At 37.0% G+C, this 72,089-nt stretch overlaps 2 protein-coding genes, 4 long non-coding RNA genes and 2 pseudogenes across 7 annotated transcripts; 5 read left to right on the top strand and 3 right to left on the bottom strand.

The window, feature by feature from the left end:
• The first annotated feature begins 4,012 nt into the window (after nucleotides 1-4,012).
• On the top strand, nucleotides 4,013-5,266 carry LOC147525250 (protein DETOXIFICATION 41-like). Its single transcript, XM_086578810.1, has 6 exons — nucleotides 4,013-4,084; nucleotides 4,168-4,237; nucleotides 4,313-4,712; nucleotides 4,831-4,885; nucleotides 5,021-5,077; nucleotides 5,138-5,266. Exons 1-6 carry the CDS (start codon nucleotides 4,013-4,015, stop codon nucleotides 5,264-5,266), a joined length of 783 nt encoding a protein of 260 aa, XP_086434936.1.
• Nucleotides 5,267-10,590: 5,324 nt separating this feature from the next.
• On the bottom strand, nucleotides 10,591-14,631 carry LOC147525251 (uncharacterized). Of its 2 annotated transcripts, XR_015221160.1 has the most exons (5): nucleotides 14,282-14,631; nucleotides 12,746-12,808; nucleotides 11,977-12,091; nucleotides 11,017-11,569; nucleotides 10,591-10,801 (listed from the first exon to the last, which is right to left on the bottom strand). It is a non-coding gene; the product is annotated as an uncharacterized LOC147525251 (long non-coding RNA). The 2 variants fall into 2 exon arrangements; XR_015221158.1 differs by having other exon boundaries at nucleotides 10,591-11,569; nucleotides 14,282-14,629.
• A 3,805-nt stretch (nucleotides 14,632-18,436) lies between these two features.
• On the bottom strand, nucleotides 18,437-19,831 carry LOC147525252 (uncharacterized). The gene is made up of 3 exons (XR_015197904.1): nucleotides 19,487-19,831; nucleotides 19,270-19,341; nucleotides 18,437-18,788 (listed from the first exon to the last, which is right to left on the bottom strand). It is a non-coding gene; the product is annotated as an uncharacterized LOC147525252 (long non-coding RNA).
• Nucleotides 19,832-26,801: 6,970 nt separating this feature from the next.
• LOC147525253 (uncharacterized) lies at nucleotides 26,802-28,826 on the top strand. The gene is made up of 3 exons (XR_015197905.1): nucleotides 26,802-27,064; nucleotides 27,170-27,294; nucleotides 28,803-28,826. It is a non-coding gene; the product is annotated as an uncharacterized LOC147525253 (long non-coding RNA).
• A 1,721-nt stretch (nucleotides 28,827-30,547) lies between these two features.
• Nucleotides 30,548-30,987, top strand: LOC147525254 (uncharacterized). The gene is made up of 2 exons (XR_015197907.1): nucleotides 30,548-30,692; nucleotides 30,774-30,987. It is a non-coding gene; the product is annotated as an uncharacterized LOC147525254 (long non-coding RNA).
• A 12,892-nt stretch (nucleotides 30,988-43,879) lies between these two features.
• On the bottom strand, nucleotides 43,880-46,862 carry LOC147525255 (small ribosomal subunit protein eS19 pseudogene; annotated as a pseudogene).
• On the top strand, nucleotides 45,350-46,219 carry LOC147525256 (anamorsin homolog pseudogene; annotated as a pseudogene).
• Nucleotides 46,863-68,644: 21,782 nt separating the features above from the next.
• On the top strand, nucleotides 68,645-69,280 carry LOC147525257 (uncharacterized). Its single transcript, XM_086578833.1, has one exon. It carries the CDS (start codon nucleotides 68,645-68,647, stop codon nucleotides 69,278-69,280), a length of 636 nt encoding a protein of 211 aa, XP_086434959.1.
• Nucleotides 69,281-72,089: the final 2,809 nt, after the last annotated feature.

Genomic DNA, 72,089 nt, shown 5'->3' on the forward strand with positions numbered 1-72,089 from the left:
TTACTCCTTAGTTCCCTTAATTGTAACATCCAATTTGTAGTTGTTCTAAACTTTAGGTTAGTTCGAATCCTTATTCAAACTCTCTAAAACGAAGATCGTGAGTAAGGAACCTTGAGTGCTTTTGCATCAATTTAGAGAGTTCAAAACTCTAAGTAGTAGTAACAAGCATATATCAATTACAACGACCACTTCTTACCATGAGAACGTAAGAATTGGATTACAACCATCTATGCTAGTCTCTTAAGTTGGATTCAAGGTGGATTCAATTCCCCCCTAATTCTTATTCTAGATTCAAACCTTAGTATTCTGTAACATTTCGTAGTCGAGTTATTCATATCTTGTTAGTTAAATTTGCATCGTAGTATAATTCGTAATTCTCTCATTAACTTTGGTAGGATTGATAGTCGTAGGAAACTTGAATGCTAAAGAACTAGGAGTGGAACGAATCTTTTATTCCATCTCTACTTCAATAGATTCGAGAGTAGAAAACAAATATCTTTGATAAGTCTAGTATAAATTAAGTTTGTAGTTTTACTATCGTTTAGAGTTTCAACGCTTTATTCATTAGTAAAACTATCATTTTTTACGATTATCACAACCTCTTATAGATTACATCCAGCTCGAAAAATCACCAGAAGATCGCACAAAAGCCAGACAGGTTCAATATCAGTCAAGTTGCTACTGCCTCATCAACGGCAAACTTTTCAGAAAATCCGCTGGAGGACCCCATCTGAGGTGCATAAGCCCAGAACAGGGTTAGGCGATTTTTGCAAAAATCCACGAGGGAGAATGTGGAAACCACGCAGGAGGTCGCTCTCTAGCCCACAAAGCAAGCTCATAAGGATACTTTTGGCCACAAATGCAGATTGATGCCAAGAAATATGTACTCAAATACATTAAGTGCCAAACATTTGGCCACAACATCATTCACTCAACACGTAAACTTATCAACATTGCCAGCCCTTGGCCATTTCACATGTGGGGCTTGGACATCATGGGTCCGTTCATTCCACATAAAAGCATATGCTTTTAGTTCGTCCTAGCTGTAACAGACTACATCACCAAATGGGTGGAAGCGGTTCTCTTGGCTAATGTCAAAGAGTCTAATGTTAGAAACTTTATTTGGACCAACATCATTACTAGATTTGGCCTCCCCCACAGATTGGTAATGGACAATGGCTCCCAGTTCAAAGGAAAAATAGTCAAAGAATTTTTGGCCAAATGGAAGATCGTTCACGCATTCTCCACTCCCAAGTATGCTCAGAGCAATGGTCAAGAGGAAGCTAGTAACAAAGCAATTCTGGAAAACTTGAAAATGAAGATTGAAAAGAACAAAAGTCAGTGGCCAATGCAGCTAGAAAACATCCTATGGGTTCATAGAACGACAACTCGTTCTAGTATAAGCGAGTCACCATTCTCACTTTGCTACGGTACTGAGGCCGTCATCCCTACCGAGCTGACAATTACAACGACTTGATTGGAGATCGTCGAATCTGGACAGAACGACTCCATTCTTGCTTGAAGAACGACGCGGCCTAGCAGGCATTCGAGTGGTATCCTACCAACCACTACTACAAAAATGGCCATAGATAGCTTTTATTTAATTGCATTTGTAAAAAAATGCTATGCTAAAATAGGCATTGCACTTGGTAAACCTAGCGCTATCCTAACTAGGTACGTTTTCCATGTTTGGTGTCCCAAAATTCTTCTAAACGCTATCTCAGCTTAACACGTGGGTAAACCGGGCACTTAAACTTCACACATGTGACAGATTCAGCGAAGGATATAACCCATTAACCTGGTGAAAAAAGAAATTGAAATCCCTAGAAACAAAATCAGAGAAAGGAACTCCGATTGTTCAAGAGATTTGAAGTTTAAACACCACCGAATCGAGTTTGATGCTACAAGATTGACAATGCTAAGCTTGCAAAAGATTTCCAGGTAGTTTTAAAAGAGTTTTAGAAGGCTCAACATCTTGCAGCTGAGCGGGAAACATCATATTTTGTGTCCCATATACTTCCCTCTTCCAGGTATTCCACCAAGTTTGTGTATGTTCTCATCAATCTTGATTATAGAGACTGTGTCACTCAATAAGTTTGTCTAGTTCTAGCATTTTATTTCTTTGAGTGGTCACTCTCTGTTGCATCTTTATACATTTTACCTCATTATATTCCACTCTTCCAATCTGATTTTAGTTTTAAATTTACAATTGCTATTTTGACACTCTCCATCTGTATATTGCTGAAATTCATAATATATGTTATTTGGTCTGACAAGGGCTTTAACCCATCACGTTTCAAATAAATATGATACCATAATAAAGAACTGGTACAACCTGATGATATTGTGGAGGGAAATTTCGAAGTGTCAACTGAATTTCTTGAGTTTGAAACAACACGAGCATAGCCTGTCCGATTAATTAGAAAGTTTTTCTTGCAGATGCATCAATTTGATTGCATCACCTAAATTGTATATTAACATCTTGGTGTTCTTTTGGAGTTCAAATAGGAATAATCACTCCATTGAAGAGGTTAAATTTTTATCATGTATTGTAACATGTTAAGCATTGTAAAAACGAACACCTTATTATTATAGTTTCAAACAGATTGTAATAATGACATTCTCCTTTCTCTGCTTTCCACCTAATCAATATTTTATTAACTGCAATTGTTCACTGTGGTGTAGGTTTAGTTGCTTCTATATGGATGTCATCACGGATCTTTGTTCAGTGAAACAGGAGTCCCCTGAAGAGCTCCCTTCCCTCTTCAAGCATGTATCATCCAAAGCTATTGATGGATTTGATACGGTGAATCTGTGTCCTATAGATTTTGATCCCTCACCTGGTCTGGCAGGCAGCAAAGTAAGCATTGGTTTTAAGTTTTACCAAAGTATCTTGAAACAATTTTTTTGTTTTTTATCTGCTTGAGCACATCCTTATTATTTAGCTTTTCTATGTGTCACTCTGACCATGTTGAGCTGTTTCTAGAACTCTATCCCAACTCTTCACGTGTGACATTAGATTCAGATTGATATACATATTGCTGGAGATAAGAATTATAAAACATTTTACTTTTTAGAATCCAGGAAATGCATGAAAATATCAAAAATATGATAAATGCTATAGTATTTCTTACTAAGCAACAAAAAAGTACTCTGCCTCCCACAAGTAAGCACTATAAACTTTCAACTCTAAATATACAAAATGGAGAACATAAATTTTAAAAATAATGGTTTATCTTATTATAAGTGCTGGAGTGAGTAGAACAGAGTATTTACTTCTTCGTGGCCAAACTTTATTATAATAGGCTTAGATAAGGCAATTATGAAGTAAAGTTAATTTATAACCTTTAAAAGGGCACCATCTAAATATGGTTGCGATATTTTTTTACTTGTAGTGAGTTAACCTCTAGATACATATTGTAACCTTTGTGATATGACTTTTGAGGTCAATAATCGATAGATACAAAGCGATCTAACTTTAAGATCAATTAAAGATACGAAGTGTTCTGACCCTGCTATTGTGGAGTTTGCTGGACTCCTGTATTTCCTTCCTTATATTTTGTCTTTTGCTTTTCTTTGTTTCTAAATCTTTGTTATATAAATTTTAACTATTTGCCTATTTTTTTTTGGAATATTGTGGAGTTTGTAATGGTTTAGAATCTTCGTGACCTAGTTAGCTAGATACTTGAGTAGCTGCTTCAAAGTACTAGTACCTCAATATTATATTCCATGGTAATGGGGGAAACTATCATAAAAGTAACAGAGCCATTGTTGAAGACTCGCCCCAGTTGCGATGATGATCATGGAAGTAAAAATAATAAGGCCGTAAGTACAGATCTGTCCTCCAATAGAATTGAGGGGTATCTTGGTCAGGAGAACTTACCTTCGGAATGGTGGGCTTTGCTTATTGGTTGGGAGTTGAGACAACTATGGAGCCTCTATGGATTGTGCGTAATTATATTTCTTTTCAATTTTATGTTGAGTTTAGTTACTCAGATGTTTATTAGACTATATGGGTAGCCTGAAGCTTGCTGGTGCATCCATGGCTATTCTTGAAATTCAAGGACTTGCTTTCATCATCATGGTAAGTACTTTTGTTCTCATTGATCCCTGTCTCTCTTTACTTTTTGCTGATCCTGCTAACTAGCTTATTGATTCTTCATCTAGATGGGAATGGCAATAGCGGTGCAAAGTCTCTGTGGTGAAGCATTTGAAGCTAAGAAGTATGACTCCCTGGGTACTATATGCTAACAAGCCATTATATTGCACTTGGGAACAGCAGTGGTTCTTTCTTCTCTTTATTGGTACTCAGACACAATCTTGCAAACGTTTGGCCTATGGGCAGCTATAGCCGACCAAAGCCAGATAGTCGCACGAAGATTACTCCTTCAACTCTTTGCATATGCTCTCAACTTCCCACTACAAAGATTTCTTCAAGCGCAAAACATCGTCAACCCGTTGGTTTTCACAACTGTAGGGTTCTTTTTCTTACATCTGCTTCTCAACCGGGTGGTGGTTGATGTGCTCAACTACGAGCTCATGGGAGCAGCTCTAACATTGAGTTTCTCTTGGTGGCTTCAAGTCATTGTAATTGGGATTTATATAATTTTTAGCCCCTCTTGTGAGAAAACATGGACATGCTTTTCCACCAAGGCTTTCAGAGGGCTTTGGTGCTACTCAAAGATAGCATTTTCATCTCTTTTTGTGCTGAGGTATATAACTTCATTCAATCTTTAATATATAAAGAACACTGAACACGTACTAAAGTATACATTTTTAACTGAACTGATTGCCGTCAACTTAACTTGATTGTGTATATGCGGTTCGAAGTCATGGTTCAAGATTGGACTTGTGCTTTCAATTTGGTTTCTTTGCCAGTCCAACGGTCTCAATCGCCTCGTTTGCTATATGGTAAACTATTGATCCTTATTTGAACATTCCTTCGCACCAAAAATGCACAACATGCATAAAGTAAGATTTGTTATTTGTGCACTTATTTTCATTTCTTTTTCTGTATCAGCCTAAATTACTTACATTTGGATCTCGTGTTTATGTTGGGAGTATGTACAGCAGCCAGGTTTGTTTGGAACTACTAATTATGTACCTTATGACCTATTTATGTTGTGTCCAATTCTAGCTAGTTGTTTCGGCATTGTTCAATATGGAAGATGGGGCAGTACGTGTGGATGGTATCAACTATGCATTCTCTTATTCCATTGTCTCGTCCAAAAATTTATCAAGCCATGACAAAGCTCACAAGTTTTAAGGTATGGAATCTTTTTATGCAAATTGTTTTAATACTTTGCTTTTTGCCGCTTCTTCATAGATCCTGACAAAGAAGGTGCTATATGCGAACATGTGCTGCCTACTTGACCTTACAAAAGTACTGAACTTCCTCTGTCTTTGTGTGGAAGTTGTGAAAGGGTTCATACTAACAAAGGATAAGCTGAAGTGGTTGGTCGCTCAACTGAATTTTGTTTTGATGTATTTAACAATGACTCAGGTATACATTCTTTTGGTATATTTCGTACTTAGTCAACCGCAATTGGGTCAAGTTTGTTAGATATTTCACTAGTTCATATGGTGGAATTATCGACGTCTTCTAGCGTGGAATTCGACCAAAATAACCAGCAGGAAGGCTGAATGTATGATTTGTAATTAAGTATTTTCCTATCATTATAGGTGAACTATGTAAAATGGCAAATTAGGGGGCTGAAATACAATGGATCCATAAGCTCGAAATGGAAGAGCGCTCAAATAATTGAGAGGTTGATGGTTCAAATCCATCTGGATCCAATTCATTTTTCATTCACTAATTTAATAATTTTAATATGTATTTGAATTTTTTTATTTTATATTAACAAAAACAATAGCATTTTCTTAACGCTATAGAAGTTTAATAGCATGAAAGAAATGCTATCGTTTTGAGGCAAAAACGCTATGGAATTTATAGCATTTTTAACAAACACTATAAAATACGCTATCATTTTGATACAATTTGTATCCAAAACGCTATCAAATTAATAGTGTTTTGTCTGAAAATGCTATCTTAAAAAGCATAGCATGGCCATAGATAGCGTTTTGTAAATGCTATAAAATCAAATTCATAGCGTTTTTCCTATGCTATCTATGCACTTTTCTGCAGTAGTGAACAAACTCTGAGGAAGACATACAACAAGCGAGTAAATCCTCGCAGTTTCCAACCAGGCGACCTAGCCTTGAAAAGGACTAAGGATGACTCGAAATTGGCACTGACTTGGGAAGGTCCTTATATAGTGGAACGAGTCGTTGGCAATAGAGCATATTGGATCAAAACCCAAGATGGACAGGCACTTCCACATCCTTGGAATACTTTCTTGTTAAAGAAATTTTATCAATAAAAATTCCATTTCCATGAATTCCTTCTCTTAGCATTATCCATATAATTTTATTCAGCATTAATGAACTGCATTATCCCAATGCTGTCAAATCTAAGAACTAAAATGTTCTCCTCAACAAAACGCTCACTCGAGTTCAGGGCTACATAGCCCACAGTCCACATAGCCTTAACACTTCTCGCTGGTTGGAGACCTATATTTCTAGGGTCAACTAAGTGCAGAACGCTCTCTAAGAGCAAAACATTCAAATGAACTCAAACGTTGTCCAACGCTCAAACGTTCTGAATGACAAAAAATGCTCACTCAAGCTCAGGGCTACATAGCCCACAGGCTATACAGCCTTAACACTTCTCGCTAGTTGATGACCTATATTTCTAGGGACAACTAAGTGTAGAACGCCCTAATAGCAACACGCTTACTTAAGCTACAACTCTCACTCAAGCCCAAAACGCTTTGTAGTATCCTATGTCTTCCTAAGACAACGGGATATATAGTTCTAGGTCAAATTCCTACGAAATTATATGCAACAAGCATTCCAGACAAAAGTAAGATCATACTTCAAAGTACACATGTATTTCATAAGTGCAAATACAAATTGCCTGAACACACTCAAGAAACCAGTTCTTTAAAGCTATCAAACTGCCACTTATGTGGAAACCAGTTCATCCCAATCTCAAAACTAAAGCAATAGATAAAGCGAACTGCCCAAGTTTCCCCAGGTTATCAGCTCTTAATGTATCTGGGCCGAGCCCCAACCATTTCAAAAAGCAAACAACCCAGGCAAGCCCAGGAAACCAGTTCTATTGTTTTACAACCACTCACAAATTAGAAAAACATTTAAAGAAACCTCACCAAGGAAGAAGAAGTGCAGAAGCAATAATCAATCATCAGGAGTAACATACATACTTATCTTCAACAGGCGCGGTAGCTCAGTCAGCAGGAGCAGTACCTGTAGACGGAGCATTACTAGCATCTCCAGGTACGACAAACACACTCGTACCTAGAGCCTCACATTCATGCTCTCTTTTCAATTCAAAGTACGTTTCCTCCAACAAGGCGTAATCTTGGCACACTCTGTCATATGCCTGCTGAGCATGACGAGCAACCGACTTGCATTGCTTGGCGTACTCAGTTACTACTCCCAGTCTTTCTCCCAAGTCAACCATCGAACTGACCAGCGACGACTTCTCAGACACAGCGTCCTGATGCAACTTCCTCAATTCAACCAGTTCATTCCTCTCAATCTCTTCGAGCGAGCTGCAAGCTCAACAGGTCCTGCTTCATCTTTCCCACATCATTTTCCACAGTTTCCATAACTCAGGCCGTATACTTCAACTTATGATACCCATTAAGAAACTATAAGAAAAACATACATGTTACTCCCGCCAATAAAAGAAAAAAGGAACCAGAGAATAGTAAAAGCTTACCAAACAGCAAGCCATATCCATGGTCTCCGTAGTCTTATCCAAATCTTGGTCTTCCAGCATCTCCTTGTCACCATCCAAGACAATACCTTCTAGAAGACAATTCGCTATGGGTGCCGACCCAAGGCTACAATCAGATCATTTTATTGTACGCCTCCTCCTCGTCTTCCCAGCGTAGACGAACTGTCTCCCCAGATCGCCATCCCCCCCTCAATGCACCATCCCCAGAGCTCTCCCCAGCAACAGCTTTTCCCTTCCCCACCACAGCACGATTACGAGCGCCCAGGTTAGCTACACCCACCCCTTAAACGTGGGTTCCTGAACACCACACCTCCAGTTCACTGGCACAAACCAGAAGCAGAGCGACCGTTTTAGATTGTTTTGTGACCCTCATTTCAGAAGAGACCGCCTTCCGCTTACCCAGATCGCGTGAACGACATGGCACGAATTCAATCTCATCCATGACAAGCGGAGATGTCTTCCTCACCCCTCCCATTGGAGGAACCAAAGAGTCAAAATCATCACCATCTGCCCTAGACATTCTACACTCCATTGAACAACATAACTTTCAGCAAAAGGCTAACGCAACGCTTACATATCACAAAAGAAGAGCAATAAGAAGAGGTCGAAAAGTAACCTGAAGCATGCAATAGCTTTGGCAAAAACTTGGACAAGAGCTTTGGCAAATGGCTTGAGGAAAGTGACGAACCAGTACCCCTAAAACTCTCACAAAAGTCTTTTAGGTTGAGTTGTTTCACTTCCCAAGACTTACCATAAATACACCGAAACCCTAACCAACGTACCACACGACCCACCATCTTTTCAAATTCCACTACACTATATGGTTATTATTCTTGGTTACAAAGTTTCCCCTCCTCACACGTGCAAAAATCCTCTCTCAGTAGAAAGCAACAACATGCAAGATGCTCCCTACGAGCAGGACGTTCTCTCGAGCTCACCGGCTACATAGCCTCACAACATTAAGACACGACCTACAGAAGAACACTCTACAAAGAATAGCATCACCACTCGAACTCAAAGACTACATAACCTGGACACTACTTACCAGTTGGAACACACAATGCTATACAAGTGCAACAACATCAGTCAAATGCATTCAAGGCAGCAAAATGACCAAGGAAAATAAACATGCGTTGCATAAATATAAAAGAACGAGCTGCACTACACCATAACAGCAATTTTGTGATGCCTATTTGGCGTCACAAATAATTTTAGTGACAGTTTTCTAGCTTTACCCCCCAGAACTTAGGCCAATTAGTTTCCACCTAGTTCTTTCATCTAGAGGTTTACCCCCCCCCCCAAGATTACACCACATCCAAGTCAACTGTTATCTTTTTGGTCAATACATGTAAAAAAACTTCATTGCCCTTTGCCCTTTTAATAGTTTTCTAGCTTTTAACCCCCCCGAACTTAGGCCAATTAGCTTTATCCCTCCAGTTCTTTCTAGAGGTTTACCCCGGAGAACTTAGCCCAATTATTTTTCGCCGCCCGGGTTCTTTCATCCCCCCAGGCCCAACACATCCAAGTCAACTGAGTTTGACCGTAATGTTTTTGGTCAAGGCAAATGAAAAGACTCTAATGCCTTTTTCTAGGGATAATTACATAAATATCCTATGACTTTGGCGAATACAAAATTGGAATTCAAATCATCTATGACACATGTCATGATCTTGTGAACTCTATCCGACGGTCATACAACATCACTACCATCACTGTAGCATTATATTCTCCAAGCCATACACCACTACCACATAAAAAGACTGCATTGCCCTTTCATGGTTGGTTTTCTCCTAGCATACATGTAGCTTTTAACAACCGTGAGGTTAATTATGTAATTTCATAATGTTAAGGATGTGGATGTCATTTGATAAGGATTGGTGGTAGCCGTCGGATAGAGTTCACAAGATCATGACATGTGTCCTAGATGATTTGAATTCCAATTTTGTATTTGTCAAAGTCACAGGGTATTTATGTAATTATACCTAGAAAAGGGCATTAGAGTCTTTTCATTTGTCTTGACCAAAAATATCACGATCAAACTCAGCTGATTTGGATGTGTTGTGGTATTGGGGAGGATAAACCTCTAGATGAAAGAACTAGGGGGGTAAAGCTAATTGGCCTAAGTTCTGGGGAGGATAAACCTCTAGATGAAAGGTAAAGCTAGAAAACTATTAAAAGAGCAAAAGGCAATGAAGTCTTTTTACATGCATTGGCCAAAAAGATAACAGTTTGACTGGATCCGTGTGATCTTTGGGGATAAACCTCTAGATGAAAAGAACTAGGGGGTAAAGCTAATTGGAAAAGTTGGGTTTTCTAGATGAAATTTTAAAAAGCTAGAAAAAACTGTTTTAGTGATGTCATTTTGGCACAATTTAACAATTTAATGTCATAATAATTTTTTGTGAATGCATTTTGGCGTCACAAATATTTGTGACAACATTTTGGCATCACTAATCATATTTAATTTTTAAAAGGGGGGGGGTAAAGCTAATTGGCCTAAGTTTTAGGGGGGTAAAGCTAGAAAACTGTTTTAGTGATGTCATTTTGGCATCAGAAATTTGGCGTCACAATTTAGCGTCGTAATAATTTTTTGTGACGGCATTTTGGCGTCACTTTTTTTGTGACGACATTTTGGCATCACTAATCATATTTAATTTTTTTTAAAAAATAATTATTATTATATACCATATGAACAGTCAGTCCTACACTATATAACTAAAAGATAACTCATTTAAAAAACAATCCGCTTCAAATAATACACATATAACTTCAACAATTTAATTTTCAATATAGCTAAAAATTATCAAATAGTAACACTCAAATTTATAAGCATTTACACTTGTACAAATTATTTAATACATATGCTTGTACCTATATACAAAAGTATCCGAAACAGTTTCCAAGTTGTTGCACAAAGAAAGCTCCTTCCACCAACTTATAATCCAACAAAGTAAAAAAGAATTCATCCACTTCAAGGCCCTACCCAATAAAGAAAATTAAAATGGGTCAATAAATTAAAATAGGAACCGTAACCATAAAAAAAAATTGAGCATATAGATATGGTGTGCAAACGAAGAATTAATAAACGTACTAACGTGTCCTAAGAGAAACAAATCCAACAATAAATTCACTCAAACGTGACAGCACCCAAACCTAGCTCAGTCGTAAGAACATAAATCTAGCTCTAAGCATACCTGATCAGATGTAGAGTTTGTAGACATTCACATTTGTTACCCCTGACTAATTCCTTGAATAGTGAGCAATGCATTTATTTGTCTGCATCTCATTACATGCCTTCTTCTCTTCAATCATCTCAACAATAAATTAGCCATTTGTCTTTGAAGTACCACTTTTGACCTACATACTTTTGCAACTACCAAAACGGACGAGGACCAACAACAACATATATGCGAAACCAATGCACCTCTGAAAAATAAGATGAGAGCCACATACATAGAATTTCTTGTATTCTGCTACTCTGATAAATTAAGACCAATATTACACTATTAAACAAGGGAGAAAAAGTGTGGACATACATCATCTACTGCTCCATATGCAACAAAGTGACAACCAGATTAATTTTATATGTTTAGATCTCTGTATCATATTAATTTTCCTAATAGGAATGCTTAAACCCAAATTTGTAATTTACCAAGAGTACTTGCCTTGGCCTTGGGTACCAGGCCATATATGAGCATTTGCAAGTAGTATGATTAAGTGTGCCCTTTGATTCCTGACATTGCCTCTCTGTTCACATTTCATTAATTTGGTTAGAACATATACAAAACAAATGTTCACATGGTTAATAACCAAACTGCCAAGCGGTACCCAAACTAAAACAATGGATTAAATAGTTGGATTTGACAAAGGGAATGTCTATTACACAATACCTCCTCAAGCTGCATAATGGACTAGTCACAGTAGAACACTCATAAACTTCTACTACTAGAAATAACTATAGAAAATACTCTATGACAGAACACTTGTCGATATGTTAATCATATTAATAATATCTATCTATTATACAAAATCCAATATAGCGGGGAAAATTAAGTGTCCTGAATAAGCAATAGAACTTTCCCAAAAATGATTCCCAAAATTATAAAAAAAAACACAATAGTTAATCAATCAATCCACTAATGTTACATGCACACCTGTTATTCAGCATGTATTGAATTTTCCGAGCTATTTAAGTTATCCCAAACCTTCATGCTCTTCATTAGCGAAACATTCCATCTTCGAAAACGTGCACTTGATCGTTAGAAGAAACTAAAACAAAAGAAACACATGAACAAATTATAATTTACTATATGGAGCACTTAAAACATTTGTATAGGTGGGAGAACACGCTAAAGGAAAGAGGCATAAATAAATTTGTTAGCAACAAATGAAATATATGGTGTGTGATAGGCACAAAAAGTACCACCGAACATAAAGAAAATGTCGATGTGGGCAAGTTGATAAACAAAACAGATGTAATAAACAAGTGAAATAAGTAGCTTATAAGTAACATATCACCATAATAGAACTGTCAAAGGGTTGGTTGCATAAGGCTTCCTTACCGCATGCACCATTGATTCTAAATGTCAAGGGAAAAATGTACTAGCCTCTTTAGCAAGTATTGTCATGTAAAATTGGATAAAGACACAAGACTACCAAAAGCACTACAAACATGAACAAATTCAAGGGACCCAAAGTACTACATCAGAGAAAGATACATTGAAGAGCAGTTCCAATAAACCACACTCCAAGCAAAGAAAGATACACTCAACAACTTGAAAGCTAAAACAGCTCAACTATGCTGGAAAGCAAAAGAATTGACAATTGACAAGTATATGGTATACATATAGAAGGTCCTACTTGGAGGCTTAGGAAAGAAAGAAGGGATACAAAGAAAGCATGACATATAAATATAAATAGTACCTTTGGCTTCAAATAATAATTCAGCATCTCCATCACTTCAATCAAGTGGGCAAGCCTATTTCTCTGACAATAAGACAAGAGGTTCAACTTTTAGAAAATCAACATACTACTCTTATCATGTAATAAAATCCACCAAGTGAAAAGAACTTGTCTACTCTAAACTTGCCCTTCAATTAGAAAGAAGAAAACTTTATTAATCAACAGATAAAATAAGAGAAAGCATAAACCCCACCTGATTATATTGAATATGACAATTGCTAACCAAGAACATGACATTAAGACATGCTAGAAATGTAATAGACTTTTTCTTTAGGCTGGTAAAATGGTGTTCAGAGAAGCAAATGCACCCTTACATTTAGTGTTACCAGTATATGAAACTTTATTTATCACCCAAAAGAAAATAGAAGTGCAGTTTGATTGGGGAGTTACAACATCTAGCAGCAATAGGTATTCATTGGCCAATAAAATAGCCAAAAAAAGAGAGGAAAAAAAATGCTACTCACTACAACAAAATTGTCAATAAATGACATTTCTAGGAATGTGAAAGGTAAAGGTTTTCTAAGTTTTTCCTGTGATATTCAATCTTTTTTATGGTCTGAAAGCATGAAAATCATTGAGTCGCGTTATTTAATAACTTAGCTTTATGATATTCAAGAACCCAACAAAGAAAATGATGGAAATTGGGGATGTTCTTGTGACCAGCCACCCGATCTTAAAATCATAACTAAAATAGAAATCAAGGGTACTTGAAAAATAGTACAAGTAGTCAAGTAGCCAAAAATTCACATGATTTCATGCAATCTAGTCCAGTTACTAGCTAATTACAGTGGGATCAGCTTAATGATATATACATTATAATAAATGGATACCAAAAAGAACACTACATAATAAAGGATTAGCAAGTACTCAAGTTGCAAATCAGGCCAAACAACTATCGAATATTGAGAATTGGACTCTACGAGACTACAAATCTAGAGTCGTAGTTCAGCTATGCAAACAAAGGAACCATAATTACCTGCCATAGTCTTGAATCCGTACAAATGCACATGAATTGAAAATAAAGGCAAGCAAAGGATAACTCAAACACTGGAAATAAATAAAACTAGATACAATTCTCAGCCTACTATTGGTGAAATAGTGCTCCAGTGTAAAGTGCAGTACCAACACCTTGGTACTTAACAAAATGAAGAAATGCTTGACACCATTCCTTCCAAAAAAGAGGGTTTTGATGCTTTTAAATGAGTTTTAATGGTCATTGAAGAAGCCACAATGGGTTTTCAAAGAAAAACACTAAATTGTGACGCATTTTGATCCTACAAATTAGAGTCAAACACTAAAAAATCATATACCCGAGCAGCCTTCTAAACATGCATACCATCATCTTTGCGTTCAACGAGGAATCAATCGTAACCACTTTCAACATCAACATCAACAACAGCAAAAAAATTCGGAGAAATTGAGAAAGTAAACCCTATAAATTTTTGTTGATTAAACAATCAACGATTGAAAAAGTAAACCCTATAAATTTTAACTTACCTTTCAATTTTAATTGGAATACAGGAACTTCTGAACCAATTTTCAGCTTGATTACTGATTTGAGAAGATATATTGGTGGTTTCACCATTGAAGCTGCAGAGACTTGAAAGAGAATAGTGAAAACACGAAAATCAGGCATGGGTACCTAGTTACCCATTCTTGCTAGTTCGATAAGATTAAGGTGATGAGGGAGTTATGGTTTCGGTGATAGAGAACTAAATTCAAAAGGGGGAGCTCGAGAGTCGAGACTGAATGAGAGATGAGATCGTGGGAATTGATTTTCAGTGATGGCTTTCTTTTTTCTTCATAAGTTTATTCGCATGTTTCTGACGAGGTCTTGCCGTCACTTTAATTTGATTAAATTCAGCCATTTATTTCGAGTAATTGTATGAGTTTCAGTCACGGCTTTTAGCTAAATAGTGACGCTACCTTGCCGTCACAAACTTACTGACGCCAAATGGAAAAAACCAGGGATCACAAAATTGTTGTTTTGGTGTAGTGTGCCTGACAAGCTCAGGAAACCAATTCTCTATAGTTACCGAAATGCCACTTAGGTGGAAGCCAGTTCGGTCCAAACTAAAGTAGATAATAAAGGCGAACAACCTAGGTAAGTCCAGGTTATCAGTTCTTAATGTATTGGGGCATAGGCCATGCAGAAATAAATAAAGGCAAACTATAAGATATGATATAATAGTCCAAATATACCACTATATCATATCCTCCATAAAGTGGTCAATAAGTCAAAACTTTATAGACTTTTGGTTTCTAAATTGATGTGTGGGTTACTTCTAAGTAAATATCTTATTTACTCATGCCTTAATTACATTGGCTAATTAAGAGAAAAAGGTTACATTTTCTATTTCACCTTTTATGGGAAAAGGAGATAAAAAGACTTGGAAGATTAAGAGTGTAACCACCGTCCTCTCTCCATCCTTTAAGCAATAGTGTAGAAACCCCATTTTTCACACTAACAACAATTAACACAATAAATAATATAAAGGTTTGGAAGAGAAACGGTGTTTGGCTATCGGATTAAACGCATCACTCTTACAATAGATCAAGGTACAATTTTATTGTTTTATTATTTACATTCTTTATACATTGTGAAATAATCTATAATTCATGATCCTCTAAATACTATTAAATTAGTATTACATATGGTATCAGAGCGAAGGATTGAATCATGTTTATTTCCTATAAAATTGTGATTTCAATAATATTGAAAGTGTTGTTTTTGTCGATATTTATTTAATGTGATTTCTGAATTTTTTGGGATATAATATAAACTATGTTACGTTGAATACTCTTATTGTCTTGCTTAACTGATTGTGAGCACATGACTATGTAGCCTTTTATATTTTATAATATTTTTTTTTTTGGCTATTTTATGGATTTTATTGGTTCAAACTAGATCCTGTTATTTGTTAATTTGAGAATGAAGTTTGAGGATTAAAACAAACATGATGATGTCAGGATATATATAAACTTAGTATGTTATGTTATAAGGTAAATACGTGCCTCGTGCCTTTGCATATATATATACTAGGGTATGCCCGGCCAACGGCCCACGAGACCTCGACGCGCCTGCGGCACTACCCCGAAAAATGAACAATCATGTTCATATATGTTTTGGGTATGAACATTTATTGTTCATATATGTTTTGGGTACGAACAATCAATGTTCATGTCTGTTTTGGGTATGAACATTTATTGTTAATATAGATGTTTTGGGTATAAACAATCAATGTTCATATTTGTTTTGGGTTCATGTTTTTTTTGGGTATGAACACGGATTGTTCATACCTAAAGAAGGTATGAACAATCAATGTTCATATCTATTTTGGGTGTGAACATTTATTGTTCATATATGTTTTGGGTATGAACTATGAACAATCATTGCGCGGACCGACACGGATGGATGCAAAGCATGGATCAACATCCGACGCGGGTCAACATGGTTAGGACGCGGTCAACATGGTTAGGACGTGGACACGGATGCAGCATGGATGCCCGTCGGACGTGGTCAGGACGTGGTCAACATGGTCAGGACGTGGTCAACATGGTCATGACGCGGTCAACATGGTCAGGACGTGGTCAACATGGTCAGGATGCGGGTCAAGACACAGTCAGGACGCGATCAACATGGTCAGGACGCGGATTTTGACCTAAAAAAATAAAAAATAAATCAAAATAATATTAAAAAACTCAATTTTTTCATTTTTTTGTTTTGTTAAGACTTATAACATGTTTTTAAAGTTTGATTAGGAAATATTAAACTTAATTTTGTGGCTATTTATCTTTAATAGTTTTGAATTTATGAATGTTGATACATTTAATTAAGTTTTTAATGTTTAATTTATATAAAATAAAATTATAAATATTAATTAATTTCCACGTCCTTTGCCGCGTCCACGTCCTACTTTTTTGAGATATAACCGAGTCACCGCGTCAGTGTTTGCGTCCGCGTCCGTGCAACATAGTTCATAGCTAATGTTCATAATTTGGAGTATGAACAGTTACTGTTCATATCTGTTTTAATAAGCAGTTGATGAAGAACAACTATATAGTTGATTGAGAAGCTATGTGTGGGCAATGTGGACATAACCTACTCCAACTTAGGCAATAATGGTACATGATTGTTATAGTGTTTAATTTGTAACGGGGAAAAATAAAATGACAATGTTTTGTTTTCTTCCTTTTTCAGCTTTTTAGTGGAGGGTACTTATATAGGATACCCAACCATGTCTAGCAAGCCGGGATGTGTCGCTGATGCATCTTCTCCTAGTTTATCAACCAAGTATGTGCATTTTTTATAAGCTGACCGAGCACACCAATGATAAACGAAGTTTTCTTGCATTGGTTTTTCTTCTTAAAGTTATTGCTACATATATTCATAATTCATATTAGACATAAATGAAATACAGAACGGGAGTACATGGGTACATGGCAAATTGAGCCCACTTGGAGTTCTATGATTTTACCAAAGATTTTTAGGGCACACACGTACAGATGAACACACACCTTTGTGGTGGAGGAAACATATACGGTCAAAAATCATTTCTTTGTTAGTTTAAACTCAGAAAAAATAGAAATTAGGAAGAACGTGATGCATTTGCTTCAAGTGTCTTACAGAAGTAGCCGCAGGCAATATGTACAGTCAAAAAGTAATTCTTCTTAACAGTTTTACTTTGGTTGTGAGCTTCAGAACCTGTACATTCAGGCTTCAGATACCTCAACAAATTATTTTTGCTTAGAAACAAATCCAGATTTCAGCCAAACTTGCATATGATAATAGAACCTGTCAAGTCTCCCAGTTCAAACCAAAAACCAACTTCATTCTAGTGTCTCTTTCACCATTTTAAAAAAAAAAAAATTCTAGTGCCTCTTCAAAGGAAACTAAGACGTGTGAATATGAAATACTAAGGAAGCCTTTCATCATGACAGCAGCAATCCGCTGAAAATTTCCCAGACAAGGTAAATTGCACCATACAAAGTGACTTCTAATATCCATCAACCAAAACCAGGCAAGACATCGAGATCATCATCAGCACCATCACACGGTGGCTCACTTTTCACAAAGGCAGCAAAACCAGGTGGAACACTTAGATCATCGTCACAAGGAGACAGTATAATCAGATTCTGATGCTCCTTTTCTTTAATACCCGGTTGATCATGTGGAATAACTGGCTATGCATCCTCCTTTTGTTCTTCATTGCCATTGACTTGCTGATTATTCCATGCAGAGACGATCGGTGCTTCATTTACGTCACTGGAAGGCAAAGTAATCGCTCCTTCGAGGGGACGTATAGCAATGTAACGCTTATTTAAAGCTTCCCTCACACCGAGTAGGGTCTCTTGGGGGAAGATTCCGCACCTTTGGATTCAATAACCTATTATATACAGATTCTACCGTGTGGTTGATTTCACTTTTCATCCCATCGGTTGATTTAATCACTCTCCACAACGCATCGATATCCGGCTCACACCGTGTTTCGTAGAATAACATCACAGAATGGTTAAATCCTAAACATCATTCTGTCCAATCATTTAAGAGAAACATGAAGTCCTACAACAAACACCAACAACTTATTAAGTACTTCCGGATGAAGCAAAAGGCTATATGCATATATATTCCCATTGTGAACCTACCCAATCTCTTCGTGAATGGCATCAGAAAGTTGTCTAGGTTTCAAATTCTCAGCTCCTTCACGATTAAGTGTTGCCGATTGCCTCACTGTCAAGACAATATTATTCCGCAGTTGTTCCTGGCACAATGTAACGAAATTCCAACACATCATAAAATTAATAATAATTGAATTAAACCCTAAGAAAGAGGTGGGGTAAAGAAGTTATGTTTTCTTTGAGCTTTTGAATGTTTTGGGTTCTTTTGTAGCATGCTCTTGATCATACATTGCTTCATAGGCTTGCCCTGCAGTCATGGCACCATCACCTATAATAACAACAACATGGTTGTCTCCGCCTTTCAGATCTCTTCCAACAGCCATTCCTGACCAGATAAGATGCAAGAGATTGAAAAAGATTCGTAAGATTTAATCTTATAACCGTAATTGTCGAATTCAGGTAGAAAGATTAATTTCCTTGAGGTAGATGTAGGATAAAAGGTACCAAGTCTTTGCAGAGAGATCTTTGGTAGAACTATGACCAGCACCAAAGCAATCATATTCACTCTCCGAGCATTTCGTAAATCCTGCTAGTCCATTAGTTTGTCTCAATGTTTGCATTTTATCTAGGTTACATTGACACGCCGTATCGGACACAGATACGAATTGTCGGACACGACAAAATATCAAAATTCGAGGTAAATTACATGCAATATGTGTTTGACACGGACACGTGGATACGTATCCGACACAGATTTTTTTCAAAATATGGCGTGTCCATGTAACCTAGCATTTTATCTCTTCTCCCAAATAACATGGTAGATAATTTATAAATAAAGAAAAGATCAAAAAGAAGAAAAAAAATACCTGAACTAATATAATATTCAGTTTGTTGACATAAAGCCTTTCCCGGCGAAAAGAAGCTTCGTTTCTTGAAAGCTACATGAAATAAAAACATAAGACGTGGGAAGAGAAAACATAACAATTTGGAGATTTTATATATGCTGTTTTTCAAACGAAAAGGATTCCTGTACAATGACATCTGATATGTAATTTTTTGTTGGAGTCCCACTGTCCCAAATACTTGTACATTAGATAGTTTAGCCATTGAAAGTAGATTTTGCAGTGCTATCCACTCTGCCCAGGGATTGTCGATGCGTACATCCAATACATAAATTTCTCTCCTCCTAAATAGAGTGACAATCTCAATCCTTATCCTAGAACTTTGATCCCAAATTGGTATTTTTCCTAGACAAAACATAGAAAACAGATATTTATGAATTTCCTTGGATTAAATGGCTTTTAAACTATTGACAAATAAAATAGAGCATATATAACTTACTGAATACTGATGCATTCTCACTCCTCTTCTAGTACTTTGAGCCAAACTTGATACTTTTCTAAAAAAATACATTATTGACACATATTTTACTTTCCTTCCATCAACAAGCTTGTAAAACCATTCATTAATATTTTATTTGTATCTTGTCAACATCGTATACGCACAATATGGATTGGATTGAGAAAGTGTTCAAGCATTGACTACAAAGATGTGAGACCAGCCCACTCAAGCTTTACAGTGTATAAATCCCAAGACAAAGATAGAAGTCACAAAATCAAGTAAAAACTTACAGAAATGAATTCGCATAATCTAACGAAGAAAAGTAACCTTGCTTGCATACATCACTCCTATTTCCTCTTGTCAGTCCCGAAGAAGAAAAAGAAGAAGAGAAAATTCTATCAACCCAGACTGTCTAATAAGCAAACAACAAAATAGTTGGGAGGGAATAAAGAGTGATGAAGAGTTACCAAAACCGCAGCGCAAACCCCCTTTTTTGTGCGTGTCTACTAACCTTGACAACAACAAAACATGTCTTAATTGGATCCAGATGGATTTGAACCATCAACCTCTCAATAATGAGTGCTCTAACCATTTTGAGCTTATGAATCCATTTGTGAAACGCATTGACCAATGTATTTGCACCAAATAAGTGCAAGATAGTTTTTATATAAAAAAAATATGGACTATATGTCTATATGTAACTGGAGCCTTCTGTCAAGATTGGCCTGACCTTATTTACCTCCTCCTTTGCTAACCTTTGCTCCAATCTGCAAAAATCACCAACAACATCATCACCCTAAATGTCATAACATGGTCACCCTTGAGAGAAGTAAGGTAATAACAGAATGGCAAGGACCTCACCACAGTTGAAAAGGACACAAACCATAAAGTACAGCTCAAACCCAAGCAACTCTAATATAAACTCTAAAGTATAAGAAAGCATTAGATCTATACAGTAATGGTGGATGCGGTGGATTGTTTCTTTTGTACCTCACAATCACACCCACCTTCAAATATGGACTATATGTCTATATGTAACTGGAGCCTTCTGTCAAGATTGGCCTGACCTTATTTACCTCCTCCTTTGCTAACCTTGGCTCCAATCTGCAAAAATCACCAACAACATCAGCACCCTAAATGTCATAACATGGTCACCCTTGAGAGAAGTAAGGTAATAACAGAATGGCAAGGACCTCACCACAGTTGAAAAGGACACAAACCATAAAGTATAGCTCAAACCCAAGCAACTCTAATATAAACTCTAAAGTATAAGAAAGCATTAGATCTATACAGTAATGGTGGATGCGGTGGATTGTTTCTTTTGTACCTCACAATCACACCCACCTTCAAATATGGACTATATGTCTATATGTAACTGGAGCCTTCTGTCAAGATTGGCCTGACCTTATTTACCTCCTCCTTTGCTAACCTTTGCTCCAATCTGCAAAAATCACCAAAAACATCAGCTCCCTAAATGTCATAACATGGTCACCCTTGAGAGAAGTAAGGTAATAACAGAATGGCAAGGGCCTCACCACAGTTGAAAAGGACACAAACCATAAAGTACAGCTCAAACCCAAGCAACTCTGATATAAACTCTAAAGTATAAGAAAGCATTAGATCTATACAGTAATGGTGGATGCGGTGGATTGTTTCTTTTGTACCTCACAATCACACCCACCTTCCATTTTTTCTTCTTCTGCTTTGCATGAACACCAGGTGAATCTGCTTCACATCTAAAAGAACTAAGAAAATGTGACAAAAATTAAATCAAAACCATATACCACTACTTACCTTGGTTAAGAACTATGACCTCCTTATGTGAAGTATCTGAAGGTTCTCTTTTTAATGTTCCGAACATCACCCAAACAAGAAGAGGTGCCTGAATGTTCATAATAATAACAGTATGATAAAAAACATATATAATAAAAAAAATCGAAGAAAATAAATTTAAAAAAAAACACACACATAGAAAAAAGAGAGAGAGATAGGAAGGGAACCACCATTTACAAATCAAGCACTATTGCATATCTTCGTATATCGACACGAACCATGTAAATGCAAGAATTTTTCCTGCTAATATTATTGAATTATGTCCTAAACCACCAGAACACAAACTGAATAAATTAATTGAGATTTGACCATTTCAACAGACAGCGCTAGCAAGCTCAACACATATGCTTCATTAGTGTCGACTCTAGAAACCAAAGTGTTCAATATAGTACATGAGTATTAGATATGAGTTATGTATGCAAAAAAGTACAAAGATACTCCATCTCCATGAAATAGATAATAACCTAACAAAAAAAAACACAAAGTAATTAAATAGATCTTTCAGAGAGTTTGAGTGGTTAAATAGATCAAGGGGGAAATGGAAAATCAAAGAGATTGAGTTATAAGAGAAGAGAGTGCTATAGCTTTGCAGTGGCGGGGGTGAGAAAATGGGGATAGCAAAATGATGGTTTAGGTTTGAGGAGAGAAAATTAAGATCCGACGATTTCAGAGGGAGAACAAAAAACAAGACAAACTAATGAGATTCATTAACTTTTGAGATGGGATAATGAGATCTCCAGGTTTAATGTGAAAAAAATTACTAACAAAATAAGGATCGATAGAACCTGAGAAGAGTGCCGAGAGAGGGCTCTAGCTTTTTAGTGGCGGAGGAGAGGAAAGGGGATAACAAAATGATGTTTTAGGTTTGAGGAGAGAAGATTAAGATCCGATGGACTGTCACTTGTTTTAGTAAAACTGCATACGCCCTAACAACACTACATACTGCCCCATCATAAGTCGAGAGAACAGATTTGGACCGTAGGATGGGGCCCTGCAGGCCCCATACTGCTCTCTATTGTTAATATAGATATATATTTGTATTTGATATCCTCTCTGGACTCTAGTGGGAGCTAGACCCAAATTTTAACTAAATAATATTAGTCAAATCATTTGTATGCAACAGATCCGTTTGTTTGCACTTCACATGCATGTGTACCTTTAAGGCTTACTATTTCTGTGTTACTGACAAAAGTTAAGTTTGAGGATGCCATGTTTCTAATGAATAGTACACATGCTATGCTACTATTTTTGGATTAAAGCTAAGTGTGGTCACAGGACCGTATTTTTTGTTTGTATTTTTTTGGTCACAATGTTACACATTATGTGCCGGACATGTTAACAACTATATTTTACTATGTGGTGTATAGTGTATTGTACCATACCTTTTCGGACATGTTTATGTGTATAACGATACTGACCAGGCCCACTCTAATGTTTTAAGACAGTTAGATTTTGTGTTGGACTATTACAGCCCCTACCATGGTATATATCACTGGATTAGCGTACCAGACTCATTAAGTATTGAGGTTTTGACGCATGAACAATTAATATATATATTTGTACAAATTTTGAATATTTTTCTGGAATAATTTTTTCGGACTAATCTCATGCTTCTTAACTGTTCGCTTTATGTTTATTTATTTATTTATGATATGATATTTATTTCCGTTGCATGATTTATGCTAAATGCCATTTACCGTTTCTTGGTATTTATAATTTTTTGAATATTGCCCGCTGCCAAAGTGGCCGAAATATTTGGAAAATTATGCATACCAACACATGAATTAAAAATGGCATTACCATTGCAATTTCTTTATCAAGTATATGATAGTTAGCCCAAAGGTTAATTATTACTAAAATTTAAGAAATTGAAATAGGATAATTAATGTGTATTATGAATTAGAATAGGAGTTGGATACCCAAAGGTTACATACCTATCTAATTTGACATACATGATTAATTAGTCCTATTACTTATGGCTTTTATAACATGAATGAATATTTTTGTGTATTGTGATATAGACCCAAAGGTCATATCATAATACTACCTTGTTCATCAGAAATTATGGATTAATTGTGTTAAATTCAAAGTGATAAGTTTAATTAATGTAGTGAGCATCTATTTTTTTGTTGCAGTACCTATTGTTCCCAATGCATTACAACCCCATGATTTGTCTGTGCCTATCCTTAACGGGTAAAACTTTTCAGACTGGTATGAACATATTCAATTCCAATTAGGTTTTATGGACATTGATTTGGCACTCCAGCATGAAGAGTCCGCTAAACCCACAAATGAAACTAATGAAGAGGATAGGGCCTTTTATGATGCTTGGAAAAGGGCAAACAGACTTAGTCTTGGATTTATGTAAACCATGATCGTTGGAAACATTAAATCTTCGCTTCCTAAGACTGAAAACGTGAAAGAATTCCTAAAATATGTGGAAGAGCGTTTCAAAACCGCTAACAAATCCCTTGCGGGGACTTTGTTGGCCCAGCTGACCACTATGAAGTATGATGGGGTTCGTGGGACACTACACCATATGAAGGAATTTCTAACAATTGCATTTTTTCATTTGTAACACTTACTCAACCGTTAGTAAATTAATGACAGTTAGTATTCCGTTACTAAGTCATGTAACCGTTAGTAAATTAGTTGAATAATTTTGTGACCTCTATCAGTTATTAACTAACGGAAACGTAAGTGTTACCACTGTTAAAAAACAAAACAAATAGCAATATCGGACTAAATAAAAAAAGGCGAAAATTTAAGCGGGATTATTTTCAGCTCGCGCTCGTTAGGTCAACTGCCCTTAAGACTTTATCTAAGAGAAAACATAAGCAAAAAGAAGGAAAGGGCTTTGGACGCCACGGTAAGTAATCATCTTCCTCTCTCGATTTCTTCCTCGTTGTCTTCTTCGATTTCTCCTTTTCAATTCGTGATTAATAAGATATATTTCTTTGAGTCATGGTTCTATACATCTCCAAATTATCCCCTCTTCACGGAGTTCTATTTACGGATTGACATTGTTTTATTGCTTGATTTTGATAAATTAGGGATTTTGGTTTTTGATAATATTGTTTGTAAAAGTTAAAATGAGGACCTTTTTAAAAAAAAAAATTTTGTTTTTGTTTTTAAGGTTTGGGTTATTTTTTTAGGTTAGTTTGATTTTACCCCTTTCATGCAAATTTCCATTTTTATGTCACTCCAAACTTTAGGATTATATAGGGCAAGGAAAATAACTTTCTTGATTTATCTTTTTTGTTTATGGAAATATGTAAAGTGTTTGAACTCTATTTTATCTCTTGTTGATTTATAGCAATTTGTTGAGGTATATTAATGTGTGGGAATTGTAGGGTTTGATTTTTCTTTTCTTGTTAATTCATGGCCTACCTTGAAGCCCCCCAATCGATAGAGGTTTCAAACCTAAAGTTTTTTTCTTGTCCCAAGTAGCCATGACTAAATGAATGCCCTTTTGTAATCGATTTCTAAATTTTGCAATGTCAAAACTGTTGGTAAAGTTAGAAGTGAAGGAGTGTGGTAGAATTGCAGTGAAAAATTTAAGACATTAGTTTATTCACTTTGATAAGTGTTTTTTTTTTGATATCTGACTTTTTGTACTAAAGTTGCATTTGGGTGGTCCGGCTTTTGTGGAAAACGTTAATATCTCTCCCAAATCGAAGTTGCATACCCATCCGATGTAAGATAGTCAAGTTGATTCCGAGATGAACTTGAATGCCTCCGAGATGGATGGAAATTGCAAAGGTACTCTTTTATATGTAAATGTTTTTATTAGAATCCTATCCTCTTTTCTCATATCTTTTCATGATGTTTTTGTATTTTTCAATTGTATTTCAGAGAGTGAAGTGTTCATTCCGTTTTGTACGAATAATAATGTTTTCGAAAAGCAACGGAAAGCATATTATAGAGGGTAGTTATAGGGGTAATGGGTAGAGTTATAAGTGTCATTGTCAAGATAGTTTATTTATTTAACTCTTGCTAAATTAAGAAGGGGAAACAAATGAGGAGGCTCTGTTAATGGTAAGTAAGCTAGGAGGTGCTCATAGTGAACCTCGGTGCATTTGTATAAAAGGTAGTTGCCTTACTTTTATTTTGGTGCTGAAAAACGTTGGTTGCTTTGATATTTCTCCCTTAGGATGGGCATTTCAGCTTATGGTTGTTTGAAGTCAGAAAATCATGATTTACTTGACGATTCTTGTCAACAAAAAATTGAGAATGCCTTTTCTTTTCAACTATGGTTTGAAGTGATCCATTAGACCATTGCAACAAGTAAAACTTGGGTGCCCGCTCACATATACAAACCGATTCAACAAAAATTGGTTTATGCTAATAGTAAAATGGTTTATGCTAACCTGGTCATTTCATATACTCAACTTTTTATATTCAACTATACAAAGGAGAATGGGCCATGTGAGGAGTGATTCACAAATTTGTTTCTTTCTATGGAGGGGCTTACTATTAGTTCCCATTTTCTCGTGGTGCAACTATGGGTTGGGAATTGGTAACTAAATAAGTTTGGAACATAGTCGGCCTTCTATAAGCAGCATTTTTATTTCTTAGTCATCATTAATAGAAGCTATGCCATTCATGGTTATATCACGATTTGTGTTAGATTAGTCTTTTATGTTAGAACTTTGTTGATTGCTTTGTTTGAAATGATTTTTGTTTGTAGTATTAGTATGCACCGTTTGGTGGGTTTATGGTCTTTACTAAATAGTTGGTCCAGATCTTGAAAGTGGATAGATAGTAGTAATATATATAGTATAGCATGATTGCAGACATATGCATCTTGTAGCTTCGATTTTAGCTTTTAGTCTCATCTTTCTTTGTTGTTTTATTTGCCTTGTTGCCTATCACTTACCAATTTGGATCGATGGTTCAAGGCTTATTGTTTCATTGGCATGTTTACCACTTAGTTACTTCAAATTGGCTTCTACATGTTGTTAATTTCCAATTCTATCTTGTCTTCTTTTATGATTTAAAACTTAATTTTGTTACCGCATACCTAATTTCTCATCTTGTTTATCTAGGAAATATAAAATTATTGAATGAATATCCATGTGCTTGAGAAAATGTTATTTTCATTGACAAGGGTTGTGAGTATATTTACCCCTATCTTACTCTGCCAATGCAAACGAAGAAAGTTTTGCATTGCCGGTTCCAAGCCCAAACAAAGGAGGAAGGAGGGGTCTCTTGGACGCGTCTCTTTCTAAACAAAGTATATATGTGTATACAACATGTTTGGGCGGTGGTTAATATATCAAGGTAATGGTGGTATTATGGCTGTGATGCTTGTCATTTTTTTTTTGAATGTAGAATCAATGTTATGCTAGTTTTTTTTTTTTTTTTGCTAATGTGTAGATGTGCCATATGGTAATTTAGTGTCTATATTTTGATGAATTGGTGGAGTCTATCACATGCATTGGCAATGGCAGTTCCAGGGGGGGATTGTATGTGGGGTAGTGAAAGGTGAGGTAACTATTAAACTTGTTGAAGTGAGATCTGCGAGGTTTTTATTTCTTGGTTGCCACACCTTTGTTCTTTAATTACTAGGCTTTTTAATAAACTTTGCAGGTTCCCACTCAGATTTCACTGGGCCAACTTCTAGAAGCACAACTTGTATTGCAATTGTTCCAAACAACCGTGTTGTTGTCGCAAATGCTGGTGACTATCATTGTGTGATATCAAGGAAGGGTGAGGTAACTATTAAAATTGGCACAATCTTATTAACATGTGATGCTCTTGTAAACATGTGTTAGAAGCTATTCATATTGTTACAAGTTTGGGTAGTTGATAGTGTTCAAACTTGCCTTGTCTCCTGTTGATTAGTTTTGGTAGTTGATGTTGTTGCCTTGTCACTTAGAGTTCTTTTATATTCAAATACTGTGTAAGTATCCAGTCTCATGTTTGTATTTGATGTTGCAATTTTTTTTATTTATTTATTTTTTCTGTAGCCAAATTATGTTTTCCGAGTGTGGTTAACTCATCAATTTTTATTGTGGTGAGGTCAGTGCTTTTACCCGATTCTGTTAAATTTTTTGAAGTACTATTTATGGTAATACAATTCAGTCCTCTATTTGTGTCATTTGCTTGGTTCATTTGCTTGGTATGTGGTAGCACTGGATTAACATAGAAATGGGATTGCTTATGGAAAGTATGCTCTCTAAAAGTCTTAAATTGGTGAAATAGTTTAGTCCTCCACATTAATAAGTGTCAGTCCTTGAGAATAGGCAGGTTGCTGACTCTCTATTTGGTGACTCGACATTGATGGTGGTATATGCTTGACAGTTCTTTTGGTGGGAAGTTGGAATGCAACAGATATTGCACATCCATCGGCCTGGCATTTATGTTTGTTGGGGATGCTTGGTATGGGTTGTCAACCCTCAATACACATGACTACACATGAATGTCAGTCATCTTTCAATTGAAGCGTGGTGTGGATGTTATTGTACACTTTTTGCATGCACTCTTGCAAATCACTCCTTTGTATATATTTCAAGGTCTGACTATTCAATGTGTAGGATCGTAGACAGAGTGCATACATGGAGATGGCTATCATCCGATATATATAGTATTCAATCTATACATTGTATTCTTGATGGTACTTCTAGCAATATACAAAGATTGCGGATGAATCTTGTAACTATCATGGTGACTTTGGAATATATATAAACATGTCACATAGGTATTTGTGGGTAAAACGATGTGCATGTGTCTCTTTTATGTTGGTCCGTTATTGGAGAACATGGGTTGGTGGGATTTTTATATTGTTATTAAAATCGAAAAGTTTCATAATGAAATTCCCATCTATTAAAATATAGATAACGATTGCCGGAAGACTCTTGTTACTTGTTAGTTACCCCATGATAGCATGTTGTTCAAACTGAATAAATAAATCTTTGCAAACGCTCAATATTTATGTCCAACTCTTTTTAATTTTTCCATTATCCCAAATATACCAAGTCCCGGATATAATCTTTTTCCTTGGTTTGTTAACTGCCCTAGGCTTCGGTACCAAGCAAGGGATGTACAGATGGTGGCAGCTGGGATATAACTTGTTCGGATTTCCTACTCTAATGAAACTTTATCCCGCCAGAGTAGCTTAAGGTTTTAAAATTTAAAGTTCTGGCTGTAGGTTCTTTTCATTTTTTAGTTGTTCGAAAAGGTATACTTTGATGCAGACAATTTCTTTGATGGATTCTTTTAGATCGTTGGACACTCATTAGCTAGGGCGGAGGAGGCGCAAAGACTTCTAACATATGCATTAAGGGAGCAACGGATTTCTCGGTGGCTATGTGTTGCATTTTCTCCGGTATGTGTAATGCGTTGTGCAATATATGTTTGACTTGTAATAATTGTTCCGCATAACTATTTTATTGTTTCTTTTTTTTAGCTTTTTTTTCATGTCCCGGTTGCAAAAGCTTTCAAAACAAAACAAAACCAAGAAAAAAGTTTGCTCTGTTCTAGATTTAATTTAGATCGAAGCTCACTCTCTATAAAGTTGTTTGTTGGAAACAACTTTCTAACCATCTTCATAACTGATTAGATTTTAACTTAGCAAGTTGCTTGCATTTGTATGACATGGGATCTGGCGAGTCGGGCAAACACTTTATTTACATTTGTAAATGGAGCAGATTTGGTGCCTACCATTTACCGCTTGATAGATGAAGCTTTCTATCTTTGGGACTTCCATTCTTCTAGACTTTATGTATTACTATTATTTCTTATTTCCTCATATATGACCGTAAGCATTATACTTTCGAAAGTAAGCATAGAATTTGGGCCGACTATTGAATTGTCAAATCCAAGATATTACTTTCGTCATTGTCTTATGTTTGTTTCTCTTTCCTTCCGTAGGTAACAACATATGCTTGGCTAAATGATTTGCATAGCCAGATTGAGCACACAAGAATCCTAAGCATTGTATATCGTTATGTATCAATTTTAGGTTCTCGCCTTCCCTCCATTGCTAGTGCTAGGTAAAAGTTACCGGTGTTTGAGGGATTTTCGTCCCCATTTCAAATGGTACTTTCGGGTAAGACCTAACTACTACCTTCCACAAATAAAACAAAATATTGCATGGATTTGTACTTAGCATTTTCGCCGCCTGCCTTGTGTAAGGAATTTAATTTGGTACGTATGAGCCTAGATTAAAATGTTGACAATATAAATAATTATATTCTTGACAATATAAATAATATGTTGACAAGTACTAGATTAAGATATAGCGTTTTGTTTTATGAAATGATTGAAAACTTCAGATTTTGGGATTGGATGTATGTGCTGATACCTTGGTGGAAAATGATATGTTGAGAGGTATCTCTGGTGGACAAATGAAGCGAGTCACGATAGGTAGAACATAGTCTGATGTGTAGTTAGAATTCCATTCATATGACTTCCCTTTGAACCATTTATTCTAAGCCCTATTGCCTAATGTTTTATAGGGGAAATGCTTGCTGGAGCAGCAAAGGCATTGTTCATGAGTGAAATATCTATAGGTTTGGACAGCAAAGGCATTGTTCATGGATGAAATATCTACAGGTTTGGACAGATCAACAACTTTCGGATAGTGAATGCTTTGAGGCAAACCATCCATATTCTCCAAGGATTTGCCGTCATCTCGCTCCTTCAACCAGCTCTAGAGACTTGTGACCTTTTTAATGAGATTATTCTAATCTCGGATGGTCAGATTGTGTACTAGGGTCCACGTGAGAATGTACTTGAATTCTTTGGATTGATGGGCTTCCAATGTCCCCCCGAGAAAAGGAGTTGTTGACTTTTTTGCAAAAGTAAGTTTCATTCAGAAAACTACCCTACTTTTTCTTTATTTTCCATTTGCTATTATCCCATGTGAGTCTTTTTAGAAAGACTGGGGTTGAGATTGAACTTTCGTTTGTATGATAGCTAGGTGACCTCAAAGAAAGATCGAAACAGATTAGGTGCGTAAAAGATGACAAGAGCAAGAGCCATCATGCAACTTTGACAATGAAGAAGTTTGGGGTTAACAAGAAGGAAGGAACTCTTAAAAGCTTGCATCGCAAAGAGAATATTGAGGATGAAGAGGAACAATTTTGTGTACATCTTCAAATTGACATAAGTGAGTTTCATGTTTCCGATTGAGAAAATCTTGCCCAATACCGTTGATCGCCTACTGATTTTTTTATTATTCATGTTGCAGCTTACCATAATGGCATTCAACACATCGACACTCTTACTGTGGTACGAAATGTCTTGTGATGATGTAGCAGATGGTGGTATATATATGGGAGCTCTATTTTATAGTCTTCTTTTGCATATGTTGTATTTGTGATTGGGCTATGTTAATTCGAAATCGTATATATGTATGGTAAAGATTGTTAGTTTTATGGATGAATAGAAGATTTTTTTTAATATATTGTAGAGTGAAAAGGTTGCATGTGGTGCTTGTAAAAGATTGTGTTGTAGCATTCTAGGTGGGCTGACAAAAAAAGGGCCAGGAAATTCAATTTTCTTTTTAAAAAAAAAACGAAAAAGTATTAGTAATGGATACAAAACCGTTAGAAATATTTTAACCAAACAGTTGTAGTAACGGAAAAGCAAACGTTGGAAAGGGGTAATTACCAACCCTTCTATGTGTTGGGAACAAATCCTTACCTAAATTAATAACCGTTACTAATTAATTGTAACGGTTGATATGTGTTATTGAAATTAATTTTAGTAACACTTATGAATCGTTAGTAAAATTCCTAACGGATACTATTCGTTACTAATATCCGTTACTGTTCATTTGTCACGCATTTGTGTAAACGCAAGATAACCGTTACTAATATTTTTTGTAACGGATGTGCATCCGTTACTAATGTCCTGTTATGGTGTAGTGGGATGTATAATCGCATCCTGGAAATGACGAACCTAACTGCAAAACTGAGAACCTTAGGGTTGAACGTTGAAGAGTCTTTCCTTGTTTAGTTTATTATGAATACCTTGCCTTCTCAGTATGAACCATTCCAGATCCATTATAACACCATTAAGGAGAAATGGAATGTGAATGAACTGACTAGTATGGTTATTCAAGAGGAGACAAGGCTTAAGCAACAAGGATTGCAAAGTGTTCATCTCATGACTCAAGCCTCATTATCAGGACATAAAGGAAGAGAGCCTCAATATGGCAAGAAAAAGGCACCTCACAAGGATAAACCTGCTCATGCTCCTCATGTTCAAAAGAAGGAATATGACAATAAGTGCAAATTCTGTAAGAAGGAAGGACACATTCAAAAAGATTGTCAGAAAAGAAGGGAATGGTTCGAAAAAGTAGGTATGTCTTCTTTTGTATGTTTCGAATCAAACCTTACTGAAGTTCCATCTAATACTTGGTGGGTTGACTCTAGTGCTACTGTCCATGTTTCTAATTCGATACAGGGATTCATTACGACCCAAATCACAAACCCAAATGAGCAATTCATTATGATGGGGAATCGAGTCAAAGCTCCTGTTGAAACTGTTGGGACCTTTAGACTTATCTTAGATAGTGGTTTTCATTTGGACTTATTTCATACTTTATATGTTCCATCTATTTCCAGAAACCTTATTTCATTATCTAGACTTGATGCTGATGGTTATTCTTGCTCATTTGGTAACAAATGCTGCGCTTTAGTTTATTTAAGAATTCATATCTAGTTGGTTCTGGAATATTATGTGATGGTTTATATAGGATGAAACTTAATAACCACTTTGCCGAGACCCTTATGATTCTGCATCCTAAAGTTGGAACTAAACGTAGTCGTATGACTGACATGTCCTCCTTCTTGTGGCATAAAAGATTGGGGCATATATCCAAAGAAAGAATTCAGAGATTAGTAAGAGATGGGATTCTTGAGAACCTAGATTTTACTGATCTTGGAGTGTGTGTGGATTGTATTAAGGGTCAACAAACCAAACACACTAAGAAAGGTGCCACAAGAAGCTCAAGTCTCCTTGAGATCATTCACACTGACATTTGTGGACCATTCACCACTCCATAACTTAGTGGGGAAAAGTATTTTATCACTTTTATTGACGACTTTTCATGTTATGGATATATCTATTTGTTGCATGAAAAATCTCAGTCAGTGGATGCCCTTGAGGTGTATGTTGCTGAGGTCGAAAGATAATTAGATAGAAAGGTGAAAATCATAAGGTCTGATAGAGGTGGTGAGTACTATGGTCTCTATGATGAGTCAGCATAACACCCTGGTCCATTTGCTAAATTTCTAGAAAAACGTGGCATATGTGATCAATATATAATGCCAGGAATGCCTCAGCAGAATGGTGTTGCTGAAAGGCGTAATCGTACACACATGGATATGGTTAGGAGTATGTTAAGTAACTCTAGCTTACCCGTTTCACTGTGGCTTGAAGCTCTAAAGACTGCTGTGTACATTTTAAATAGGGTTCCCAGTAAGTCAGTTCCAAAATCTCCTTTTGAGTTATGGAAAGGAAGGAAACCTAGCTTAAGTCACCTGCATGTTTGGGGATGTCCAGCGGAAGTTAGACTTTATAACCCACAAGAAAGGAAATTGGATTTCAAGACAGTAAGTAGTTACTTCATCGGTTACCCAGAGAAATCCAAAGGGTATAGATTTTACTTGCCTAACCAAAGTACGAGAATCATGGAAATTGGTAATGCCATAATCTTTAAGGATGGTAAAATTAATGGGAGTGAATTACCATGTTATGTGACTATTGAAAACAATAGGACACAATTAGGAAATGTGGTAAATGAGGAAGCTATGGTACGAGTAATTTTACCTTTAGCTTCTAGAAAAGTTGTTCCTAATGTTGTTGATCATAACAATGACAGTGAACAACAAATAAACGACCAACCACTCCATAACGAAAATGTCGCCAATGAACCTGTTATAAATGAACCACAAGTAGTTGCATTACGAATATCTCATAGAGATCGGAGATCTGCAATTTCAGATGATTACGTGGTATATTTACAAGAACATGATTATGACATTGGGACTGATAATGAACCGGTTTTGTATGAACAAGCCATTAAATGCACTGATTCTTCTAAATGGATTGACGCCATGAAGGATGAGATGAAATCAATGGAACATAATGAAGTATGGGAACTTGTTGAATTGCCTGAAGGATGCAAGAAAGTCGCGGGAAAGTGGATCTTTAAGATCAAGCATGATAGTAAAGGCAATATCGATAAGCATTAAGCCAGATATGTTGCCAAAGGTTTCACTCAGAAAGCAGGTGTTGATTACACAGAGACTTTCTCACCTATATCCAAGAAGGACTCATTTAGAATCATCATGGCATTGGTGGCCCATTTCGATTTGGAGTTACACCAAATGGATGTAAAGACCGCTTTTCTGAATGGAAATTTAGATGAAGAACTTTACATGGATCAGCCTAAAGGTTTTGCAGAAAAAGGAAAAGAACATCTGGTTTGTAAGCTTAATAAATCAATATATGGACTTAAACAAGCTTCTAGACAATGGTATATTAAATTTCATAATACCATTACCTTCTTTGGGTTTAAGGAAAACACTGTTGATAAGTGTATATACCTGAAGGTCAGTGGGAGTAAGTTTATTTTTCTGATTCTGTATGTTGATGATATCTTACTTGTCAGTAGTGATCTTGGTTTATTACATGAAACCAAGAAGTATCTCGCCAAGAACTTTGACATGAAAGATATGGGGGAGGCAACCTATGTGATTGGCATCGAAATTTTTCGAGACCGTTCACAAGGATGGTTAGGATTGTCTCAGAAAGCATATATTAACAAAGTTCTTGAGAGATTCCTCATGGAAAATTGTTTAGCTGGGGAATCTCCAATTCAAAAAGGGGATAGGTTTTGCCTTATGCAGTGTCCAAAGAATGAATTGGAATGTAAGCAAATGGAAGCAATTCCATATGCTTCAGCTGTAGGAAGCCTAATGTATGCACAGACCTGCACCAGACCAGACATTAGCTTTGTAGTTGGTGTTCTGGGCAGATACCAGAGTAATCCAGGGATGGAACACTAGAAACTCACCAAGAAAGTTCTAAGGTACTTGAAGGGAACAAAAGATCACATACTCACATTTAGGAAAACTGATCATCTTGAGGTGATTGGTTACTCAGATTCAGATTTTGCTGGTTGTCCTGATAGCCGAAAGTCCACATTTAGATATGTGTTTATGTTGGTTGGAAGGGCTATTTCATGGAAAAGTGCAAAGCAATCTATCATTACTGCATCCACCATGGAAGCTGAGTTTGTAGCTTGCTTTGAGGCCACAGTTCATGGCTTATGGCTGCGAAATTTTATCACAGGGCTTAGAGTTATCGACACTATCTCTAGGCCACTAAGACTTTACTGTGATAATGCCGCAGCAGTCTTCTTGTCCAAGAATGACAAATATTCTAAGGGTGCTAAACATATGGAGTTGAAGTTTCTTTCTGTAAAGGAAGAAGTACGGAAACAACGAGTGTCTATTGAACATATTAGTACCAAACTTATGATTGCTGATCCATTAACCAAAGGGCTCCCACCAAAGACATTTAAGGAACACGTTCTCACTATGGGTCTTGGTTGTCAAGCTTGACTATGTTTCGGTTATTTGGATTGAATGAATTAAGTTACCTCTCATTACAATAGACATTTTGAGATCTCATGTAATTTGTTTATGTTATTTCCTATTTCCATTATATGTATGTACATTTATGAATGGATTTCAGGATGGACATAATTTAGGCATTATTATTTGCCTACACTTCTCACTTATGGTTCATGTCATTCAAGTTACTCATGTTGTGGTACATGGAAGGGACTGTGCCGTTTCAATGACACACTACCGCCATGACTCACGTATGTAAGTTGTTTTGATTATGACATTATAATAACCAAATTATGTAAAGGCATGTATTGGATATATTTTCAAAAATGCGATCGCAATTATGTTGTTTTATTGCCAACCTGCACGAGTCGTTTTACAAAATGTTTTGTAAATAAAATCACTGTTTAGTTTTGTCATATAGACCAAGTGGGAGAATGCAAGATATGATATAATAGTCCAAATGCCACTATATCATATCCTCCATAAAGTGGTCAATAAGTCAAAACTTTATAGACTTTTGGTTTCTAAATTGATGTGTGGGTTACTTCTAAGTAAATATCCTATTTACTCATGCCTTAATTACATTGGCTAATTAAGAGAAGAAGGTTACATTTTCTATTTCACCTTTTATGGGAAAGGGAGATAAAAAGACTTGGAAGATTAAGAGTGTAACCACCGTCCTCTCTCCATCCTTTATATAATAGTGTAGAAACCCCATTTTTCACACTAACAACAATTAACACAATAAAGAATATAAAGGTTTGGAAGAGAAACGGTGTTTGGCTATCGGATTCAACGCATCACTCTTACAATGGATCAAGGTACAATTTTATTGTTTTATTATTTACATTATTTATACAATGTGAAATAATCTATGATTCATGATCCTCTAAATACTATTAAATTAGTATTACACAAACTGCCCAGGCAAGCCCAGGAAACCAGCTCTATTGTATCTCTACAATCAATCAGAAGACAAGCAAAAACCTCACATCTCTCAAAGCAAAAGCAATCAACTAGTAGAGGATCCATCACAAGACTCGAGTCAGGTTCCATGGTGGTCATAGAAGGAGGGATGGCAAGGTTCAGTTCCAGCTCACCAATAATAGGAAGCGAATCAACAGGGGCAGAGGCAAGGGCACTACATTAAGAGCATTACTTGCATCTTCGGGTGAGACGTTCTCTCGTTCACCTAAAGCCCCACGTTCATGCTCTTCTTTGAGCTACTCATACTTCTGCTCCAGCTCTTCTAACTTAAGGCACATATCATTATACTCCCTTTTTGCCTGCAGCGTCACCCCTTTGCGCTTCTGGGCAAAGTCGTTAGTCATGCCCAGTTTCCCCTCCAGGTTGCTCACCATATTAACAGCTACTGTTTTCTCTAGAGTCCCAGTGACAAGCTGTGCCTTCACAGCGTCCAACTCTTTCATCATAGACTCTTTGAACCTGGCGAACAGCCACTAGCTCCTCCCTCGAGCTCACCCTTCTCCATTTCAGCTATTTGAGCTGCCGTCTTTAAGTTTTGATAACCAGCTATCAGCTGCACCAAAAGAAGATCACAACATCACACAAGTGCACAATAAAACACAAATGGATGAAAAGATGACAAATAAACCCAATAGTGACAAATCCATTGCTTACCAAATAGTGCGCCAGGTCCATAGCTCTCAGGTTTTGTTCTAGAATCAAGATCCTTTCTATCTCCATCGAGAGTTATCCCTTCCAGTAAACAAGCTACTATAGGTGCAGACAGCTAGCTAATGTCTGAGCTCTTCACAAATTGTTTATGCCCCGACCTCTCATTAACATACTCCAGATTGCAATCTAGAACGTCCTTACCCTTACCAGAAGAACCCTTCCCACTATCCTTGGCAACCCCTTTCTGTCTCACCCTACCAGCAGGAGGAGTTGGAACAATTTCAGTACCACTACTACCTAGAATATTGAAATTGACCGGGGGCCTCACCCTCGAACTACAAGTGGTCTTTCCACCACTCCACTCACAGCTCGCACCACCAGAGCTGCCTCCGAGCACAATCTCAGTCGCTCTCACGACCTTAACAACCCTCAAGTCGGGAGCATCAGCCTTCCGCTTCAGCGATTTACTCCGCTCACGAGGAGTAAAAGAGATGTCTTCCACTACAACAGAAGTAGTCTCATGACTCGTCCCCTTTCCCCCTTCAGGTCGCCTATCCGACCTACCTCCTGCAGTTCGCCCTTGCCCAACATGATTTCTCTCCTCCCTAGTCATAATACCACTATTTTCCCTGTCCATTAATAGCTCAGTTGAAGGCTCTCGAGCAGCTCGTCCATGTGCCCTCTTTTTCTGGCTACGCATTTTCAACCTAACCTCACGACGTCACCTTTCTATGAAGTAGTTCGCTACCTCAGGAAGTTTCTCTTGCTTCACATCCCGGCTCAGCCTAGCAAACTTCTCAATCACACAACACAAAGTTCGCTCTCTGACAGTGACCTTTGCAAAATAATACATAAATATATCAAAATCAAAGCCACCAATCAAGACATCAATGCAACAGACAATACACTGGTACATACCAGCAAAATTGCAAATCCTAGTGTGTAAACCAAACCCACTAGCACAAAAATTTCCAAATAACAACAACGGCCTTCTCTCCCAAGGCTTGTTGCTTAAACCATCCAGAAGGCTTGACTTCCCAGTCAAAGTCTGTAAGCTAAAATTGTTAGTTCTAGATCTTTTCACCGCAAAGTGCTCAACAATATCTGCAACACCAATGTGGTACTCACCACTCTCATTCAACAAGTCAAAAACACTAAGCAAGCGCCAGGTATTACCAAAGAACTGGCAAAGCGCTTTTTCACAAAAATTCACAGGTAAGCTTTGAGAACGGTATCCTCATTCCATCTCTCAACTGCCCCTCACATACAAGGACCCCATAACCTAGCGGTGAGAACGTGTTACTAAAAACGTCCGCATCATCTCCCAGTTCGTGTATTTCCAGATTGCTAACCTTTATATTGTACGCCTCCCTTAAATCTGAAAAGGTTTCTAAAGCTCACTTATCTACTATCTTGGGTGGCAAACCACTAGAGGACAATGCAGTCCCACTATTCGAATTGCTAGCTATAGCAACAATAGAGTCAGATTTAACATCCTCCTCTACATCCTCAAACCCTATTGACTCCGCCATATCCTCCTCTACCTCGGCATAACCAAAGACACTTCTCGAATCTACTCGTTCCGAGTGTCATCCGAATCAGACATATCTTTAGAGATGTTAGAATACCAACAACAATTACAATTGAAGACGACCTTAAAACCAAACAGAGATAGCAATGACAAAGAAAAAGAAAAGCAAGCAACAATGGCAGAAGGAAGAAGACTAACCTGACCCTCTCGTTTTTAAGTTGGAAGCAAAGTGAGAAACCCTCAAACTCTCCTAACGAGTATGCAGCAAGCCACTGGTTCGTTTTTCAAAAAATAAGAGAAACAATCATTATCCCCTAAACCCCAGACGACACATCTTCTGAAACCGTCGTATTTCATAATTCCTCGAATCGAGGCGGTTATTATTCCGTACACATGCTACACATGTGTAAACGTTCTCTCTCAGCAGATCGTTAAGATGTACTAAACGACCTACTGAGATGGGGCTGTGTGAGAGAGTAATATTCACATCCAATGAATATCACACACGTATCCAGCTTATACAGAACTAACAACCAACCTCGTATCCTCGTCCTCAGAGCTCGCTTCATAGCGACTCAACTCAGACAAGCAACATATTCAGCTCGCGCCCAGAGTGATGTCACCACCAACCGATCTTTTATACTTGACCTACAAGCTCGTTTCCAAGTGACTCGAGCCGAGTAGACAATCTCACCAAGAAGCGACCTCCACAGCACCCATTCCTCTCGCTCCACAACGGCTCGTAACATAAGCATTTATTACAACCATGAAGACCGTGACTTCAAGCATGCAGATCATAGATTCTTCATAACTCGCCTTCATGGCTCATAAGTGATCTGAAGATCTGGATCTGACCTGAAAGAGAAGAGCAATGGGAATGGGCTCCTTGCCTATATAAAGAGGATGAGGAACTACGTCTGACCTGATTCAAGTCTCCCCCCAGCAGAGAGAACTTGATACGTAGGCAGTTTGTCCATACAAACTCGGTCAATCCTATCTAATCATCCCAATCTCCTCATTAAACCTGTATTTGTAAGGATTACCAAAAACATCCTTTACAGTGGCAACACGAACTCTCTGAAGTCGTGTTAGAGTTAATTGCGGTGAGTATTAATGTGTACAGAGTTTTCCAAATCATAAAAAGTTTAAGGCTCACATTTCTCTGTTCTTATTTCTATAGACAATAAAGGGTTCCTTATACTTAAGCGACCTTCAGAACACAGACTTGAGTGTGCTTAAGAGAGAAGCAGTAGCAGACTCCACCCAAATTAGTTACCAAAACAAGTAGATCTTTAACATTGCCTGACTAACTTTTATTATGGACTTTTCTCGATCTTACTCTATTTTCTTTGATTTAGGGATCTTTTTGATTATACACGAGTATCTAAGTGGGTCTGGCTTACATGATTCAGCTTCTTCGTTAGTTGATGAATCTGGCATATTTGCTGATCCTGTACAACCACCAAGTTTGCATCCTTGGCCCTCCTTGGCCCTCTGGTCGTTCGGGTTTCATGTCAGACAGATGATTGTTGATGTTGTAAATTCAAACGAAATATTTTTTAAGTAAGTCGAAATGAAAGTATGGGAAACATTGGTACTGTACTGGTTACTTTGATTTTTTTACATATTGCTGAGATATGATGTATACGGCATTTCTAAACCGAAATACCAAGCCATAGAAAGAAGAGTTTGCAGAGTGGGCAACCAACAATTCTTCATCAACCCCTTTTCTTCCATTTCTGTTTCATGTTCATGCTTTGGATATTTAATTATTTATTCACTTAGAATCCATGCCACTGAATACTAATTTCCATTCTTATACTTTTGAGGCTAATCGTTCCATTTAATAGCTTGAGCCAAACTCTTACTTTTTTTTTTCTTATTTTGAATTGAGCGTGTGGTCCTACGATGCCTATGGCCACAAAAAGGACATCAAATTAGAAATGAGGTGGAACCTTGTGAGAATGAAATTCTCGACCATATAGAAACTTAAACGCAAAGTTAGCTAGTAGCCTAAATTGATACCTCCATGTCTTTTCGATCTATGAAATACTTTGGACACTTTGGCTTAACAGTTCAAGTTATTTTATCCCACACTACTCTCTTCTTTTTTTGACAAAACATTCCTAGTCATAGTTTCTCTTCATCGAGTTGTATCTATTTGTTTACATTACGACAATACCAATGTATGCACTTAAGAGTTCAACATTCAAATCCAATAATAGCATGGCAAAATAAATAAATATACAAGCCAGTTTTTTTACATCAGGGAGTGAGTTCCTTACCACTTTCTACCTAGTTGTTGTTGTTGTTGTTGTTGTTGTTTTTTTTTTTTTTTTTTTTTTTTAAGCCTGTTTTAAATTAGATCAATAACTCTTTGATGCTGGCGGAGTTTGAGCCCCAGACCTCTGTTATCATCACCTGTTTTACCAACTTTGCTAGTCGGAAAAAAAATTCTACCTAGTTTTTGTTAGAAACTTGAATGAAATTGTGTCCCTATGGGTTTGAATTACTCATGACCTTATGTCTCTACTACTCTCAAATGTTTGATTTAGTTAGTGTGTTTTTAGTGATTTTGCAGGATCGGAGTTAACTTGATTAAAAGTGTCGAAACTGTCGAGATTCGAAGATATCAGTGTGTGTACGTTGATCTAGTTAATTGGAGAGGCAGAATATATATGTTGTTCGCATCAATAATTCTACACTAACGTAGATAATTTGACACAGTTGACCGACACAGTGACGTGGCACTACAACATCAATGTTGCATCGAGAAGTACCACTGCAACATCAATGTTGCATCGAGAAGTACCACTACAATATCAATGTTGCACCATGAAAATCACTACAACGTCAATGTTGCACCGAAAAATATCATTTCAATATCAATGTTATACCATGAAAACCACTGCAACATCAATGTTGCACTATGCAAAATAAATGAAATGGATGGTTAGCTATGAAGAAAAGATGAGAATGGCAAAATAAGAATGGAAAGATGATAATGGAAAAAGAAAAAGTGTTTTAAGTGAGAGAAAAGAGATATTTGGCTCTTATTTTCACTACTGCAACATTCATATTGCAACATGCCACGTCACTGTGTTTTGACTGTGTCAATTTTCCTGTGTCAGTGTAGTATTACTCTGTTCGCATTGGGGTATGGATATGGGTTAACCTTACTTTAAAGATTTATCATGAGCCAAGGCGTGGATTGTATTTGTTAGTTTATGGGCCAAAGTTAAGTTCAGGCCCAAGAATTACAAGCCAGACCATGTTCAAGACCAAAGCCCACATAACCAACTACACTACTAAAAAAAAAACTTGTGATGACGGCTTTTAGCCGACATGAAACAGGTTTAATGACATTTTTTTCATTTAAAAAACAACCGTCATTATAGAGCCCGTCATAAAAGTTAACCTAAAGCGTCATAAATTTGATGACAGTTTTGGAGAAGCTGACATAAAAGCTCGAACTTAATATGACAAAAATTCATTTATAAATGTCATAACAGGATCCTTTTGCATGACATGTTTTACTTAACCGTCATAGTTTAGTAGAAAAAGCATCAAGAACTAAACCATCGTTTATGACTGTTTTTATTTAAGTGTCATCCTGAGAAACAAAAGCGTCAAGAAATTAACACTAAAAATTGTCAAGAATTGTTATGTAACACGACAGTTCTTTGGAAACCGTCATAACTTCTTTTTTTTTTCCTGTAAATCTGAAAATTCCTGTAAACCAATGCATTCATGCACCATGACAACTCAAGTCCATTACGAAAAAAATCATTCCAAGAACTTGTTCATATTACATGATTTATTCACGAAGAAAAAAATTAAATAACTCAAACACTTAATTCAAAATCAAGTCTCATATATAATCCAGCAACAATACAATTTACATAACTCATCCAACAAATTGCTAATCAACCGATCCATCTCAAACAAACTTAATTGAGTTACCATGTTATCTGACTTTTAACCTAAAAAACAATATGAAGAAGAATGTGTTAGTTTGTTTAATAAGTAAACTAAAAATATAATAATATAACGACTAGCTTTTACACTACGTATTAAAAAAAATACACAAACAATGTGTTAGCATAATAAGTCAATAATTACTAAACGAAAGATATACTATCAACTATGATAGAGATTCATGTTGGTTATGCCCCAAATAACGTACACCACTATAGGATATATCTAATTCGTATATCTACCACAAGTACACAAATAAACCTTTAGCTAATAGGCAGATTTCTCAATTCATCTATGGATTAGACAGATTCAAATAGATACAAGTGTTGGTCAGAAACTTCCACAAAGTGACAACCTCAGCCAATTAGATTTCGAATTGTTTACAACAAGACAAAATGTTTAAGAATATTATTTGAGCTATGACTACAATGATCATCTCATGGAAGGCTAGTTGTTCCTGGGTTACTTAGAGTGTAAAAACTTACTGGGTAGAAGCCAAGAACCTTTATACTCAGAAAACTAACTCGTACAATTTTTTCCTTTAACTAAAGAGATGAAAATAATTTCAATAACTTTTACCTTCTGTGGTATAAGTCTTGCACTCATTCATTTAAAACCTATAAAAACCAAAGCACAAACAACACAATTTAATAATTTTTGTGAAAGAAAAATTCCATAAAGTGAAAACAATAAATTATTGAAAGGCCAACCACTAACAGCAACAAGACTAGGTGTTAAGGATTTCTAATACCTTACTATGTATGCCAAAGAAAAATTTGCTATTGTAAGCAACAACTTCCATGATCACCAGATGAAGAGAGCTAGGTTCCTTTCACATGCAAGAAGGGTGCTACTTACAATAACTCCAACTTAAGTTTGTAAATCCACATGTATGCCCTTTAAATGGAACACCTGAAGAAAAAGAACAATTTTTTTTAATTCAGAAGCTATTAGCACCATGCAAGGAAAACCAACTCCTAGTCCAGGGTAGCTAATCAAGATAAACAATAATATATATATGAATGACAATAATCGGAAACTTATTGTAATATAATTAAGACTAATATACCACCCAAACCATCTTTCCTTTTCTTGTATTTGACATCTATCTCCAATCTTTAATGAGAAAATCCACAAAGTTCTAACAACATGCAATGCAAGATAAGAAACATATACCAGCACATACTTACCATGCATGTCTTGAGCTGTTCTCAGGCTGAAACATGGCTAAGGCTAAGCTTCACACGATACACATATTTGTATATTACATTCACAACAATCAAAGTAACCAAAAGGACAAATAAAATACTACAAACACTCATTAATAGGGAACTATTTGAATAGTATACCTACCATATGCTGGGATTTAATTCTTAAACAAGAATGCAAATTTTTTTTTGAAACTACATTAATTAAGTAAAACCAAGGCCAACAAACATGCTCATTATCCAAAATACCAAATATGGAAAAGACAAGAAAGATTTTGACATTATATTGTCTTCAACTAAAATGGACCTACAAAACCTTGCACAAAGGATAAAATGTAGAAGCAAGAGAGATTCCAATCATGGAGCAGCAGCAGGAACTACTATACGTCCAACAACCTAATCAAGATCCCGCCGACCAGTAGATGTGATTACCCTTCCACTGTTGCAAAATAAGAAATTCAACATCTACAATTAGATAATGAGAACACGAAATTATTTTACTTAATGTTTTCATGTATGCTATTGAATACGTGTCAAACCCATACATGAAAAGCTTTTTCTGTCATTTGTCATCATAGATATCTCAGTCCTATAAATGGTCGAAGCTAAGCCCTGGACCGAAGCCAATTCAACATTTCATGGCCAAAGGTGGAGTTCAGGCTTAACCATCACCAAGACACAGACAACAATAAAGACTTAGCATCTAGTGTTTCAACATTCTTTCCTTTTCATAAGTCTTTTAATCTTTTCACAAGACATATCAAATAGGGGGTAATTAAGTTCTCTAAGCTAGCCTTACGTTGGCAAATCACCGAAACTTCTAGTAATCCCATTTATATACTAATCAGTACCAATCTGATTTAAACACTAATCCCTCCCCTATATATAGGGACTCTATAGGAAGGACATCTCAAGAAAAACTCCAATCAAGAAGGGAAGATAAACATGTAATGGCAATTGGAGGCAGATTTGTGAAAGATTTGATGGGCGGTGGTGGAAAGAGAGACAAGCTTCAGTAGCTGAATCTTCCTCCCTAATCATCAACCCAAAGCACAAAACCCATACTATGAAGCCAACTTTCAGAATAAATTCATGAGATTTATGTCAAGTACTGGAAAGATGGGCACCCTGGAGAGAACCTACAGGTATTTCAGAGCTACAAAGCTCTTCCCATTTTGCATCCAGACCTTTCCTTCCACGGTTCTTACCTTCTTTCCAGAAAAGCAAAACCATGCAAGAATAAAGAAGAATTCAAACTTATGAACACATTAAACCTTAGTTATATACTTGAAGACCATACATCTATGTTACCACCATTCTACTAAACAATGTAAGAAATGCAAAACTAATTTCAGCAGAGGGAGCAGTTTGTGTATTCCATAATTTGTAACAGTTAGGCATATATCATGTACAATTTGTGCAGCATATAAGCTATTTCAACAGTATTAAAATTAAAAAGGGTTATTTAGGGATAGGTCCTAAAATTATCGATTATTAGGCTTTAGTCCTACTTCTATCAATTGACCTCGAGTCATATCAGTTGACCGTGGTCAACCTATTTTATAATAATATAATTTTCATTTTTTATAAAAATGGCCAAACTACCCTTGAGTGGGCTTGACCAGACTATCTCTAAAATGGAAAGCCCATGAGTTTTATTCCAAATTTCACTTTAATCCCAACACTCAAACGCATTCATGACTCGCAAAAACTGCTTCATCAAATCCTCATTTTTGACACCAAAAAAAAAAAACCCAAAGTCAAATCTTGGAAAAATTTCGATCAAAACTAAATGGGATATATTTCTTAGGATACTGCTGAGATGAACAAAAGTGTTCTAGCACTTAAAGACAATGTGGTCATGCCTGTCAGTGCAGTTTTGAATGAAATTGAAAAGCATGGGGTTAAAGGAATTGAACAGAATGGTCCCTTAATTATCACACAAGCTTTATCTTTAAAACAGTTGCCAATTACATCTTTCTCAATGGATGTTGTTGTCTTTGTCTTGACGACACACGAGCTTCCCGGGTCATGAGTTACTCGAAGAGATGTTTAAAAGTGTTAAAGCCTAGTGGTGCAGTTACCTTTCAAAAGTCTTAGTCTGTCGCAGTGTACAAAGATGAGATAGTTTCCTCTCTTAAGCGTAGGTTATTGCTGGCGGGATTTCTAGATGCAAAAGTACCATTGGAAAATCTCAACTCCTTCACAGTTAGGGCCAATAAGCCTTCGTGGAAGATGGGTTCCTCCTTTACCATAAAAAAAGTCTACAAAGAGTCTGCCCAAAGGACAGATTGATGATGATTTGGATCTGATTGATGAAGAAAGTCTTTTAATGGAAGAAGACTTGAAGAAACCACAATTGCTACCAGTTGATGATTGTGAAGTTGGAAGCACAAGGAAAACATGCAAAAATTGTAGTTGTGGACGTGCTGAGGCAGTGGAGAAAGTGGAGAAAGTGGAGAAGTTGGGACTCACTATAGACCAGATTGAGAATCCTCGGTCCTCATGTGGTAGTTGTGGTCTAGGTGATGCATTCCATTATGGCTCGTGCCCTTACAAAGGTCTGCCTCCATTTAAATTGGGTGAGAAGGTATCACTGGATGGGAATTTTCTTACATCTGACTTCTAGTTATCACAAAAGAAATCTATAGAGAAGTTTGTTGTTGAAGAATTTATTTACGATGGAGATGTTGTAGTTTGGAATAAAACTCATGGGCTTTCCATTTTAGAGATAGTCTAGTCAAGCCCGCTCAAGGGTAGTTTGGCTATTTTTATAAAAAATGAAAATTATATTATTATAAAATGGGTTGACCACGGTCAACTGAGATGACTCAAGGTCAATCGATAGAAGTAGGACTAAAGCCTAATAATCGATAATTTTAGGACCTATCCCTAAATACCCCTAAATAAGTATGATCAATCCCTAAATAACCCAATTAAAAAATATGGGAATCACAAACTCACCCCTTAGGATCAACATCAACAATTTTCATGTCCTCTAGCTGGTGAAGAATATTACGAGCAATAGCACCATTGCTCTTGCAGAAATGTGGTGGATAACTTCCATTCCTCTTGCACTCACCATAGATCTTGCGGAATCCTCTCACTCCAATACCCTACCTCAAGTAAATCTTCCTAGCCATGGAAGCAGCTCTAAAATAGTACCAATCTGGGTCATACGGAGCAAGCTCCTTGAAAGTAGCAGTCTTCACAATATCAATTCAATGAGGAAGCTCCATCTTGCTGGAGCAATTGAGATGAGCAGAGTAAGCCTTGACAAACTCATGAGGAGATACGTCTTTCACTGTTGTCGCGGTTCTGACGACCACCATCATTTTTTTAAGGGTTTTGTTTCAAGACTGTGTCTCCTTTCTTTCTTTCTCTCTCTCTCCAAATTTTATGTCAAATACATGTTTCTAAAATGAGATAACCAAGTAAAATCGGAATCCGAAAAGAAAAGGAGGCTTTTTTTCTCCATGGCGGATGAGAGGCAAATAAAAGATTCAGATTGAGATGTCGATTTCAGAGAAGGAAATGGAGAGGTGCAAGTGCAAATGTGTGTTCTAATTAGAGAGGACGAAGAAGATGACCTGGGTTTCCAGGAAGAAAACGCACTTTTGTTTTTTTTTCTCTAATAAAAATTAAAAGACCGAAAAATTAAGAAGATGGGTGAGGAAACTCCGAAGTGTATTGACGGTTCAATTTTTATTAGTGAGTTACTTGATTTTGTTATATATTTTTTTTGTTAAGTTGTTGACGATTTAATTGAAAGCCAAAATGGTCCAACCTTGTGCCCAAAAAATTGTGAGAAGGTTGACGGTTTATTCTATTGCTAATTTCACTATTTTAGGAAACACCGTCATATTTTCTTGACGCTTGTGTCATACACGACATAATGTTACAATAGCTGTCATAAAATTATTATACTTTTTGATGCTTGTGTCATACACGACATAATGTTGCAATAACCGTCATAAAATTATTATATTTTCTTGACGCTTGTGTCATACACGACATAGTGTTGCAATAGCCGTCATAAAATTATTATATTTTCTTGACGCTTGTGTCATACACGACATAATGTTACAATAGCCGTCCTAAAATTATTATAATTTTCTTAACGCTTGTGTCATACACGATATAATATTGCAATAGCTATCATAAAAATATTACTAAAACACCTATCTTGATGGTTTTTAACAAAGCCGTCAAGATAGATAAAAAACAAATGTCATAATATGTCATTTTTTTAGTAGTGTAATGGCCATACCATTCACCGTCCATCCTAAAGCACCCGATCACCACCTTCAATTCTCGACACTCCTGGTTCCAATCAAATTGATCAAAACTGAATCTCTCATCACCGAATTAGACAATTCCAATTCTAATCAAACACTACCCCATACCCTAACCGAACCATATATATATATATACAAGGTAAAACCGAAACAGGGGGGATCGATTGGAGATGTGCGGAAGCCAAAGTGAAAAGCGAAGAAAGGAGGAGAAGACTTCACTATCGACATGAGTTCTTTTTACCCTTACATTTGTTTAAGTTCAATTGTTATGTCTAGATAAATCCTTTGCTAGGGTAGAAATGAAACTCTGTTAATAAAGTTGTTTGGTTATTTGTCTGTTGAAATTTCTTACAAATTATGAGCCGCAATGTTTAATGATTTTTTCCTTCAATCGATTGTCGAATGTTTTTTGGGCACCATTAATATCATGTATTCTTGATAGTTTAGATTATAATTCGATCAGTCAAAGCTTGGTATATTATTTCATAATTTTAAATACCTATTATCTTGTGTTTTTCATAATTTGGATACATAGGATGTTTAGGGTTTAAACTGTTCAAGCGAAGAAAAATCAATTTTTGTTCTACAATATTATCATGATCATATCCCTTGATAGCAACAATTACCCTTTCGAATTGTTACTCTAAAATATTAGGGAATGAAACAAATAAATAATTAAAGCAATGGAATTAATAGTGGTGGATTCAAATACCCTAGTATCTCTCCAATCGTATCAACCGAATTTAAATTCCTTTTAATTAGTAATAATTTAATTAGTTTAGCATTCCTAAATCACTACAATATTATTCGAATTAGTTAAGTATAATTTTAATACTCGTTTGTTCTAAGTAGCAATCCATATGGGATCGACCCGTTTGCCACAACTATTTTCAACAATAGTTGTGCACTTGCAGTTTAATTATAAGGTTTAATTAGTCTATTTATTTAGGCTGGTTAATTTCCTATCAGTTTGTCATTTGTTGGTGACTAACTCCTTAACTCTTAGTGCGCTTGAGGCTAGTAGCTATCATACCGCCAACATTTTCCATTTTAAGGAAATTGTGCCGAGCACAATCCCCAGTGATAAGTTTCTGATTAATCCTTATTTATGTTTTGCTTACTAGATTAATACAATCTTAAGATGAAAAAACCTTTTATTTATCTAGTATTGCTTTTGTGCTCTTATGTTCTTTATACTGCTGAAAATGGAAAAACCCAGTCGTAAGTTATCCGTCAAACCTGAAATTTTTTATGGCAGAAACTTCAAGCGATGGCAGATGAAAATGCGGTTTTATCTAACTACTCTGAAACTAGTTGAATGGATTTCGATTGAAAAACTTATTCCAAATGAAAATGAAGAAGAACCTGGTCGTTCTGGTGGTGTAGAAAGATGGATAAAGAAGGATTATTTATGTAGAAATTACATACTTGATTGTCTTTCTTTTTAATTATATGATGTTTATGATGTGTGTATGACTGTTATAGAATTATGGAATTTACTTGATAAAAAGTATGCTATTGAAGATGCAGGTTCGAAAAAGTTTCTTGTAGGAAAGTTTTTGGAATTCAAGATGGAAGATGGGAAATCTGTTGTTTCTCAAGTGGAGGAGATACAAATTATTATTCATAAATTCTTGCAAGAAGGTTATAAAGTTTGTAGGGGTTTCCAGGTTGCTTCCATCATTGAGAAACTCCCTTCTTCGTGGAAGGAGTACAAAAACAACCTTAAACATAAAAAGAATGAGATGGTCTTAGAAGATCTGATCGTCAACCTTTAGATCAAGGAAGATAATAGGAAGGCTGAAATCAATGTGGAGACTTCATAAATGAAGGCTAAGGCTAACCTAGTTAAAGATAACGCAGGTAGTTCTTCTAAGTCTAAATCATCTAAAACTGAGCCAAAAATAAACCATATGTGAACAAAAATAAACAGTCCCAACTTCACTTTAAAAAGAAACCTTACAATCCTGAAGTTCATTACTATGTGTGTGGATCACGAGGTCATATAGCCTCGGACTGTAAATTCAAAAAAGGCCCAAATAATGGGAAGAAAGATAAGGCACAAGCAAATGTAGTTCAGGATGGTAACTTTTCTACTATAATTATTGAGGTTAACTTGGTGAGTAACATGCCTGATTGGTATGGTGGGTAGACACTGGGGCTAACAAACACATCTGTGGCACTAAAAGTGCATTTGCGTTCTTCACTCCTCTGGGAGAAGGAAAAAGTATGTTCATGGGTAACTCATCTGCTTCTGGAGTTGAAGGTAAAGGAACTGTTAATTTGAAGTTCACTTCTGGAAATGTTCTTAATTTGAAGGATGTTCTTTATGTTCCTGATATTAGGAAACATCTGGTTAATAGTTCCGATCCCTTTTAAGTAAGAAGGGTTTCAAACTTGCCTTTGAGTCAGAAAAATTTGTTTTGACTAAAGGGGGAACCTTTGTAGGTAAAGGTTATTTAGATGAAGGCTTGTTCAAGCTCAATGAAACTAATTTTGAATTTTATAAAACATCTTCTTCTTCTTTTTATATTGTTGAGTCCTTTGATCTGTGGCATAGTAGACTTGGACATGTTAATAATGTTTCGATTAAAAAATTGATGCATCTAGCTAACATATAACTAAGACTGCTATTTCTAAAAACAAGAGATGTAAAGTATGTGTAAAATCTAAATATGCTAGGAAACCTTTCAAATAGGTAGAAAGAAACACTGATTTGTTGGCATTGATTCACACTGACTTATGTGATCTTAAAGGTTACATGACTAGAGGAGGTAATAAATATTTTGTTACATTTATTGATGAGATTTCACATTTCTACCATGTTTATCTTCTTAAGAGCAAGGATGATAGTTTAGCTAGATTTATTGCCTTTAAAACTAAAGTTGAGAACTAGTTAGATAAGAAAATAAAAATAGTTAGGTCTGATAGGGGAGGTGAATATTCTAGTCATTTTAATAAATTTTGTGAAGATAATGGTATAGTACATGAGACCACTGCCCCTTATGCTCCCCAATCTAATGTGATAGCAGAGAGAAAAAATAGGACTCTCAAAGATATGATCAATAGCATTGGGGCTCCTATGAACCTATGGTGGGAGGCTTTGCTAACATCTTGTTATATTCTGAATAAGATATACCTTTAAAAGGCATAGATAAAACTCCATATGAGATGTGGAAAAATAGGACACCGTCTTATAAATACTTTAAAGTGTGGGTGTGTTTGGCTAAGGTGTCTATACCAACACCCAAGAGGACTAAACTTGGCCCTAAAACTGTAGATTGTGTCTTTATTGGGTATGCACATAATAGCAGCGCCTACTGGTTTTTAGTTTTCAAATCTAAAAATCAATTTATTGATGATAATACCATTATTGAGTCTAGGGATGTTGTCTTTTTTTAGGATAAATTCCTATTTATTGAGAGTTCTGGAGGGACTCCAAGTTTTTCTAGACATCCTCCTAAAGTTCGAGAAGATTCTTCTGCTGAAGATAAGATTGAACTCAGAAAGAGCAAGAAACCCAAGACTAACACCTCTTTTGGACATGATTTCTTTACTTTCTTGGTAGAGGCTATGCCATTTTCTGATGCTATCTTTTGGAGGGAGGCCATTCTAGTGAATATGAGTCTATTACAATTAATACCACTTGGGAGTTGGTTGACTTGCCCCCTAGTTGTAAAACTATTAGATATAAATGGTTATTTAGAAAGAAACTTAAGGCAGATGGATCCATTGATAAATATAAAGTGAGATTAGTAGCAAAAGGTTATAAACAGAGAGAAGGGTTTGATTTCTTTGATACTTACTCTCCTGTGACAAGGATTACATCTATTAGAATGTTAATAGGCTTTGCTTCTACTCATAATCTCGTAATTCACCAAATGGCTGGATGTTAAAACAGCATTTCTAAATGGTGAATTATAAAAGTAGATATATATGGATCAGCTAGAAGGTTTTGTACTAGAAGGCCTTGAGATAAAAGTTTGCATACTAAAGAAATCTCTTTACGGTCTCAAACAAGCTCCAAAATAGTGGCATGAGAAATTTGACAGTGTGCTAATCTCTAATGGTTTTATTATTAATGAGGCAATTTATTATAAATTTGAGAAACAGTCTGGTGTATGTAATTATCTGTTTATATGTGGATGACATGTTGATTATCGGAACCAGCTTAGAGATCGTCAGTAAGACTAAATCTTTTTTGAGTAAGCATTTTGACATGAAAGATTTTGGTATTGCTAATGTCATTCTTGGCATCAAGATTGTGTATAATTTTGATAGAATTACTTTGACTCAATTTCATTATGTGGAGAAAATGCTTAAGACATTTAATCAATTTGACTGTGTACCTGCCAGAACACCATATGATCCTAGTATACATTTGACAAAAAATATTGGATCAAGTGTATCTCCTTTAGAGTTTTCTAGGGTTATAGGCAGTCTCATGTATCTTATGAACTGTACTAGACCAGACATAGCTTACACAGTAAGCAAACAAAGTAGATACACAATTAATCCCAACAATGAGCATTGGGATGCTCTTATTAGAGTATTGAGATATTTGAAATATACATCAAATTATGGTGTTCATTATGGTAGATATCCAGCTGTACTTGAGGGGTACAGTGATGCCAATTAGATTGCTAATTCTTAAGAATCTAAATCCACTAGTGGCTATGTGTTCACTATGGTAGGGGGTGCAGTGTCTTGGAAATCTTCTAAGCAAACTTGCATTGCCCGTTCCACTATGGAATCTGAGTTTATAGTTTTAGATAAAGCTGGTGAGGAAGCAGAGTGGATCGAGAATTTTTTGATGAAAATCCCGCTTCAGCCTAAACCTATTCCACCTTTCATCTATTCACTGTGATAGCCAAGCTGCTATCTTGAGGGCCAAAAATAATTCCTATAATAGGAAATCTTGACATATTCGTCGAAGACATAACACTGTGCGACAATTGTTAAGAGATGGGATCATAGCCATATATTAACTTTGTGAAGTCAAAAGATAATTTAGCTGATCCTTTAACTAAAGGCCTGGCTATAGAGCTGGTTTTTAGTACACCGAGGGGGAGAAGGCTAAAGTTTATTAAAGACTAAGCCTATTTATTTAAATCACCGATAATTGACATCCAACCTTTGTGAATGGAGATCCCAGGATCAAGGTTCAATGGGGAAACAAGTTATCTACGTGATTTGTGGGGGTACTACACCTAGAGTGAAAACTTTGTACCCATCCTTATAATGTAGTAGTACCTTCTGTATGTATCTTTTCAAGGATGAGTGAATACTCTTAATGCTTTCTATAGCTGGTTTTTCCAGTGGGGTGTAATGATACAATACACTCCTGATATAGCCACCTATATGAGTGAGGAAGTAAAGCCACTTCCTATGAGAACTTATAGGCTTGTTCTCTAGAACACTCATGAAACCTGGGAAGCTCATGGCTATACGAGCACAACTGAGGGAACTCTATGATGATCCTTGAAGTTATGTGTGTTACCTATTGACTCAACTTACATATAGGTTGAACAGTTCAAGACTAAGGTCACTGGTCAACTAGTAATCCCAATAGACAAACACCAACCGAAGGTAAAAGTTGAATGACACCTTCAGCCCATTCATAACTTTTTCATACTCCAGACATTCTTGTTTTTGTTTCTTTATAATTTCACTCATGTGGGGGATTGTTGGAAACTTGAATAAAATTGTGTCCCTATGGATTTGAACCCATGACATTATGTCTCTACTACTCTCAAATGTGGGGGGCTTTAGTCCCACATTGTTTCCTAAACTTAAGTCTCTTAAGTTTATATTACTTTGTGTCCTTATGGATCGGAGGGATCACTATACCAAAATTGGAAATTTGTAATGCACACATTTTTTAATTTGTAACAGTGTTTTACCGTTAATGCATTCTGATAAACATAAAAAGATAAAGTTTACCTACGAAATGAACGATGAAACTCAAAACGTAAGTAAACTAAAACTTAATTATGTGGCTAAGTTTATCAAAGATTGTTCTACTCTCGATCTATTGAGCAGATATAGTGGAGTAGGAAGTTCGTTCCACATGCTGTGTTTTCTAGTCTAATTACTATACTCTAAGTCTAATGAGAGATTTACGAAATGATAACTAGACTACGATGCAACTACCCATAAGATGCAACTAGTCGACTATTTAAACAACTATGGGCATACTACGTCAATTCTATGATAAGGAGCTAGAGGGGAATTGATTCCACTTTAGCTCAACTTAATCCACTAATCCATTTAATCGTCATAATCCGAATTGAATCGCTTCGAGAACAACTGGGTTATTCCTAATCCCTAATTACACATGGCATTTCTACCAATTCATAACTAGCATGTGAACGATTACACCCATTCTCATGGTGAACTAATCATTTCTAGAGTGGAAAGGAAATTATGACGACTCTATGATAATCAGAATCAAGCTTTCATCAAGGCTTCTCAACCCCCTCTAATGGAGGTTTAGCCGAGAATCATCACGCTATCATTCCTAATCAAATTCGAACAAGACATGATATAAAGATTGAAACTTTGCTTATTTAAACTCAAATGGAAACTACTCATGCAAAAATCTATTCAATCTAATAAAGACAAATAATTGAATCTAAGAATTGAACTAAATAAGTAAATGGAAAATGAAACTAGATTACCAAGAACACTATTTTATTAATCTAATAAATAATAAAACAATGATTCAAATACTAAATTAATAATCTACTTTGTTCTAAAGTAATTAATTAAACATGAAACTAGATCTAAAACAAGATATGAAAAACTAATTAATTAACTAATTGAAATTCTAAAACTAATTAATGGAGGCTAAAGATAAATTTTACCTACGAAATGAACGATGAAACTCAAAATGTAAGTAAACTAAAACTTATATTACGTGGCTAAATTTATCAAAGATTGTTCTACTCTAGATTTATTGAACAGATATACTGGAGTAGGAAGTTCGTTCCACTCCTAGTCCTTCCGCATGCTGTGTTTTCTAGTCTAATTACTCTACTCTAAGTCAAATGAGAGATTTATGAAATGATAACTAGACTACGATGCAACTACCCACAAGATGCAACTAGTCGACTATTTAAACAACTATGGGAATACTACGTCGATTCTATAATAAGGAGTTAGAGGGGGATTGATTCCACCTTAGCTCAACTTAATCCACTAATCCAATTAATTGTCGTAATCCGAATTGAATCGCTTGAGAACAATCTGGTTATTCCTAATCCCTAATTACACATGGCATTTATACCAATTCATAACTAGCATGTGAACGATTATACCCATTCTCATGGTGAACTAATCATTTCTAGAGTGGAAAGGAAATTACGACGACTCTACGATAATCGGAATCAAGCTTTCATCGAGGCTTCTCAACCCCCTCTAATGGAGGTTTAGCCGAGAATCATCACGCTATCATTCCCAATCAAATTCGAACAAGACATGATATAAATATTAAAACTTTGCTTATTTAAACTCAAATGGAAACTACTCATGCAAAAATCTATTCAATCTAATAAAGACAAATAATTGAATCTAAGAATTGAACGAAATAAGTAAATGAAAAATGAAACTAGATTACCAAGAACACTATTTTATTAATCTAATGAATAATAAAACAATGATTCAAATACTAAATTAATAATCTACTTTGTTCTAAAGTAATTAATTAAACATGAAACTAGATCTAAAACAAGATATGGAAAACTAATTAATTAACTAATTGAAATTCTAAAACTAAGTTCTAAAACTAATTAATTGAGGCTAACTAATCCAATTTTTAATCTAGGTCTAACTATCTACCTTTAACAAAGAGCTAAGCTTTTGTTTTTATATGTTTCAGATCTAAAAATCGTGCATGGGCTTGGAGCCATGTTTTAGGCCGGAAAATCGAGCCCAAAACCCAATTTCTTTAATCCAAAATGGGCTCTTCAGCTACAATTAGATTCGACAAACTTTTCATCCACTTATGCTCATCTGATTGGGTCAAGGCTTAAACCATTGGAAAGCTCTTTCCGAGCCGGTCGTTTTGACATAAGGTAGGCCTAATTCCGAGGTCTGAGTCCAAAGATACGGCCTTCGGAAGTTCTGCTGACTTTGTGTGATGTTTCTGCCCGCGTCGACTTTTCAGCTTTTGACCGGGCTTTACAAAGGCTTTGTCTTCATTGAATCTTGGCCTTTAATCACGGAACTCCTTAGCAACCGACCTTTGCTCCTTTATCTCGCTAAAGTGGCACATTTCTGCACATCATGGACTTTGAAGCCTGAAATGCATAAAAAACACATAATCAGTATTAACTCTTAATTATTACTCACATAATTGGTCTAAAAGTATGATGGTTAAGGGGTTAAAACTCAGTTTTGGGCTCTTATCACATTCCTCATGCTTTTTTACCGTTAGGAATGATGGTAAAACGTTAGTTTAATTGACAGTGAGATTTGAATTAATTTCTAATGGTTTTATGTTTTTTGGTAGTGAGATTTATCGTTAGGCAAATGTTAACAGTGTAAAAAAAAATTAAAAATAAACTGAAAATTAGAAATTTGGGAACGAGGGAAATTCTGGGAAGAAAATAATAAAAACTCTCAAACTAAAATAAAAACTCCTCTCTCTGTCTCTCTCTCAGCCCTCTCTGAAATCTCTTATAATCTATGGTTTCGCCGCTCGTGCTCTCCCACTGCGGCTGTAAGTACTCCTTTCCCCTTTGTCTTCCTTTTATCACCTACGGTTTCAACGCTTGTCCTCTCTCATTGCTGCCATTTAAAACTAATGAATTTCATTTTTTTAAGTAAACTAGCATCTTTCTTTCTTTGTTTTATTCCAATATTGTGTAGTAATCCTACGATTCACAAATTGTTTAGTAGCTTTCTGGTCTTGGTTCAGTGTTATACTATGATTTGTTGTAAAGGTATGATTTTTTTCCCTTTATCATATTTTTCAATTAAATCTAGTAAATTTTGGTGGTCTTTTCTGCGAATGGGCAGATTTCCAGCAATTAGAGATAGTTTATTCCATGCCCTTATACCCATTCTTGTTGTTAGCCTAGTCTTTGCTACTGTTTGTATCACCAAGAAGAATGGAAGAATTTTGGAAGAAGAGTTGATGTCGCCTAGTAATTGCAACGTGTTTGATGGTAAATGAGTCTTCAACAATGTTTCTTATCCATTATATTCTGAGAAGCAGTGCACTTACATTCTGATCAGCTGGCTTGTGAGAAGTTTGGGAGAAAGGATTTGAGTTATCAGATTTTGAGGTGGCAACCTAACCATTGTGACCTTCCAAGATTAGTTAGTTCAGTTCTCTCTTTCTGTACTAGTCGAATCAAACATTGTGGAGTTGTTTGTTACATTATGATTTATTCGGCATGCCAACTCATTTTTGAATCCGTGATTGGAAATGTATATAGTTGAAATTTGAAAGTACTTATTTGGTGGAAGCCTTGAGAGGAGAGGTTGCAAATCTTGTTTTCTGCTGAGATTTTGAGCGAAAATATATAACTATCAATGTATACGTTAGACGTCATTAATGTATTGTGAATATCATATCATTTTGTGAACGAAAATCAATCTACTAAAAGGTTTGATGATTCATTCATTGAGTTGATGCTTCAATTTGTTTCAAAGTTAATGTTCTTTGAATTTGTGGAATGTTTCCTGTTAACAAGGTTCAATGCAATCTGTGTTATGTACTTCTGTTTTGTTACTTTTTTAGATGAAGTATCTGCAATACTAGTTGATTGGGGTACACACACGTGTAAAGCTGGTTACGTTGGTGAAGATGCACCCAAAGCTATTTTCCCCTCTTTTTTTTTTTTTAATTTTTTATTTATTTATAATGAACTATACTGGTTTTACAATGTGGGGTACTAAACTATACCATTAATATTGTTTAAAAAGGTGGTTGGGTTTATTGATCAGTTGGGAATTGATGATGTCAAGTTTGAAAAAGATTATGAATCTATTATGGATACTAAAAATGGTAGTGTCCGAAATGATTCTGATAAAACCAAGGCGAAGCAGAAGTTTTATGTTGGTTTTCAAGCCTTGGTTACCGGAGGGATAATATGGAGGTCAGGTCATTTTCTTCTATTTTTCTGTTGTACGAAATTTTGATAAGTTTCAATGTTGTTTAAATACTTTATTTTTCTACAGGTGATGTCAGCCATGAAGGATGGCTTTGTTGTGGATTGGGATATCATCGATACTATTTGGGACCATGCTTTTAGGTAATGACTAGTCTCTTGGCACATGCGTGTTGAGCAGCTTTTGTTGTTCATTGGAACCAAATTTGCGTTCTATGGATGTTTTCACGGGCAGATTGGCCATCATGTTATCTATCACATAATCCATCAGACCCATACCATGCACAACATACCGATGAAGAAGATGATCACACATTTTGTTTCGCGAAATTCTCTTTTGCAAATTGTGTGGTCATTGCAGTTCTCTTTTGGCAAATATGTAATTTGTAGTTCTGAATTTTTTAGTGCCTCGCATTTTCTTGGTACTTCTGTTCTCCCCGCACCTTTTTCAGTTTGAACACGTTATAACATTATTTATCATTTTCTTTTTCAGGGAGCGCGTTCATTGATTGATCCCACGTAACATCCTATGCTACTTGTAGAACCGTCGTCTAATACACTTCAGCAGAGAGAAAGGTGATTCGGTACCCAACTATCCTTTATCTTATATTTTGATGAGATCAATAGTTGGTTTGACAGTCAATTCGCCCGTCTTGAATCTGCCATTTCTCCAGAACCATATACATAGTTGATTGTACGGGTCTAGGAATCCGAGTTTTAAAAAAAAAAATTGGAGGAAACGGAGAGGAGGGGGTGGGTTGCACATCCATATAGATCCATGAAGTTAACACATTACTACTTTATGATCGAGTGTCTTAACATATTTTTAAAGTAGATCTACAGAACACTTTGTAGTCTTCCTTCACACATGTGGCATACTTGCATGTTTGTGTCTTGGTCTCTATACGACTTGATCTGCCAATTTGTCGTTGTTCAACTTATATAAATTGTAAAACATTATAACCTAGTTCTTTTATTATTTAATTTTCACCTTTTATCTCCTTTATCGGGCTTTTGTCGCGCAATTATATAACGTGTTAAAAACACTGTTTACAGGACAACAGAGCTCATGTTTGAAAAGTACAAAGTTCCTGCATTATTTTTGGTAAAAAATGCTGTAAGTCTTGCTCTGTCCTTTATCCATCTCTAAATATATATAAGTTGAACATTGCAGAACTTACGAGATCCATTAGTGCTTGCATTGTTTTTTAGTTGTATTTTCCTTTGCACTTCTTAACTATTGTTGTGTCTGTAACATCTGGGACAAATCTTACTATGTTTCACTATCATCACTTGTCCTTAATCATATATTCAGCAATGTCTATTATATGTCAAGTGATCTCAATGATTATTGAATTGCTTTCTTCTTAGTCACCTTTAAGTTTGTCTGAGTTTCATATGTTTGTTGCGCAACACAGACAATGGTATTGTTTGGTTAATTGGCTCCTGTATTGGCATTAAGATTTACGTGTGTGCCCTTCCTACATTCTTGTGTTTATTTTACATGGCTTTCAGATGGGTGTACTTTGTTCAAACATATTGCTTCTTGTTAGACGTAGGAGGTAAGAGACATGTTAAGGAGATACCTCTTTAAGAGTTTGAGGGTAGGGGGAAGCATGGATCTAGCTCTCTAAATAAGAGGTACACAATAACCTTGTCTCTTAGAGGGGTTGCATGGAGTTTCTCCCTTGAGGGGTATCTCCTTTGCATTCAACTATGATTATTTCCTCATTTATCTATTTCAGGAATTGAGTAATAAGGCTTGAATCATTGTTCTTTGGTTAAATTTGTAGTGTATATCTTTTGCAATAATCTTGAGGTATTAGCCAGGTTACAGATTTGGAGGACAACTATTTTGTTATCACTCGGTGTCTCTAAAGGCTTGGCTGTTAGAGTGAGGCGTATTTTTTTACTGATGGTTAACTTAATTTATAATGAAGATGGTTTAAACTGAACAATTGAGATTGAATGCTTCTAGGTTCTAGTGTAGAAAATTGTCACATTTAAGACCTATTTTTGAAACAAATATTGAAGAAAATGGTTTATGTGATCTAATTCAAGTCTGGATTTTAATTCTTTTCTACTCCAGAATGGTTCAACTTATTTCTGTTCTTGTAGAGGTGTCGGATCAAAACTTTGTACACATGAACAATCACCTCAGGGCAAAGAAGATGAGGACTATTGACTTTCTGATTAAAGACCAGGTAATATCTTTATTTAGTTCATTGTGTATGTGGTAGGCATGATGCAAGTTATAGATTGTTGATCCATGTTTAGTCTTCACCTCTCACTTTTCAATTAATTATTTATCCAGGTTGTCCCACTCAGGAATTTTAATAAGAATTGTGCTTCTTCAAGAGAAGAAATTGTTGTTTCTAATGAGTGGCAATCAGAAAACATGATAGGCAATGACTGCAAGAGGGCCTGATGGGCAACTTTTTTGGATTTCATTTGTTTACTTGTCGCACGAGGTTGTTGACAGCAAGAACTGCTGCTGGAATGGATGTTCCTTCTTGGTGTCCTCAGGTCTTTAATAGACAGGTAGACATGTATATAGTTTACAGCATGGAATGGAAGAAGTTAACCCTACATGAATGGATTAAAGTGGCGTAACAACTCATGTACATTTTAGGAGAAAGAGATTCTTGCTTACCCTCCCCATAACGTATATAAACATTTGGTCCTCCATTTTTTAAAGGCTAAGCTAGAATTTATAGTATGTCCTCATAGTTGTAACTTTTGACAGTTACTATGTAAAATAAGAATTTTGTTCTGCTACCTTTTTAAAGGGTAAGCTAGAATTTATAGTATGTCCTCTGTTTGGTGATGTATTTGAATTACACTTCCGCAAAACAATCTATTCAAAATTAACACTGCTACTATTTTCTTTCTTATTTTTTCATGTCTCAAGGGGATTGCAAGAAGGCTATTCATTTGTGGGAGCCTTTGTCTAGTGGAACATGGAAAGTAGAATCTACTCTTTTTGTTGGGCATGTCGGAAGTGTTGAGGATCTCCAGGTACACTCTAACTTGATTAACAAAACTTCTTCGTTTTTTGTGTGTGGTTGTTTTAATGCGGTAAGCCTTCAATTTGAAGTCTATTCCATTCTAAAAGTTGTCTAAATTCCTTCATGTAGTGGAGCCCTACCGAAGCTGATGTTTTTGCGTCATGTTCTGTGGATGATACGTTTGCCATATGGGATACCCGTTTGGGAAAAGACTTACAGTTTCTATTAAGGCACATAAAGCAGATGTGAATGTTATCTTATGGAATTGGTAATCGCGTATATGTTACTTTAATTAAGTTAAGTTAAATGCAGTTATTTTGTATAATTGTGTATATGTTACTTTAGTTATTTTGTTAGGGGAATAAAGAACTAAAATGCCTCCGAGTGAGGAACTAGCTTTAGCATTCTGTGTTGGAACGTAGATGGAGAGCAACAACAAAAGACCTAGCAGTTAATGAAAGGTAAGGTCCTTGTGTGGTTTTCTTTCATTTCATATGTGACAATTGTATGCGGATGTTGGAATATTGATGAGTTTAATTTGTTTTGGAAGATGGGTTCTTACATGTGAGTAGTGTGAATGTATGGTGTATATATATTCGAAGTGTGGTCTCTCTGGTTGGAACTAATAGAGGTGTATAATACTGATATAAGTGGAAGTGATGTATATGTTGTTTTCATTTTAATTGTGGTATATAATTTATAGTGTTATTTTGATTCGAGGATTGGTTATTTGATTTAACTAGCATTGGTCGAGATGGTTAAGTAGTTGGTTTTATGAATCAATATATATATTTGAGTTGTTAGGTTTACGACCGAGGTATGAAGTTTTAATATATGTTATGGAAGTATATTATTTGATTTTTAGGTTATGATAGGATTTATGTCTATGAAATGTTGAAAATACAGAAGAGATTTTGCCGAAATTTTCATGTCTTTCGTCAAGATGTCTGACAAGGTTATAGGGTTTCAGGGTGTTACATAAATTTTCATGTCTATACTATCGTTCTATTGCTACTAGTCTGCTACCATACTCTCTTTTCTAAATTTCGTAGTTTGAGTATAAGGAGCTACTACTTAAAAATAAAATATAAGTATATATCTATACATATTTGTTTTCTTACTGCCTGACTCTCTTTTATTTATTTATATTGGTGTATACGATGAAAGAGACTTTTCTGATGATGCCATCCCAAAGTCATCCCCTGATGCTTGCAACTACTGAAGGTGGGAGTTCTGTACAAATGACGTGAGAGTTTGAGTTTAAGGACAAGTCCCATTGATTTGGAAAACAATGTGTATTTCATTTGTGGCAAGTCTTATTTATGAAAGACGTTTTTGGTGATGTTATTTTAATAAAAGATTATGTGATTAGATGTATTTGTGAGATTTCTTGTTTATGTTATAGACGATTGTAGAATACCCAATAAGTGGCGCATCTTTATGGCAGGTTCACTAGTTTCCCAAAAAGGGTGGTTTTGGGGGAAATTATTATTTTTTATATATAGAATAGTTTGGTAACGGTGGAAAACCGTAACTATGCTTTGCAATGACTAACACTTAATAAGCAGCAAAACCGTTACCAAAAGAAAATTAACCGTTACAAATTTTATAAATCAGTAACAAAAAAAAAGCGTTACTAACTTTATAAAACCGTTACAAAATAGTAACATAATTGAGTAAAGAAAACCGTTAGCAAATGTTTCAGTTATGGAAAAAAACCATTACTAAGTTTATAAATTAGTAAAACAAAATAGCGTTACAAACTTTATAAAGCCGTTACAAAAATGTAACACAATTGAGCAAAGAAAACCGTTAGCAAGTATTTTCAGTTACGACAAAAAACCGTTACAATAAATAATTATGTAACGGTTTAGAACCGTTACGAATATTAATAACAAATTAGAAATGCCAAAACTGTGACGCAAAAAAACCGTTACAAATATTTTTAGTAACGGTTTCTGACCGTTAGGAATGTCCTGTTTTGGTATAGTGGATAGTGTAGAAAGATATAAGGAGGTGCGCTCGCGTGCACACAAGGCCGCCTTGGTTTGGGGGCTCTCGTGAGGTGGGAGCTCTAGAAAACCTTAGTGTACATGTGCCAACACACATTGCGCGCAGGGGGGGGGGGGTACAAATCCACCCAAATAGGGCTTCGCGTGGGTGCGAGTATTGGGCTTGTGTTTGTAGAAAAATCTCTTCTGGTCTTTCCAAAACTGTTTCCAAAAAATCATATCATATATATTTCCTTAACTTCTGTTTGATTGAGTCAAACCATATCACGCTTTTCTTGCGTTCAAACTAGCCAGTAGAGTCGTGCGTTACTAGAGTAATTCTTGTCTTCAATTGCGAGCGTAGCTTCTTTAAAATAAAGGGTTTTCTGTTTTATCAAAGATAGAAAAAAAAAAGGTTCTCAAAATCTTTCCTCTTCTAAAACATGTTTGGAGTACTAAGAGTTTTTGCAGAGTTTGTCATTTGCTAGTGACTGACTCCTTAACTATTGTATCCTGGGAAGTGTGCGCTTGAGGCTGGCAGCTATCATACCAGCAGGGTTTTTCGTCTTAAAGAAATTGTGCCGAGCACAATCCTCAGTGATATATTTCTGATTAATCCTTATTTCTGTTTTGCTTACTAGATTAATATAGTTCTTATCTTATAAAGTGAAATACTATAACCCCTAACTACCACCAGAAAATACTAGTGAACTGGAATATCTAACAAGTTCCTGAAGCTTCCTGATTTACCACCAAAAAATACTAGTAAACTGGACTATCTACCCATACATGTTGCTTATCACTAACTAGGTTTATTTTCAACAAACCACATGCTCCATACATGATACACCACAGTTCCATCATAAACGCCCCTTCAATTTGTAAACAAAAAACTAATTACCCATATCGATGGATAACAACTTTGCATCTTCTCCACAATAATTCCCGTTTATAATTCTGACAAGACCACACATCAATGCTTGGAATCAGAATTTGAAGTTTATTCAGATGGACTTCAATAACCACATCTTTAGAGCATTCCCAATGCAAATCACTTTGAGGGGAAATAACAACTTGTCACCCTTATGAGCAAAAAACAGTGGCCCAATGTAAAGGTGACAATGAGGGTAGTTTTTCAATAAGTAACAATGAGGGTAGCACTTGCTACAGAGATAGTTGTTGGGTTGTGAACTTCGGACAGAACCTTTTATTCCGTCTTGTGTGTGTGTGTGTTTTTTTTTTCATTTTTTTTTTCCGACGGGATGTTTCATTCTGTCTCGCGAAGTTTTTTTTTTTTGGACGGGATGTTTCATTCCGGCCGGCGTGTTTTTTTCAATATTTTTTCATTTTTTACATTCAGACGGAATAAAACATTATGTCCAAATTACAAGGGTGACAATGAGGGTAGTGTTTTTACTAAGTAACAATGAGGTAGTTGCTGAGTTGTAAACTTCAGACGGATCCTTTTCTTCCGTCTTGTATGTTTTTTCATTTTTTTTTCGGACGAGATTTTCATTTCGTCCTGCGAGTTTTTTTCAACTTTTTTCGTTTTTTTTTTTTTTTCGGATGGGATGTTTCATTCCGTCTTTTTTTTTCCATATTTTTTCATTTTTTGTATTCAGACGGAATAATACATTTCATTCGAATTTTAAAGTCACATTTGCATTGGGCAACCCCGCCCCTAGTAGCTTCTCACCAATAAAGTAACTAGGAGGAAAATAGTCCTATGTGATGCTTATGTGATGGTAACAAGTTGTTGTTTGCATTGGAAATGCTCTTAAACATATTTATTACTTGTATTGGACAAGCCCCTAGTAGCTTCTCACCAAAAAAGTAACTATGAGGGAAAATAGTCCTATATGACATCTATGTCAAGGTAACAAGTTGTTGCTTGCATTGGGAATGCTGTTAACATCAAACATCTTTATTACTTGTACAAAATACTCAGTGAACAACTTAACCACCACGACACTACCCTTTTCTAGTTATTTTAACCAGTAATGCTACACCGACCCACTTATTTGACCTACTATTTGAACCTGCTTATGTGTCAAAAGTCCTAATCATTGATTTACATAGAGATACGTATCCGTGTGTATTGCAATGCAAACCAACGTTATCCAAATAGTAGGTCTAAAAAGTAGATTTGTGTAGCACTACTCTATTGTAACTGCCCTCCTTATTAATTACATTCATCACTAGTTTTTCACTCAGACAATAATCCTTCCTCATTACATTCATTTTGTTTTCCTTCCTCATTATTTTAATGCATTACAATTTCTTCTGGCGATATTCAATATTGGGCTGGCTCCACTACCGCGACGTTGTTCAACTGATTTTGCTTCTGCAATGCTGCGTATTAACTTGCGGAAATAGTTCTGAATAAGAGTAAGGGTAAACATTATTGATTGGATTTCCAAAGTTAGAATTTATCAAATGAGAAATGTATTGGTTCATATCATGGCATTGTACCTTGCACAATCCACACTTACATCTTTGTTTCGCAAGCCACTTTGGGTTTTGGATTTTTTCCCCTAATTTACTCAATAGATACTTCTTACCCATTATTGATAAACCCTACCTAATGTTCAACAAACCGATAGAGAGAAAAAGCATAAGGAAAGTTCGAAAACCAATGAGATTGTCTACCCCGAGGATGTCCTAATAGAAATGAGGTCTACGACTATTGGATGTGTGATCCAACGGTCTAGAAATACAACATCCTCTTATCTTTTCTCTCGTCCGTTTTTTTTTTTTATTTTCATACCATTGGAATGGTTTGCAGACCCTATCCTTACGAGGATATCCTCGGGGTAGAATTAGATTGAAATAAAAGAGTAGAATTAGATTGAAATAAAAGATTGTTAAGGGCATCCCAAAATCCACCTGGGAAAAGCTTTCATGAAATGTCTTGGTATTTCTGGTTATTGGAACTAGATATATCGGGACTTTTCACCCTGCTAATTTTTGGCATGTATTGAAATATATTGGGACATTTCGAATTTTTTTTTAACAAACCATTGCATTAACATATTGCGTAAAGTTCATACAAAGCACTTTGGATTTGATTGAAACCCGAATAGAATTATTACATACAAAATTACAACCACACCTTGCGGATTCAGCCAAAAGGTGAGCAGGCTGAATCAACAATCAAGGACAAAAGACTACCTTAAACATACTGAAAGATTGTTTTAGAGAGGTGATCTCTTGCAAAAGACTCATGAGACTCCAAGATAACTCAGAACTGCCTCCATTAATGGTTTTCACCATGCCTTGACAGTTTGAACATACCACGACCTTGCTAATTCCCAAGCGCAACGCTTGCTCTAGCCCGAGCTTAAGTGCTCTTAACTCGATTTCTTCTGCAGAATTGGCTGCGAGCTATTTGCTTCCTGCAGAGAAAATTTGTTTGTGCCATGGATTAGTAGTGTATCCCACACTAGGCCAGCTTTAAGGTTCAAAGGATCAAAACCACCATCAGTACATAAAATAAAAATATATAGATCATCAACATGAGTTTTGGAATCGAATACGTAAGATTTATGGGTGTGTATTTTAGGCAGGGTAGAATTTAAGGCTTGAGATAGAATCTGTGAAATGTCAATGGGTTTGTAAGTGTTATCAAAGGTAAGGTTGTTTCTATCTAGCCAGATGAAGTAGGCAATATTTGCCAGGGTTGTAAGAGAAGCAATAATATCATCTATATTCGTACAACTACGAATAATTTTGTTAATGATATCTTGAACACTGAAGTGCACATGCTAGGAATCAAAACAAATAGCTAAAGGAGATGCAAACCATAATCTAGATAGTTTTGGACAAATAAATAAACCATGTTCGATAGTTTCCACACAATCATTACATCTTGGACAAATATCATTATCACAACAATGTCTATCATAGAATTTTCCTAGTAGGTAAGATTTTCCTCATGACTTTCCACAAAAAGGTTTTAATTTTTAAAGGGGATTGAATTTTCCACATAACAAACCAAGCTTGTTTCAAAAAACCAAAACTATTATGATTGATACTAATACCATGATTGATACTAATACCATCAGAGTACATAAACCATTGTAATAGCATGAGATGCATCTCTTGGACCAAGTCCGCGGTGCAGCTGATAGGAAGCAACCTACGCAAGGACGAGGAGGAGCAGTGGATCAAAGCCGCGGAACCCTAGTCCACGGTGGCAAGTGTACGGTCGACTTCGGGTCGTAGGATGACAGGGCAGATGGACGGTCCTGAAGAAGGGAAGGGGGATATAAAAAGGAGAAGAGGTGGAGAAAAAAAGGGGGGCCAAGAAAAAGAGAGAGGAGAGGAGTAGGAAGAGAGAAAAAAGAGAGGAGAGGAAAGCAAAGAGAAGGAGATAGTTTGGCGTTGAGGAACATTGATTTAGAGGTCTATACATTTGGCGCCGTCTGTGGGGACCGAGAAGAGCAACTCAGAAATGGCACCGAAGAGAGCAGCGGGAAGGCCAAAGAAAGTTAAGGATCAGGTTCTGACACCGGAAGCTATGATAGAGGAGGGGGAAGAACTGGAAGAAGGGCGAGCGGCGGAAGAGGCACGTCTGATGCGTGAAGAGATCAAAAGGCTAAGAAAGGAAAACGATGAGCTGCGGAGAGAGAGAGAGAAAGAGGAGGAGGAGGCAGGGGAAGAGCAGAGTGAGGAATCTGGAGACGAGGAGGAGACCGGACCAAACTTAGTGGAAAACCCGGTGGCGGGATTAACAATAGAGCAAGTCCAAGAAATGATAGACAATGATAGGGAAGCCAACCGGCGGCAGACGAAGGAGCGTGGGGGAGTAGCCAGCCAGGTGGTGGTTGGGTTGAACCGTAACCCGCTAGCAGATGACATATGGGCATTGGAGGTTCCCAAGCGATTCACCCAGCCGAGGTTTGAGAGATACGACGACAAAGGAGACCCTAGCAGACCACATCCATCATTTTAGACAGCAGATGCCGTTATGGCAGGAGGCTCGGTTTGATGGTCTGCGGTGCATGATGTTCCCTGCTAGTCTGAAAGGAGGGCGCCGGATTGGTACTACAGATTGCCCGTCGAGGGAGCATTAAGAACTTTCAAGAGTTGGAGCAGGCATTCGTGGATCATTTCATACATCAGAAAAAGAGGGTGGTGGATATCGCGGCGCTGTTCAATGTACGACAACGATCCGCGGAATCAATCAGAGAGTTCCTATGTCGGTTCAAGGCGGAGACACTGAAGGTGGAGAATCTGGATGAGAGGACAGCGGTGATAGCATTTGAAAGGGGATTGCGCCCGGGAACCGGGTTCACCAATCCGTAGCAAAAAATGAGATAGCAATGTTGCATGAGCTGTATCCACGAGTGGAAAAGTATATAAGGTATGAAGACTCTGTGCAAAATGATTCTAAGAGGGCAGGGAAGGCTATGTTGTCTTTGGAGAAGGAACAGGAACGATGTAGGTCAGGGGCGACGGAAAAAGAAAGAGGTCAATACCGCGGAGACGGAGCATGAACGTAGAGAAGTCGGGAAGGGATTCGGAGGGAATATAGGGAGAGGAAGCCATACCGCGAAGTGGAACAAACCCCGTTGAACAAACCGCTCAGTGAGATTTTGCCTTTCATAAAGGGGCTGCCGGGGTATGAAGGACCGCGAAGTATGCAAGCGGAAATACCCGGGAAGCCACTTTGTGCATATCATCATATAAGAAATCATGAGATGGATGACTGTTACGCTCTCAAGTGGTTGGTACAGAGGATGGTGGAGAAGGGGAGGATGGAAGAATTTGTGAGAGACGGACGGAACGAAGAGCGAGTGCCGCAGCAAGGAAGAATACTGGGAACCATCAATGTGATTTACAGTGGGGAAGTGATGAGTCATAATGCTCATAGAGACAAGATACGGCGGACAGCGAGCATCCAACAAATTAATGAGAGAACGAATAGGCCACGACAAAGAGAAGTCACAGCGGCCGAGAAAGATAAAATTGTCTTTAGCAATGCGGACCTACGGGCAGTGGATTCGCCACACGAGGACGTACTAGTCATTACAGTGGCAATGGGAAACTACATGGTGAAGAGGGTGTTGATCGACTGCGGAAGTGCGGTAGACCTGTTGTTCCGAGGAGCCTTGGAAGAAATGGGAGTGGATCCCAAGCAGCTGCGCCCTTTGCGTACTAACTTGTATGGATTTAATGGGAGTATGACAGAGCCCATGGGGGAACTTTTATTGCCCGTGACGGTGGGACCAGTGACCGTCTTCACCCGCTTCATGGTAGTGGATGCGGCTTCACAATATAATGCGATCTTGGGAAGGCGGTGGATTCATGAGATGAAGGCGGTCCCCTACGCATGATTACCAGGTGATACGGTTCCCCCGCCTACCGCACGCATATGAGGTCTACGAGGATCGTAACAAATAAGAATAGTCACAGAGGGACCGCGGAAACGCTTGATCGGGCGGGTCGAGGGAGAAACCGCCAACCCTAGGAAGAGGTCGGCATAGAATTCTGAAGGCACCTCGGGGGAGGTGGGTGAAGAGGCGTTGGCGGACCACAAGACGCTTGATGAGATAGAGGAAGTGAATATTGGGATAGGGGAAGAGGAGAAGATCACGTCGATAGGGTCAAGTTTGCCGGCGGAATGGAGGACTAAGTTGATACAATTATTGTCAGATAACGGAGACGTCTTTGCATGGACGATAGAGGATGTTACAGGGTTGGACCCAGAGTTCGCATGTCACCACTTGCATATGAGAGAGGATGCCAAACCAGTGAGACAAAAATTGAGGAGTCTTAGGCCGAAGTATGTGGAGGGGGTTCGAGAAGAGGTTGCCCGATTGAAGGGGCAGGGATAATCCGAGAGGTGGAGTTCACGGATTGGTTGTCGAACATAGTCACAGTACCAAAAAAGAATGGGAAAGTACGTATGTGTGTGGACTTCACTGACGTCAACCTGGAGTGCCCGAAGGACAGCTATCCCATGCCACGCGTAGACGAGTTGGTGGATAGGACGGCTGGGTTTGAAATATTTTCTTTCATGGACGCCTCGATGGGGTATAATCAAGTTGCGATGTATGAGCTAGACCAAGAGAAGACATCATTTGTGGTGGAGGGCGGTACATACTGCTACACGAGAATGCCGTTTGGTTTGAAAAATACGGGGGCTACCTTCCAGCGATTGGGAGAAAAAATGTTCGCGAGCAAGGTCCGGAGGGGAATCGAGATTTATATAGACGACATGGTGGAGAAGAGCATGACGGAGGAGGAGCATATAGAGGGGTTACGGGAAACGTTCGGGATACTACGTAAGCACAATTTGAAACTGAATCCGGAGAAGTGTACTTTCGGGGTGACTACAGGGAAGTTTTTGGGCTATATTGTTACCCATAGGGGAATCGAGGCTAATCCCGAGCAGATAAGATCCCTGGTAGAGATGCCGTCTCCGCAGAGTGTGAAAGAAGTACAGCGGTTAGCAGGAAGGGTAGCCGCACTGAATAGATTCGTTTCCAAGTCATCCGATAAATGCAGACCGCTGTATCGATTATTAAGGAGCACACAGGACTTCATATGGACCGCGGAGTGTGAGGAAGCATTCCAGAACTTGAAGAAATACTTGGGCAAAGCACCTTTGCTATCGCGGCCCGAGATTGGGGAAAAGCTGTATTTGTACCTGGGGGCCACGGAGTATGCGGTTAGTTCCGTTCTAGTGCGGGTGGTGGACAAAATAGAGAAGCCAGTGTATTTTCAGAGTAAGACACTGCTAGAGGCAGAGACGAGGTACAGCAGGATTAAAAGGTATGCCTTGGCGCTGGTTTTCTCCACCCTCAAACTGAAACCCTACTTTGAAGCACATGTGGTAGTGGTAGTAACGAATCTGCCTCTGAGACAGGCACTGAAGACAGAAAATTCGGGTAGGATGTTGAAGTGGGCGGTGATACTGAGTTCCTATGAGATACAATATCAGATAAGGACCGTGGAAAAAGGGCAGGCGATGGCTGAGTTTCTTGCAGAGTTTCCTGCAGAGGATCCCACCTGGGGAGAGGAAAAAATTATGGAACCAGAACGAGAAGGGGAGCCGGATATCCTAGACCTTTGGGATAAGAGGAATGGGTGGAGGGTATTCGCCCGGATCGGATCGAAGAAATGATACCGCAGCGGCATAGGGTGGTTTTGGTTACGCCACACAATAGCGTAATAGAACAAACCATGAAATTGGGCTTTCTGGGGCCAAGTAATGAGGCAGAAAGTAACGGGAAAGTGATCGCAGGACTAAGAATGGCTGAAGATCTGGGAGTTCAGGAGCTGATAGTATATTCTGATTCAAACTTAGTGGTGTGCCAAGCGAATGGAGGGTTCGCAGCTAGATGCCCCCGGATGGCCAGATATTTGGAAGTGGTGCGTAAAAGAGCCGTGAAGTTCACAAAGCTCCGTTTCCTTCATTTGGGCCGGGGAGAGAATAGGCATGCTGATGCCCTGGCATATGTAGCAGCTGCCATCCCGGGGTCAGAGGAAAGAACTATACGCGATGGGAAGGCTGGAAAGGCCGAGCACTGAGGAGGTGATAGAGATTTGTCAGGTAGCGGAAGAGGAGGGGAGTTGGATGGGTTCAATTAAGGGCTTTTTGGCAGGACAGGAGGTGACGGATAAAAAAGAAAGAAGGACACTAGAGCAAACTTCTCGGAGATACGTTCTACTGGAAGGAGAGTTATATCGGAAAAACTTCAATAGACCGCTGTTAAAATGTTTGGGTCCGCGGCTGTCTCATGAAGTGTTGGCAGAATTACATGAGGGGGATTGCGGGAGTCACTCAGCGGGGAGAACGACGGCCCATCGCCTACTGACGCAGGGGTATTTCTGGCCCCATATGAAGAGAGATGCTGTGGAATTTGCAAAGAAATGTGGCAAATGCTAGAGATTTGCCCAGCTGATATTCGCCCCCACTAAACCCCTCCATAACGTTTCAAGTCCGTGGCCGTTTGCCATGTGGGCAATGGATATAGTGGGGATGCTGCCCATGGCCAGCGGCAAAAGGAGATTCATGCTCGCGGCAATGGATTATTTCACTAAATGGATCGAAGCTGTATCCCTGCAATAGGTGAAGGAGGCACAAATCATAAAGTTTCTATGGGAGAATATCATCTGCCGGTTTGGGTTGCCATATGT

This window comes from Coptis chinensis, chromosome 1, assembly GCF_015680905.1.
Source record: "Coptis chinensis isolate HL-2020 chromosome 1, ASM1568090v1, whole genome shotgun sequence".
NCBI lineage: Eukaryota > Viridiplantae > Streptophyta > Magnoliopsida > Ranunculales > Ranunculaceae > Coptis > Coptis chinensis.

Bases quoted from the DNA above. Each gene is read 5' to 3' on its own strand.
- LOC147525250 (XM_086578810.1), top strand. From the start codon at position 4,013: ATGGGTAGCCTGAAGCTTGCTGGTGCATCCATGGCTATTCTTGAAATT. The intron at 4,085-4,167 runs GTAAGTACTTTT...TTCTTCATCTAG, and splicing joins GACTTGCTTTCATCATCATG to ATGGGAATGGCAATAGCGGT. The intron at 4,886-5,020 runs GTCTCAATCGCC...TTTCTGTATCAG, and splicing joins GTTTCTTTGCCAGTCCAACG to CCTAAATTACTTACATTTGG.
- LOC147525257 (XM_086578833.1), top strand. From the start codon at position 68,645: ATGGATGACTGTTACGCTCTCAAGTGGTTGGTACAGAGGATGGTGGAG.